The 72,089-nt window shown below is 48.2% G+C and overlaps 1 protein-coding gene across 1 annotated transcript; it reads left to right on the plus strand.

The window, feature by feature from the left end:
- Positions 1 to 29,203: 29,203 nt before the first annotated feature.
- On the plus strand, positions 29,204 to 43,418 carry LOC309556601 (uncharacterized protein; the record flags this gene model as incomplete). The annotated part of the gene is made up of 2 exons (XM_082259040.1): positions 29,204 to 29,337; positions 43,026 to 43,418. The coding sequence occupies exons 1-2, from the start codon at positions 29,278 to 29,280 to the stop codon at positions 43,416 to 43,418; spliced, it is 453 nt and encodes a 150-aa protein (XP_082115166.1). The 5' UTR covers positions 29,204 to 29,277.
- Positions 43,419 to 72,089: the final 28,671 nt, after the last annotated feature.

Genomic DNA, 72,089 nt, shown 5'->3' on the forward strand with positions numbered 1-72,089 from the left:
CACTTGAAACCCCGTGATTTGAGAGTGTTGGCGGATCGTCTCCACAAGTGGTTCGATAATGAGATTGAAGATAGTGGGTGAGAGCGGACACCCCTGTCTGGTGCCATTAGAAATCTGGAAGGGCTTGGAAAGGAGACATGACATGTACACCTGGGCAGAAGGGCAAGAATACAGGGCCATGATGGCCGACTTGATAGCCCCCTGAAAACCAAAACTGGTCAAAGCTTCTGACATGTAGCGCCAATCCACCCTATCGATGGACAACAGCAGAGAAGGCGTTCGGCTGACCCCAGTGTGGTGAATCAAGTTTAGAATCCGTCTTGTGGCATCGGAGGGCTGCCTTCCTCTAACAAAGCCCAATTGGTCGTGTTTTATTAGTGAGAGGATAATAGTAGCTAATCTAGTTGCAAAAGTTTGGCATATATCTTCACATCTGAATTAAGAAGGGAAATAGGCTGGATATTTGCTGGGGTTGTGGGATCCTTACCAGGTTTGGGGAGTGTGACCACGTAAGCTTGGAGCATTTCTCTGGGGAAAGTGGAGGAGGCAGCCGCCCGATTGTACACAAGGGGTAAATAAGGCAACAATGGCTTCAACATAGACTTAAAGTATTCTTTAGGAAGCCTGTCAGGGCCCGGGGATTTGCCGTTCAGAAGAGACGCTACAATTCTGTTCACTTCTTGTTCATTAATAGGGGCGTTAAGTGTAAGCAATTGATCTGCAGTGAGTTTTGGCAGGTTCAACCCATCCAGGAAGGCGTGAATCGCTTCCTCGGTAGGTTGAACGGTCTGAGGATCGTTTTTTAGCTTGTATAAATCACTGTAGTAACACGCAAATTGGTCAGCGATTGCTTGAGGGTTGAGGATTTTGTGAATCAAGTGTCCAATTTTTGTTTTAGTTCTGGCGGCTTTTAGCCTGCTGGCCAGACATTTCCCCGTTCTATTAGCATTGACATACATTTGGAGTTTTAGCCGTCTGAGGTGGAAGTGGTATTTCTGCAGTAACAGGAGGCGTAGTTCCTCCCTAAGTTTGTGCAGAGTATCCGACAGCACCGGGGATGGCGCCTTTTTAATTTGTTGCTCCAGGGAGAGTATTTCTCCAAGGATGGAGTCTAGGTGTGAATTGTAGCGTCTCTTCAGCCTGGACCCGTTGCAATAATATCCCCTGAATGAATGCCTTGTGGGCATTCCAGAGCAAAAATACATCCGGAGTAGAGGGGCCATTATGATCAAAGAATTCTGATAGTTTATCGGCTATCACTGTAGCACAGTCCGGATCCTGGAGAATTCTAGTATTACATCTCCAAACTGGGGTTTTGACATTTACTGCATCTTCCTCTATGGTTATCAGTATTGGAGCATGGTCTTACCATGTGATGTCAAGGATGTCCGAGCAGGATATCCATTGGAGAAGTCATTTATCGGACAGAAAGAAGTCTATGCGTGAGTAACACCGATGCTGTGGGGAAAAGAACATGTAGTTACCTTCATTAGAGTGCTGGCAATGCCATATGTCATAGAGGTCTTCCTTGTGGAGCAGGTTTTGCATACAGAGGCCACGTCTAGGCCCAGCCCTAGAAGAGTCCAAGACTGGGTCTAGTACTGCGTTGAAGTCCCCGCAGATAAGGACTTGGCCGTATTTAACCTGATTCATCTTCTTGAGGAGCATTGTCAGAAAATGGGACTGGTGAGAGTTGGGGGCATATAGAGACACAATAGTATAGGGTCAGGAGTACAGGTCACACTTCAGGATGATGTATCGGCCGTTACTATCCAGTATTGATTGTTTAAGCAAAAAGTGGATGGTGTCTCTTATGGCTATCAGCACTCCGCTTGTTTTTTTGTTTGCGCTGGATAAGAAAACATGAGGGAAGCTCGGGGTGAGCAACTGGGAGTCTTAGCGATATCAAAATGGGTCTCCTGCACACAAAGTATGTCCGCCTTGTGCTTGAGGGCTTCTCTCCACAATGAGCTTCTTTTGGCTGGGTGATTTATCCCTTTAGTGTTCAAAGATAGGCAGGTGATGGTCATGTTGTGAGCATGTATGAAGAGTATGCAGGGAAACGGTGGGACTTACTCAACCATGCATAGGGAACAGTCAGTAAACACCGTGTCTGATCAGTGGCAAGGCTGGAGCGATGATCGGCGATGCTTGTGCTTGATGCGTTTTTTGAGCCAGGGAACAAATGATGACGCTGTGGCGATACCTGTGGAAAAAGCAAAAACGAGGGGAAGGAAAAGAGGGGGATAAAAATAGGAACCGCAGGCGGTACCGGGAACATATCTAATGTCCTTATGAGCCTGGGGTGAAGTGGAATAACCACTAGAGACCGACCCGGACTAAGTTGGTGGTAGATGTGGGTCTGGAGCGATGGCCTTGTTCCGCTTTTTCTGCGAGGAGCGTTTGTGGGTCACAACCTGCCAGTCCTGATGAGTATTGACTCTGAGGGCCGCACGGGCGGGAGACGGATCTGAAGGTTGTTCGGGAATTATCCCCCATTGTCTGAGAAGGTGGATCCCTTCATCCAGCATGGAAATATTTGTTGTGGTGCCATTGTGGGTGATCGCCAGTGTAGCCGGGTACTTCCATTTATGCGGAATTTGGTGGTTGCGTAGGACCTTTGTTATAGTGGCTAGGTTTCTCCGGCGCTGCAGGGTATGGCGTGACAGATCGGGCAGGATTTGTATAAAGGCATAGGCTGGAGGGCATTGATCTTGTTTGCGGAATTGTTCCAGCAGTGCTTCTTTAGTCTTAAAGTAGTGGACTCTCAGTAAGACATCTCTGGGGATCTCATCTGCTATGAACGATGGGTTGGGGATCCTATGGATCCTGTCCACAGTGAGCTCCAGGTCGGTGGAGGTGGGCACTATGGCTAGGAACATATCTTTGGCGTACTGCGGAAGCTGCTGCGGTAGAATAGACTCAGGGATGCACCTCAATTTCAGATCGTTTCTATGCGAGCGGTCCTCCAGATCAGCCAATTTATCTTTTATCCACATTATGTCATCTCTGTGACCACTATGAGCATCAACTAGAGTGTTATATGAGCTGGAGTATTCAGTTAAAGCATGTTCCACCCGGTCAACTCTTGTCCCCAGTTCATGCACCTCAGAGGCCACTAGGTCTTGATGGAGGAAGTCCTTGAGGGAGAGGAGCATGTCCTTCAGGACAATGTACGAAATGGGTTGCCCAGTAGTGGGGAAGCCTACGATAGGGTCTGCCCTGGCTGCAGTAGAAGTGCCTGGTAACAAGGCCTCACTCACCTCCATGTCAGGAGACCCGGGATCCCCCTCGTGTGATCCTGTGCGCTGGCGGGACTTGGCGGGGCTTCTGGTGGAGGGGGTTGATGCCCCTGAAGATGATCCGCTCCTTGTGGGGTCCCTGGGGGGTGTAGAGGCAGAGGATGCGGGCCGGATTATGGTAGGCCGCGGCTGGACCCACTACTCGCAGGCCGCCGCCATCTTGGGATTGGCGCCGCGGGATAGAGGGGAAGAAGCTGGTCAGCTTGAAAAGCTGAACCGGTGGCTCCTGTTTGCGGCGCGGCATAGCGGGGTGAGCCCAGTGTTCAGGGGCTAAAGATGGTGCGGGATGGGTGGCCGTAGGTTCCGATGCGGGCTGATAGTCCAGGTGTTTTGGCGGAGCTCCTCTCCAACACGTCCATCTTGGAGCTCGGACCCTATGCCCCCCCCCCCCTAGTAAGAACTTTTGAAGGCATGGTTAAAATTGTACCATACCAAACTGCATGATACCTCAGTGTGCAGCTCCCATCTCAGCCCCCCCCCCCAATACTTACCTGAGCCCAATCTCAATCCAGCAATGTGCACGAGAGCAGCTGCTTTCCTGGCTCTCTGCCTCCTCATTGGCTCAGAGACAGCAGTGGGAGCCATTGGCAATCACAGCCCGTGAGAAGGGGGCGGGGGACACATAGAGCTGGGATCGGGACAAGCATGCACGGTTGCCCCCATAGCAAGCAGCTTGCGATTGGGGAACTCAGCAGGGGGGAGGAGCCAGGATTGCTGGCGGAGGACCCGAGAAGAAGAGGATTCGGGCAAAACGATTACACAGAGGAGGCAAGTATGACATGTTTATTATTGTTAAATAACAAAATTGTACCTTTAACCACCTAAGGACCGCGCCTATTTCTGACACTTGTTGTTTACAAGTTAAAATCAGTATTTTTTGCCAGAAATTTACTTAGAACCCCTAAACATTAAATATTTTTTGTTTAGCAGAGACCCTAGAGAATAAAATGGAGATTGTTGCAATACTTTATGTCACACCGTATTTGTGCAGCGGTCTTACAAACGCAATTTTTTGGGGGAAAAAATACACTTTTTTTTAAATTAATATAGCCCTCCTCCCAGGGGAGTGGCTTAATGCAAGCATATCCTCTTCACTTGGGTTGCCCTGAACCTGCTCCAACCCAACTGACACTATTAGTTCGGTCATTTTAAATGATCAAGACCACAAAAGATTGCAATAAAAGATCAAATTTACTGCTCTTGGTTTTTTAAGGTTAAAGAATATACAAACAGAACCAGTGATAATGTAAGAAGATTAATAGTAATGTAGATCCTGAGTCCCCAACCAATAGTTTGAGTAGGGTTCAGCACTCAGGATCTGGAATACAGGCCACACATATACAATGTATATACATACATATATATGCTAGAGGATTGTATTCTGTAATAATATAACACAATGAATTATTTTAGTAAATAGAGAGTGGCCACAAATTAAAGTTAATCAGGCTTAGAGAATAACTGTAGAATAAACAATGTTACAGTACTAACTAGATATCAGAGTGCACTCTGTGCATAGACCCCACAGGAGGGACATCGTCCGTGGCAACCATTCAGGCTTTAAGAATTTTTTTTTTACCACTTTCCGCCCGCCCTATAGGCAGTTGACGGCGGGAATGTGGTTGTATTATCCTGACCGGACGTCATATGACGGCGGCAGGATAATACAGCTCTGGGCGCCCCCCGGGGGCACGCAGAGCGGCGATTGGTGATGCGAGGTGTCAGCCTGACACACCGCATCTCCGATCTCGGTAAAGAGACTACTGACGTAGGCTCTTTACCATGTGATCAGCTGTGTCCAATCACGGCTGGTCACATAGTAAACAGGAACAGCCGTTGATCGGCTTTCCTTAGTTCGTGCCTGACAGGCACGAGTAAAGGAGCGCCGATCGGCGGCTCCCCTGACAGGGGGGGGGGGTCGGCACTGGTAATCAGATCATCGATTACCAGTGCAGACCCTCGGGGGGGGGGGATGCCACTAGAACCGCCAGGGATGCCCACTATGACCCCAGGGATGCCCACTATGACCCCAGGGATGCCCACTATGACCCCAGGGATGCCCACTACGGCCACCAGGGATGGCAATCAGGGCTCAGGGAGCCCCCCATTGCCCTCCCCATCAGTGCTGCCCGCCAGTGCCCCCCCATCAGTGCTGCCCACAAGTGCCCATCATTGCCATCTTTTAGTGTCGCCCACCAGTGCCCATTATTGCCCACCAGTGCCGCCTATCAGTGCCCATCAGTGCCGCCTGTCATTGCCGATCAGTGCCCACCAGTGCCGCCTATCAGTGCCCATTAGTGCCCGTCAGTGCCACCTATCAGTGCCCATCAATGCCACCTATCAGTGCCCAGCAGTGCTGCCTATCAGTGCCCACCAATGCTGCATATCTGTGCTACCTATCAGTGCCACATATCAGTGCCTATCAGTGCCGCATATCAGTGCCGCCTATCAGTGCCACCCCATCAGTGCGACCCCATCAGTGCCACTCCATCAGTACCTCCTCATCAGTGCCTGTCAGTGCAGTCTCATCAGTGTTCATCAGTGCAGGAAAAAACTTATTTATTTACAAAATTGTATAACATAAACAAAAAAACTTTTTTTTTTTTTTCAAACTTTTCGGTCTTTTTTTATTTGTTTAGCAAAAAGGAAAAAACCTGGCGGTGATCAAATACCACCAAAAGAAATCTCTATTTGTGGGGGGAAAAAATGACATAAATTTGGTGTAGGTACAGTGTTGCATGACCGCGCAATTGTCATTCAAAATGCAACAGCGCTAAAAGGGGAAAATTGGCCTGGGCAGGAAGGGAGGAAAGTGCCCGGTATTGAAGTGGTTAAAGAGCACACAGCAGATCCACCTTGGATGCAAAAAGAAGTGCAAGAGCAGCAGAAAACTGAGACCAGGGAAGAGGCTTCAGGAATACCCTAAGCCCCCACCAGGCCTGCAGGGGGAATTGTTGGTCTGGGAGTACAGAAAGCCAAGATAAAATAAATGGGACGCTGGCCCTTTAAATTTCCTGCGGAGCCTCACCGCCGCCTGCATTGTTTGAAAGAGTTCCTTCAGAAAAAACAAAATCCACAAAAAATAACAGTTTTGGCTGAAAAATGCCAAAATCCCCCCACAGTTTCATAAACTGTCACAGTCTGCTCTGAGGTAAAATGGAGGGAAAAGAGAGGAAGTGACCTCACGCCCTTCGAGGCCTAGCCCAGGAGCCACAATAAAATGGTGCCTAATTAAAATCTCTATGTAAAAAGGCACCAGCAAGATGGAAACTTGCCCTTACTACGCATGTGCCCTTACCTAAGATGGCGCCCGATTGGCAGCAAGGCAGTGTACATGACATGGCTGCTGCCCACACACAGAGCCCAGTGACCTGCCCTCACCTAAAATGGCGGCCGCGCTAAAACAGCGCCAACTAAGCGTACACACATGGTCTGGCCAGCACAGGGGACCCTAGGGAGACCCCACACCGCTATGGAGCCCCTAAAGTACCTCACACAGCGCCCTCAGCAGGGCCAGGGAGGGAGGGAGGTAAATAACACCAAGCCAGACGGGGGATCCCACAGAGACCACCAGCCCTGCCATCCCCTAAGAGTGGGCCCACAAACCTCCCCCCCCCCCAAAAGTCCTCAGGGACAAGGGGTATCAGTACTCAGCAGTCCAGGGAAGCGGGCACCTCTCTGATACGGGAGACCTTCCACCCTAAGTGGGATGCTGGCAACACGCGGGCCTTCCGGGTTGAGACACCCCCTAGCAAAGATGCAGCTCCGCAGGCTCGTCCCCATTCCGAGGGCCACTGTCGTTGCGAGGCCTGGGTGCACCAGTAACCTGCGACGTCCGTTGGCAGGCTGGGACTCCATAAGGATCTATATTATCCAGTGCGAGGCCCAGCTCTGCTGTCACTTGTAGTCCTCCAGGAAGAAGTCCCTGACTAACTAGTGATAGTGAGAGAAATACAAATCTATTGTCAGAAGAAAAATACATATTGTCAGAAAAAAATAGAAAGAAAAATAACCCCTCCCCCCCGGTATCCCCCCCATGGCGGCTCTCTGGGGTACACACACTATTGCTGACCCCATGAGCTCACATTCTATTACTATAGATGAGGAATTAGAATTAGAAGCTCAGCCTGGCACTGGCCAATAACAAAGATGGCGGCCGGATGAGAAACAGGGGGCGGAGACTTAATTTGCTGTCATGGAAACCAGAAAGTGGAATGACAACAACAGAGAGGGATCGGAGATCCCAATGAAAATAAAAATAAAATAAAAATAAACTTATTTTGTGAACTCAGTAGGATAGGAATTCATAATTAATATATATAAGCGTATTTTCTACACATATAGGTCAACATAATTATATAGCTTCAATCTATACTACCAAAATATATGGCAGTGTTTTTTATTCCCCCCTCCTCCTCCCCCTCCCCCTTCATGGTCATATAACAGTAGATTTACATCATAAAAATACATATATATATATATATTTTTTTTTTTTTTTTTAATTTTTCACTGTATACATATGTTCACAACATAAGTTTATTTTTATTTTATTTTTATTTTCATTTTAACATTGCAGTTATTTTGTTATTTATTAACCACTTTACCATCGGAGGATTTTGCTGTCTTACGTCCAGGCCACTTTTTGAGATTTGGCACTGTGCAACTTTAACTGACAATTGCGCGGTCGTGCGACGCCATACCCAAACCAAATTTACGTCCTTTTTTTCCCACAAACAGAGCTTTCTTTTGGTGGTATTTGATCACGATTTTTACTTTTTGCGCTATAAACAAAAAAAGAGCGTAAATTTTGAAAAATATAATACATTTTTGGCCAATTTGTTTTCTGCTACATATTTTTGGTAAAAAAAAATCGCAATAAGCGTATTTTGATTGGTTTGCGCAAAAGTTATTGTGTTTACTAACTAACGAGTAATGGCGGCGATCTGCGATTTTTTTGCGGGACTGCCATTTTTGACACTTTTGGGGGTACCAGTGACATTACTACAGTGATCAGTGCTATAAATATGCACTGTTACTGTAAAAATTACACCGGCAGGGAAGGGGTTAATTTTATTGGAGAGGGAGGGGTTAATGTATGCCTGGTGCTTACTGACATGTGTGGGGGGAGGGGACTGAGTGACACAGGGACAGATCACAGGTTCAGCTATGGTGAACCCTGCAATCTGACCCTGTCTGTCACTTAGGAGATCCGCCCGCTTTGTTTACACAAGCAGGCGGATCTCCACACTCGATTCCCCTCCTCCCCTGGCCCGACTCCTGCTGTGACTGAACACAGCGGGAGCGAGCCTCCGGCGGCGCGCGTGCGCCGCCCACAATGGGGAAGAGTCCAGCGACGTAGGTCTACGTCGCTGGACGATAACGCGCCACATTGCTGTGAGCAATGTGAGCGGACGGAAAGTGGTTAAAGTTTACTTGTAAAGATATGATATTGTACACTCAAAGTATGATGGATTGACACCATGGCATACCATCCGCAAACCCACGATCATTGCCAATATATCCTGTTTATCAGCTTATAACAATTAATAGAAATGAGGGGTGATTGGATAATGTTAGTTTTAAACTTTGGGCCAAAATATGTTATTAATTATGGCTTCGTATAAGTGGAGGATTGGCAATAAGCAATAACAAATATGTCCGCGTAACAACAAATATGGCCGCGATGCAAATGAGCAAAGGGGTTGCCTGGTTACCAACGGTATATATTGCGGAGGTGAGACGGAGTGACGTAGCTCCTGATGACGTCAATGCTGACGAAACGCGTTGGGATGGACCGTACGTCACTTCCGCTGAGTGTGGTTCCGTCTCGTGGAACGCACTGAAACCCGTACCTCCGGTCCGAGCGCTAACCTGCACGAGACTGCTGTACATACCGATCTTAACCACTTAAGCCCCGGAAGATTTTACCCCCTTCCTGACCAGGGCCTTTTTTGCGATTCGGCACTGCATGACTTTAACGGACAATTGCGCGGTCGTGCGACGCTGTACCTAAACTACTTTGACGTCCTTTTTTTCCCACAAACAGAGCTTTCTTTTGGTGTTATTTGATCACTTGTGTGATTTTTACTTTTTGCGCTATAAACAAAAAAAAAGCGACAATTTTGCAAAAAATAACAATATTTTTCACATTTTTTTTTATGAAATTCCCCCAAAAAAATGTAAAAATCAAAATGTTTTTTAACATTTTCGGCCAATTTGTTTTATGCTACATATGTTTGGTAAAAAAAAAATCACAAAAAGCGTATTTTGATTGGTTTGCGCAAAAGTTATTGCGTTTACTAACAAAGGGAAAGATTTTTATCATTTTTGGTGTTTTTTCTTTTTAACGAGTAATGGCGGCGATCTGCGATTTTTTTTTTTTTGTGGGACTGTGACATTGCGGCGGACAGATCGGACCCTTGACTGACATTTTTGACACTTTTGGGGTTACCAGTGACATTACTACACAATCAGTGCTATACATATGCACTGTTACTGTAAAAATGACACTGGCAGGGAAGGGGTTAACTGTATTGGAGAGGGAGGGGTTAAGTGTGTCCTAGGGGCGTGTTTCTAACTGTGATTGGACATGGCTACTAGTGTAAAAACAGAGATCAACGATCCTACATAGTAGAAACGTCTGATCTCCATTTTTACACAGGGAAGAATGACAGGCGGCTTGTTTACATTAGCCGCCTGCCTTTCTCCCTTCCCGGCGAACGATCGCGAGTGACCGGCGGACATCGGGTCCGCCGGTCACACGCACTGACTTGTTAGGGAACGAGCCGCGGCGGGTGCGTGCCTCAGCGGGCGCGCGCTCGCCCGCTATTGGCTCACAAGCCGGTGACAGGCTAGTGACGTACCGGTACGTCACTTTGCCTGGCCGAGGCTGACCGCCGCAGTATATGTACTTGCGGCGGTCGGCAAGTGGTTAAGGGGAAAGCATTGTGGAGAGTGCAATTCCTATAGGGGAACTGTATTACCGCACAGAGCACAGCACAGAGCACAGTAAGATATTAGGACAGCACCATCGTCTTACCCACGTTTCTTCTAGCTTTCTTCTTTTCCTTATCAGTTGGGGACAACACTAGCACTTTGGATTGACCACAAATTATTTATTTGGACTATACATCTTTTTTAATCGGTTTTGCACTAGCACTTTTTACTAATTTTTATACATTTTGGAATTGACTTAAAAAGAAATATTTATTTATTTATTTATTTATATAATCATCTTCACATATAGGATTTGGCACTATTTTTATAATCTGTATATTTATATTTGATCAACCATATATTTGCACTTATTATTTAATAGAATTCACTGCCTCACCAGTATTAATATAGCACCTTATCTTTCCATTTTTATATATCCACATTTATTATACTCCCACCTACATGGGAGATCACCATTAATTGTGGCACTGAGCATGTGAGCACTTTATTGAACCTGTGTATACTATAAGAGTATTTCTGTATATGTCATAGAGTGGTGATATATGCACACTATTCACATCCATTCTACAGAACATCATCACTTGATAGCGTCCACTACGCTAACATACTGGAAGTAGCGCCAATATCCTTTATATTTTATTATCCAATGGCAGTGCGTATCGGATCCGCTTTCTGATTGGCCAGGAGGAGGATCCGTGTGACAATAGCAAATTTTCATTCGCTATTGTCACACAATGGGTGGGCTCGGGGCGCACTGCTCTGCGCCCCGGGTCCACCCTTTCCTGAAGCCTATTAGAGCCACTGGCTCTAATCAGGTGATGCAAAAAAAAAAAAAGTCCATTGAACTCCATGCGTCCGGTGCCCCGCATGTAGATTAGGGGGCCGGACGCATGGATAGGGGGGGCCCCCAACACACCGGCCGCCACTGTTCCGAGTGGGTTGAGGAGGTGAAAAGAACACTACTTCGTGAATATCTCACATACAAACATAGAGGCAGGTCTATAAAATCTGATTGTGTTTGGGAACAATGGCTAGCTGTTCTGGGGTTGGCCCCGGCACAGCTGGCCGCCATTAGAATTTTTGGAGGCACACCTCCTTAAGTTTAGAAAACTGTTGACTTTCAGAGGCCCTAAAAGGTAGACCAATGTAATGTGTTTGGAGAAAACTATTTTGATCTCGAGTATATACCGATCTTGGCAGAGGTTTTTTTTAATTTTATTTGGGGGGGGGGGGGGGTTGTGTTAAGAATGTAGTTAGTTAGGATTTAAAATGGAAAAAACAGTTCTATACTAGAGTATGTGCATGTGACGAGATGAAGGTATTTTTGTACAGAGATAAATTATGATCACTTATATATGTATTGATGGATGTACATAGATCTGTTGTTATACTGGTATATACTGTGTATATATATATATATATATATATATATATATATATATGCGTTTGAGTTTTGACTATTGTACCTATCATGTTGTAGTGTCAATTTCTTCTTTAATAAAAATTATCTGATTGAAAAAAAAAAAAGCTGATGACAGTTCCACCTTAGACGGGACGTCAGACGGTGCTGAGACTTCCCTGTATTTTTTTTATTTGGAGGACAAGTAATTCAGTAAAATAAAGAATCCTCCATGTGTCACTGAGATCCCGAGTCTGGCATCCACACAGATTCCTCATCACCAAACACGTGTTACATAATAGTCGTAAAAAATCCACCTAATGCAACATTATCATAAACGCTGCTGCCTATCCCTGTTCCAGGAATCCATCGTGCTGTAAGTGATGAAGTGGACCTGTCATCTATCACACATTGCCTTTACCTTGTTTTGTATCCAGAAGGATGGCACCATCTTTTTCAGGCTGGACTGAGATTTCTCCCCCTCCACTTCTTTTTATTAGTGATCACATACCCTCTGTTCTCAGCTAGGGGAGCAGAAACTGCAGCACACTAATCTTCCCAGTGAATGGCTTTGGGGGGAGGTGTCAGCACAAGCCTGATTATTGGAGGAGAGCAGGCTGCATTACATTCACATGCTCAAGTTTTTTCCATTTAAAGTGATTGTAAACCTCAGACATGAAATATGAATAAAGCCTATCCCTCTATAGTGTGTACTTCTCTCAGTTAAAGGCATTGTAAAGGCAGAAGGTGCATTCTATGCATTAAGATAAAATGCCTTCTGTGTGCAGCAGCCTCCCTAGCAACCCCTAATACTTACTTGAGCCCCCTCTCTGTCCAGCGATGTCCACGAGTGCCTCGGCTGTCCTGGGACTCTTCCTCCTGATTGGCTGAGATACAGCCGCGGCACAATTGGCTCCCGCAGCTGTCAATCAAAGTCCGTGAGCCAATCAGGAGAGAGAGAGGGGGCGAGGCCGAACGGCGGCTCCGTGTCACAATGGACACACAGAGCTGCAGCTCGGCTCGGGTGCCCCCATAGCAAGCTGCTTGCTGTGGGGGCACTCGATAGGAGGGAGGGGCCAGGAGCAGCAACGAGGTACCTGAGAAGAGGAGGATCGGGGCTGCTCTGTGCAAAACCAACTGCACAGAGGAGGGAAGTGTAACAAGTTTGTTATTTAAAAAAAGCAAAAGAAAAACAAAACTTTACAATCTTAAGAGCACTAAGTGAAATTTCTGTCTGCTGCTTCGTTCCTCTACTATCTGCATGAGTCCCTTCTGACAAGGTTTCCTGACACCAAGAGAACAATGGTGACAGGGGAGGGACCTCCAGCAGATTGACAGCTTCAACTCTGTTCCTGTGTGCTGTGTGAAGGGGGTGTGTCTCTTCCCTTCTATCTGTGTGAAGGGGGGGGGGGTGTCTCTTCCCTCCTATCAGTTCTAAGAGATCTCCTGCACTAAGTCTAGTGCTTCTCCTCCTTTTATCTGAACTCTAAAACAAGTTTAAAATTCAGCATTTTGAATGGACATAGAGAAGAGAAGACTACAGATAAACCGGTACAACTTATATAGGAGGATTTGTTTAATCTCTGTGTATCACCTGAGGCCAGTCACTTCACTGGGATTATGAAATGGTTTACAAACACTGTTACTTTATTGCTATCACAAGCAGGCAAACAAGTCCTCTATTTGATAGCATTGGGAAGGTGACAGTTACTCTTTATGGAGACATCAGGGGTCTTATTAAACCCTAATATCCCAGGGCAGGGAATACATCAAGGGTCTTATTAAACCCCTAAAGTAACAGGGTAGGGGAGGCATCAGGGGTCTTATTAAACCCCTAATGTCTCAGGGTAGGAGATACAGGTCCATAAATATCAACACAATTCTAATCTTTTTGGCTCTATACACCACCACAATGGACTTGAATAGAAACAAACAAGATTTGCTTTAACTGCAGACTTTCAGCTTAAATTTGAGGGTATTTACATCCAAATCAGGTGAAAGGTGTAGGAATTACAACACTTTGTATATGTGCCTCTGTAACGCTTCTTTTGCGTTTCTTATATGGTGTGGATTTTCAGCTGCAGAAATAGTTCCACGTCAGTAGTCATGTAAGAGATATGCTGAGATACCATTCCCAACCTCAATGACTCATCATGTGTGGAAGGTCTTATTTCAGCCAGTAAATACACACAATTAGCAAGCTGGTTCCTAGAGTGACTTTATGTATGTGGTAACACAATGATGAAGGTTGAGGGATAGGTTGAGTGGAGGTGGTAGGTGATAGACACTTGAAGGTGAGACAGTAGCAGATGGATGCAGGAAGGTTTAGCAATGTTGTATGGTAGCAGATGACAGAATAGCAGGTGGACATACAAAAGAGATCAACCCAGTGCAGAAAAGTAGCAGTAGTCTCAAGAGCTAGCAATCTAGTTATGCAGATGTGATAAACAGTCTTTACTATGCAGAGCTAGATAGTGTAAGCTTAGTATAAGTTTATAGAGAATTCCCCTGCGGGGTACTTAGCACTATTAGCGATACAGCCGAAGGGTGGTTCAGGAGAGGCGGATGATCCAGTAGCGGGATACAGGGATCAGCGCGGCGAGGTTCCGTCAGCGAAGTAAGCTTGCAAGCATGGAAGCTTCAAGCAAGGTTAGCATCCAGGTAAGGGTGTTTGAACGAACACATGTGAGTGAGAACCGGCGCTTTAAATAGCCATCTAGTCCGGCGCTGGGTGATGACAGCTCCAGTCTTAAAGGTGTATGCGCACCTTTCCAAAAGTAAATGGTGGGGCGCATACACTTGTGGAAAGTGTAATTTAGGGTACCAAAGGTACCGGAACATTACAATACCCCCCCTTAAGGCCTGCTCCTGAAGGCCTCTGGAGCTGGTTTGTCTGGGTATCTCGCATGAAAATTGCGGATTAATCTAGGGGCATGTATGTCAGAGGTGTTTAGCCACGTGTCGTCTTGGGGCCCATAGTTCTTCCATCTAACCAAGTACTGAAGTCTTCTTCTGTAGATACGAGAATCCAGAATCTCTTTTATCTCGTATTCTTCTCCACCTTCAACTTGTACAGGAGGGGGAGGTGGAATATTAGGCCTTATTCCTTGGTCCGGAACATGGGGTTTTAGTAGCGACACATGGAAAATGGGATGGATTTTTAGGTCCATTGGCAATGTAAGCTGCACTGCAGCTTTTCCAATAAGTTTCTTGATTGGGAAAGGTCCCAAGAACAGAGGTCCAAGCTTTTTGCTAGGGATCTTCAGTCTCAAGTTTTTTGTTGAGAGCCAAACAAGGTCCCCGATAGTATACTGTGGAGAAGGTCTTCTACGAAGATCATAGTTCTTCTTTTGTTGACTGTGAGCATGTGCAATGGTAGTATTTAGTAAACCCAGAGAATCCTTTATTTGGGTAAGATAGTCTGAGGCTACTGGGTTATTTGAAGGAAGGATGCGTGGAGGGAGAATAGAGGGATGGAACCCATAGTTCAAGTAGAACGGACTCTGCTTGGTTGTACTGTGAGTTGCGTTGTTGTAGGCAAATTCTGCCAGGGGGAGAAGATCCAACCAATCATCCTGTTGGTAAGAAGTGTAACAACGTAAATACTGCTCGATGCATTGGTTGACTCTTTCAGTCTGTCCGTTGGTCTGCGGATGGTAAGGAGAAGTGAGCTTCCGCTCAATCCGTAGTATGTGACATAGTTCTTGCCAGAATTTAGAAATAAATTGGGATCCACGGTCAGACAGAAGAGTTTTTGGGATACCATGTAATCTGAAGACATGTTTCATCAGGAGTTCTGCCGTTTGTTTGGACGAAGGTAGTCTGCGAATAGCAATGAAATGTGCCATCTTTGTCAGATGGTCCACTGACACCAAGATGGTATTAAATCCTTTGGAAGGAGGCAATTCTACGATGAAGTCCAATGACAAAACCTCCCATGGAGTTTGGGGTATTGGTAGACTGCATAGTAGACCGGATGGTCTCGTAGTGTCAATTTTGGACCTGGCACAGACATTGCATGAAGAGACGAATTTTTGTATAGATGTTTTCATGTCAGGCCACCAGAATTGTCGAGAAATCAAATTGAAAGTCTTTGTCATACCCATATGTCCTGCCATAGGCACATCATGCGATAATTCCAAGATCTTGGTGCGTAGGGTAGGTGGTATGTAAAGTTTGTCGTTGTAGTAGAGGAAGCCTTCTGCATCAGTATTTAGTTGTGGTGGGGGTGAATCCAAACTTATACCATGCAGAACCTCTTCCTTGAAGGAACGGACAACTCCAATAATGCGTTTGTGAGGTATTATAGGAACGGAAGGGATTTCAAAGTAGTTTTCTTCAGTTAGTCGTGATAGTGCATCCGCCTTTTTGTTCTTATCTGCAGGTGTGTAGGTCACTAGGAAGTTAAACCTTAGAAAGAATAGTGACCATCGTACCTGTCGATGCGAGAGAGTTTTGCTAGTCTGAAGATATTGGAGGTTTTTATGGTCCGTGTATATAATTATTGGTAGTTGGGTGCCTTCGAGTAAATGTCGCCAATTCTCCAGAGCCAATTTTATAGCAAGCAGTTCCTTTTCACCCACGGGGTAATTTATCTCGGGACTGCTCAGGGATTTAGAAAAAAAAGCGACTGGATGAAGTGGTGAAGTGTGGGTTGGTCGTTGGGAGAGTATTGCTCCTACTGCCATGTTTGACGCATCTACCTCCAGAATGTATTGGAGGGATGGGTCTGGATGGCGTAATATGGGAGCGGAAGTAAACCTTGTCTTTAACAAGTGGAAAGCCTTATTTGCTTCTTCTGACCGTTTAAATTGTATTTTTATGCTAGTGAGCTGTGTGAGGGGTCTCACAATAGCAGAAAAGTTTTTTATGAACTTCCTGTAGAAATGTGAAAATCCCAGGAATCGCTGTAGCGCCTTGCGTGTAGTTGGTGTAGGCCAATCCTGAATGCAGGATATTTTACTCATGTCCATCTCGATTCCTGTTTTGGATATGATGTAGCCTAGAAAGAGTACCTCATCTTTATGGAACAAGCATTTCTTCAGTTTCACATAAAGGTTATGTGCAAGCAATCTCGATAATACAAGTCTTACATGTCTTATGTGTTCAGACAGGGATCGTGAATATATAAGTATATCGTCCAGATATACCACAACACAGACATCTAATAAGTCTTTAAAAATATCGTTTATAAATCGTTGGAAAACTGCAGGGGCATTGCATAGGCCGAATGGCATCACAAGATATTCGAACAATCCGTATCTAGTTCTGAATGCAGTCTTCCACTCGTGTCCATCACGGATTCGAATGAGATTGTATGCTCCTTTCAGGTCTAATTTTGAAAAATAGGTAGCTCCACGCACCTGCTCAATGAGCTCAGGGATAAGCGGTAGAGGATAGCGATCTTTTATTGTGATAGCATTCAATTTCCTGTAGTCGATGATAGGTTTGAGACTTGAATCTTTATTGCGAACAAAAAAGAGTCCTGCTGCTGTGGAAGAAGTGGAAGGTCTAATAAAACCTTTTTCCAAGTTCTCATCCAAATAGGTTTTGAGATGGGCAAGTTCATCCTGTGAAAGAGGATAAACATGACCGAACGGCAATTTGCTATTTGGGAGTAGATCAATGCTACAATCATAGTCTCGATGAGGAGGTAATGCTTGAGCATTTTTCTCAAGAAAAACCTCAGAAAGATCCTGATAACATAGTGGTGCAATCTCATCTGTCACCACAGACAGAATCTTCCCGGAAAACGGGAGGTTACACGTTTCCTCGCAATAACAAGAAGGGAAGGTCAAGGACCGTTTCTTCCAATCTATGGTTGGTTGGTGTGTGTGCAACCAGGGAAGTCCCAACACAATGGGAAAGTGGGGTGATGGTATTAAATCGAAGGTAGAAGTCTCCCTATGAGACTCGTTAATAGTGACTAGAAGTGCTTGTGTCTGATCGGTGATCGGACCAGAGGATAACGGAACACGGGTAATAAGACTTACTGAGACAGGTTTGAGTTTAGAAATAATAGGAATTTTATTTAAAGCAGCAAAACATATATCCATATAATTTCCACAAGATCCTGTGTCAATCATGGCCTTAGTAGTAATCCTGTTCTGGTCCCACTGTAATGTCAAAAAAACAGAAATGTAGGGGTTAGTGAATGAAGTTGTCAATCCTCCTAGGGAGACATGTGAACACTCACCCTTCTTTTTGTTGACTAGGGGACAGACGTTTATCTTGTGATCCGGGGATGCACAGTACAAGCAGAGATTTTCATTTCGTCTTTTGGCTTTTTCCATAGTTGATAGCGGTGGGCGTATGGTTCCTACCTCCATAGGAACGGCCAGACTCCGAGAGGAAACGGATAATGGCATTCCCATCTTTTCAGCCTTTCTTTCTCGTAGTCTTCTATCTATGGTAATACTGAGTTGTATTAATGCATCCAGGGTTTTTGGCAGATCCACTCAGGCGAGCTCGTCCTTAACGGCTTCTGATAGGCCAAGCCTAAATTGGGTTTTCAGAGATGCATCATTCCATTCTGAATCAAGGGTCCATCTCTTGAACTCTGCGACAAAGTCTTCTACACAGTGGCGTAGCGTGGGGGGTGCTGGGGGGGCCAGCCGCACCGGGCGCAAAATCTGGGGGGGCGCATCCCACGGTCGTGCCAGTGTCACTTAAACTTTAGTATAGTGCACTATCTTCTGGCGCTCTTCCCATGCTCCAGCTGCCATCTTCCAGGTCAGCGATGGCCGGCGGGCGCCCTGTGATTGGACAAACATGGCGGGGCTGGCCTGTGCCTGTCAGACTGTCCAGTGGCTTAGTGTGGGTGGCGCATGAGTAAACATGAGCCCCGCCTCCGCCTCGCGTCTTCTCCAACCTTAGCTCAGCACTTCCCTTCAGCCGCCCGGTTTTTATTGAATCGTTGTGGCAGGCAGCCAGCAGCGCGGCAGAGTGAAGACAGCACCGGTGAGAGTCGCTTTGCTGGCCCAGGGCCCAGGGAAGTGGACATGGTCGGGGGAGGTAGGTCAGTGTAGGGGGGGTCAGTGTAGGTGTCAGTGTAGGGGGAGTTAGTGTAGGGGGGTCAGTGTAGGTGTTAGTGTAGGTGTCAGTGTAGGTGTCAGTGTAGGGGTCAGTGTAGGGGTCAGTGCGGGGGGGGTCAGTGTAGGTGTCAGTGTGGGGGGGGTCAGTGTAGGTGTCAGTGTGGGGGGGTCAGTTTAGGTGTCAGTGTAGGGGGGTCAGTGTAGGTGTCAGTGTGGGGGGGTCAGTGTAGGTGTCAGTGTGGGGGGGTCAGTGTAGGTGTCAGTGTGAGGGGGTCAGTGTAGGTATCAGTGTAGGGGGGTCAGTGTAGGTGTCAGTGTGGGGGTCAGTGTAGGTGTCAGTGTAGGGGGGTCAGTGTAGGTGTCAGTGTAGGGGGGTCAGTATAGGTGTCAGTATGGGGGGGGGTCAGTGTAGGTGTCAGTGTAGGGGGGTCAGTGTAGGTGTCAGTGTAGGGGAGTCAGTGTAGGTGTCAGTGTGGGGGGGTCAGTGTAGGTGTCAGTGAGGGGGGGTCAGTGTAGGTGTCAGTGTGGGGGGGGGGTCAGTGTAGGTGTCAGTGTAGGGGGGTCAGTGTAGGGGGGTCAGTGTAGGTGTCAGTGTGTGGGGGTCAGTGTAGGTGTCAGTGTAGGGGGAGTTAGTGTGGGGGTCAGTGTAGGTGTCAGTGTAGGAGGTGTCAGTGTGGGGGGGTCAGTGTAGGTGTCAGTGAAGGGGTCAATGTAGATGTCAGTGAGCGGGGTCAGTGTAGGGGGGGTCAGTGTAGGGGGGTCAGTGTGGGGGGGTCAGTGTAGGTGTCAGCATAGGGGGGTCAGTGTAGGGGGGTCAGTGTAGGTGTCAGCATAGGGGGGTCAGTGTAGGGGGGTCAGTGTAGGGGGGGTCAATGTAGGGGGTCAGTGTAAGGGTTCAGTGAAGGGGGGTCAGTGTAGGTGTCAGTGTAGCGGGTCAGTGAAGGGGTCAGTGTAGGTGTCAATGTGGAGGGGGGGTCAGTGTAGGTGTCAGTGAAGGGGGGTCAATGTAGGGGGTCAGTGTAAGGGTTCAGTGTATGGGGGTGTCAGTGTAGAGGGGTCATTGTGGGTGTCAATGTGTGGGGGATCAGTGTAGGGGGATCAGTGTAGGTGTAAATGTGGGGGGTCAGTAAAGGGGTCAATGTAGGGGGCTCAGTGTAAGGGTTCAGTGTAGGGGGGTCAGTGTAGGTGTCAATGTGGGGGGGGGTCAGTGTAGGGGGGGTCAGTGAAGGGGTCAGTGTAGGGGGGTTAGTTTAGGTGTCAATGTAGGGGGGTCAGTGTAGGGGTCAGTGTAGAGGGGGTTAGTGTAGGGAAGGTCAGTGTAGGGGAGTCAGTGTAGGGGGGTCAGTGTAAAAGTCACTGTAGGTGGAGTCAGCGTAGGGGGCCATTCTAGGGGTCAGAGTAGAGGTCAGTGAAGGGGGGTCAGTGAAGGGGGGCCAGTGTATGTGTCACTGTAAGGGGGTCAGTGTAAGTGTCAGTGTAGGTGTCAGTGTAGGGGGTTCAGTGTAGGGGGTTCAGTGTAGGGGGTTCAGTGTAGGGGGGGTCAGTGAAGGTGTCAGGTAGGTCAGTGTAGGAATCAGGAATGTCAGTGTAGGGGTCAGTGTAGTAATAAAGTAGGTCAGTGTGGTGATCAGGTAGGTCAGTGTAAGTGTCAGTATAATAATAAGGTAGGTTAGTGTAGGAATCAGATAGGTCTCTGTAGTGGTAAGGTCTGTGTAGAGGTCAGGTAGGTCTGTGTAGAGGTCAGGTAGGTCTGTGTAGAGGTCAGGTAGGTCTGTGTAATTGTCAGTATAGTAATCAGGTAGGTCTGTGTAGTGGTCAGCTAGGTCAGTGTAGTGGTCTGTGCAGTGGTCTAGTAGATTTGTGTAGGGGGCGCAAATTACTTACCTTGCCCCGGGCGCTGACAACTCACGCTACGCCACAGCTTCTACAGGCCTCCTTCCTTGTTTCAAGGATCTTAACTGAAGATCAGCAGTACTCTGCCTATTGGGGTCATCATATAGGCTAGTGAGTTCTGCCAGGAACAAGGCATAGGAGTTGAGAAGCTGGTCGTTTTTCTCAAAAAGAGAATCTGCCCAGGCTCGAGGATCGCTTGATAGGTAAGAAATAATAGTACAAACCTTAATGTGATCAGTAAGGTAGGTACGAGGTTTTAGCAAAAAAAGTAACTCACATGCGTTTTTAAATTCGCGAAATTTTTTGCGATCGCCTGTAAATACCAAAGGGGGATTTATCTTGGGTTCAGGGGACTGAGCAGAGGTAAGTTGTGTCAGTCTAATTACCTGCTGCGACAGAGCCTGATTGTCTTCTTTTAATTCAGCTAGTGCGTGTATTAACGCAGATACTTGCTGTTTTAATTGTGTCACCTGAGTGGTTATTTCTGCTGAATCCATTTTTTGGGTCGTTCAATCTGTAACGCTTCTGCGTTTCTTATATGGTGTGGATTTTCAGCTGCAGAAATAGTTCCACGTCAGTAGTCATGTAAGAGATATGCTGAGATACCATTCCCAACCTCAATGACTCATCATGTGTGGAAGGTCTTATTTCAGCCAGTAAATACACACAATTAGCAAGCTGGTTCCTAGAATGACTTTATGTATGTGGTAACACAATGATGAAGGTTGAGGGATAGGTTGAGTGGAGGTGGTAGGTGATAGACACTTGAAGGTGAGACAGTAGCAGATGGATGCAGGAAGGTTTAGCAATGTTGTATGGTAGCAGATGACAGAATAGCAGGTGGACATACAAAAGAGATCAACCCAGTGCAAAAAAGTAGCAGTAGTCTCAAGAGCTAGCAATCTAGTTATGCAGATGTGATAAACAGTCTTTACTATGCAGAGCTAGATAGTGTAAGCTTAGTATAAGTTTATAGAGAATTCCCCTGCGGGGTACTTAGCACTATTAGCGATACAGCCGAAGGGTGGTTCAGGAGAGGCGGATGATCCAGTAGCGGGATACAGGGATCAGCGCGGCGAGGTTCCGTCAGCGAGGTAAGCTTGCAAGCATGGAAGCTTCAAGCAAGGTTAGCATCCAGGTAAGGGTGTTTGAACGAACACATGTGAGTGAGAACCGGCGCTTTAAATAGCCATCTAGTCCGGCGCTGGGTGATGACAGCTCCAGTCTTAAAGGTGTATGCGCACCTTTCCAAAAGTAAATGGTGGGGCGCATACACTTGTGGAAAGTGTAATTTAGGGTACCAAAGGTAACGGAACATTACAGCCTCCCACTTTTTAAGGGACCAAAGGTAATGGGACAATTGGCTGCTCAGCTGTTCCATGGCCAGGTGTGTGTTATTCCCTCATTATCCTATTTACAAGGAGCAGATAAAATGTCCAGAGTTGTAATGTTCTGGTACCTTTGGGTACCCTAATTACTCTTTCATAAGTGTATGTGCCCCACCATTCTCTTTTGGTAAGGTGCGCATACACCTTTAAGACTGATGCTGTCATCACTGAGCGCCGGACTGATGGCTATTTAGATCGCCGGCTCTCACTCACATGTGTTCGTTCAAACTGCTTTGTGCCTTGATGCTAACCTGTCTTGAAGCTCTCATGCTTGCAAGCTTACCTCGCTGTCGGAACCACGCTGCGCTGATGCCTGTATCCCGCTACCGGATCATCCGCTCTTGCCGAACCTCTCCTCTGCTACATTGCTATTAGTGATAAGTACCCCGCAGGGGAAACCTCTATAACTTTCATACTAAAGCTTACACTATCTAGCTCTGCATACTAAGGACTATTACTACATCTGCATTATCTAAGATTGCTAGCTCTTGAGACTACTACCACCTGTTCTTGCACTGGGTTGATCTCTCTTGTATGTCCACCTGCTACTCTGTCATCTGCTACCATACATGATTGCTAAACCTATCTGCATCTCATCTGCTACTATCTCACTTTCAAGAACATTTCCTTTCAAGTGTCTGTCATCTACCATCTCTACCCAACCTGTCTCTTCAGCCTATCATCACTGTGTTACTATATACATAAGTCACTCTAGGAATCATCTTATTGAGTGTGTGTATTTACTTGCTGAATTGAGATCCTCCACACATGATGAGTCATTGGGAGTTGGGAATGGTATCTCAGCGTTTCTCTACATGACTACTGAAGTGGAATATTTCTGCAGCTGAAAATCCACACCATACATAAAACGCAGGAGCGTTACAGATTGAACGAACCACAAATGGATTCAGCAGAAATAACCACTCAGATGACACAATTAAAACAGCAAATACCTGCGTTAATACACGCACTTGCTGAATTAAAAGAAGACAATCAGGCTCTGTCGCAGCAGGTAATTAGACTGACACAACTTACCACTGCTCAGTCCCCTGAACCCAAAATAAATCCTCCTTTGGTATTTACAGGCGATCGCAAAAAATTTTGCGAATTTAAAAACGCATGTGAGTTACTTTTCTTGCTAAAACCCCGTACCTACCTTACTGATCACATTAAGGTTTGTACTATTATTTCTTACCTAACAGGCGATCCTCGGGCCTGGGCAGACTCTCTTTTTGAGAAAAGCGACCAGCTTCTCAACTCCTATGCCTTGTTCCTAGCAGAACTCACTAGCCTATATGATGATCCCAATAGGCAGAGTACTGCCGATCTTCAATTAAGATCCTTGAAACAAGGTGGGAGACCTGTAGAAGACTTTGTCGCAGAATTCAAGAGATGGACCCTTGATTCAGAATGGAATGATGCATCTCTGAAATCCCAATTTAGGCTTGGCCTATCAGAGGCCGTTAAGGACGAGCTCGCCCGAACGGATCTGCCAAAAACCCTGGATGCATTGATACAACTCAGTATCACCATAGATAGAAGACTACGAGAAAGAAAGGCTGAGAAAATGGGAATGCCATTATCCAGTTCTTCTCGGATTTCGGCCATTGACCCCGTTCCTATGGAGATAGGAACCATACGCCCACCTCTATCAACTATGGAAAGAGCCAGAAGACGATCTGGTAATCTCTGCTTGTACTGTGCATCCCCGGATCACAAGATAAACGTCTGTCCCCTAGTCTACAAAAAGAAGGGTGAGTGTTCACATGTCCTCCTAGGGGGATTGACAACTTCAATCACTAACCCTTACCTTTCTGTTTGCTTGACATTACAGTGGGACCAGAACAGGATTACTACTAAGGCCATGATTGACACAGGATCTTGTGGAAATTATATTGACATACGTTTTGCTGCTTTAAATAAAATTCCTATTATTTCTAAACTCAAACCTGTCTCAGTAAGTCTTATTACCCGTGTTCCGTTATCCTCTGGTCCGATCACCGATCAGACACAAGCACTTCTAGTCACTATTAACGAGTCTCATATGGAGACCACTACCTTCGATCTAATATCTTCACCCCACTTTCCCATTGTTTTGGGACTTCCCTGGTTGCACACACATCAACCAACCATAGATTGGAAGGAACGGACCCTGACCTTCCTCTCTTGCTATTGCGAGGGTAAGTGTAACCTCCCGTCTTTCGGGAAGATCCTGTCTGTGGTGACAGATGAGATTGCACCACTATGTTATCAGGATCTCTCTGAGGTTTTTCTTGAGAAAAATGCTCAAGCACTACCTCCCCATCGAGACTATGATTGTAGCATTGATCTACTCCCAAATAGCAAATTGCCGTTCGGTCATGTTTATCCTCTTTCACAGAATGAACTTTCCCATCTCAAAGACTATTTGGATGAGAATTTGGAAAAAGGTTTTATTAGATCTTCCACTTCTTTCACAGCAGCTAAGAACAAAAAGGAGGATGCACTATCACGACTAACTGAAGAAAACTACTTCGAAATCCCTTCCGTTCCTATAATACCTCACAAACGCATTATTGGAGTTGTCCGTTCCTTGAAGGAAGAGGTTTTGCATGGTATAAGTTTGGATTCACCCCCACCACAACTAAATACTGATGCAGAAGGCTTCCTCTACTACAACGACAAACTTTACATACCACCTACCATACGCACCAAGGTCTTGGAATTATCGCATGATGTGCCAATGGCAGGACATATGGGTATGACAAAGACTATTAATCTGATTGCCAGGCAATTCTGGTGGCCTGACATGAAAACATCTATACAAAAATTCGTCTCTTCATGCAATGTCTGTGCCAGGTCCAAAATTGACACTACGAGACCATCCGGTCTACTATGCAGTCTACCAATACCCCAAACTCCATGGGAAGTTGTGTCCTTGGACTTTATAGTGGAATTGCCTCCTTCCAAAGGATTTAATACCATCTTAGTGTCAGTGGACCATCTGACAAAAATGGCACATTTCATTGCTATTCGCAGACTACCTTCGTCCAAACAAACGGCAGAACTCCTGATGAAACATGTCTTTAAGTTATATGGTATCCCAAAAACTCTTCTGTCTGACCGTGGATCACAATTTATTTCCAAGTTCTGGCAAGAACTATGTCACATACTACGGATCGAGCGGAAGCTCACTTCTCCTTACCATCCGCAGACCAACGGACAGACTGAAAGAGTCAACCAATGCATCGAGCAATATTTACGTTGTTACACTTCTTACCAACAGGATGATTGGGTGGATCTTCTCCCTCTGGCAGAATTTGCCTACAACAACGCAACCCACAGTACGACCAAGCAGAGTCCGTTCTACTTGAACTATGGGTTTCATCCCTCTATTCTTCCACCACGCATCCTTCCTTCAAATAACCCAGTAGCTTCAGACTATCTTACCCAAATAAAGGACTCTCTGGGTTTGCTTAATACTACCATTGCACACGCTCATAGTCAACAAAAGAAATACTATGATCTTCGCAGAAGACCTTCTCCTCAGTACGCTATCGGGGACCTCGTTTGGCTCTCAACAAAAAATTTAAGACTGAAAATCCCTAGCAAAAAGCTTGGACCTCTGTTCTTGGGACCTTTCCCAATCAAGAAACTTATTGGAAAAGCTGCAGTACAGCTTACATTGCCAATAGACCTCAAAATACATCCCATTTTCCATGTGTCGCTACTGAAGCCCCATGTTCCTGACCAAGGAATAAGGCCTACTATCCCACCTCCTCCTCCTGTACAAGTTGAAGGTGGAGAAGAATATGAGATAAAAGAGATTCTGGATTCTCGTATCCACAGAGGAAGACTTCAGTACTTGGTTCGATGGAAGAACTATGGGCCCCAAGACGACACCTGGCTAAACATCTCTGACATACATGCCTCTAGATTAATCCGCAATTTTCATGCGAAGTACCTAGACAAACCAGCTCCAGAGGCCTTCAGGAGCCGGCCTTAAAGGGGGGGTACTGTAATGTTCTGGTACCTTTGGGTACCCTTATTACTCTTTCATAAGTGTATGCGCCCCACCATTCTCTTTTGGTAAGGTGCGCATACACCTTTAAGACTGATGCTGTCATCACTGAGCGCCGGACTGATGGCTATTTAGATCGCCGGCTCTCACTCACATGTGTTCGTTCAAACTGCTTTGTGCCTTGATGCTAACCTGTCTTGAAGCTCTCATGCTTGCAAGCTTACCTCGCTGTCGGAACCACGCTGCGCTGATCCCTGTATCCCGCTACCGGATCATCCGCTCTTGCCGAACCTCTCCTCTGCTACATTGCTATTAGTGATAAGTACCCCGTAGGGGAAACCTCTATAACTTTCATACTAAAGTTTACACTATCTAGCTCTGCATACTAAGGACTATTACTACATCTGCATTATCTAAGATTGCTAGCTCTTGAGCCTACTACCACCTGTTCTTGCACTGGGTTGATCTCTCTTGTATGTCCACCTGCTACTCTGTCATCTGCTACCATACATGATTGCTAAACCTATCTGCATCTCATCTGCTACTATCTCACTTTCAAGAACATTTCCTTTCAAGTGTCTGTCATCTACCATCTCTACCCAACCTGTCTCTTCAGCCTATCATCACTGTGTTACTATATACATAAGTCACTCTAGGAAACATCTTATTGAGTGTGTGTATTTACTTGCTGAATTGAGATCCTCCACACATGATGAGTCATTGGGAGTTGGGAATGGTATCTCAGCGTTTCTCTACATGACTACTGAAGTGGAATATTTCTGAAGCTGAAAATCCACACCATACATAAAACGCAGGAGCGTTACAAGAGTTCATTTCAAGTGTGTTATTTGCAGTTGGAATCTGTTGCTGTCAACTTTCAATATGAGATCCAAAGATCTTTTACTATCAGTGAAGAAAGCCATCATTAGGCTGAAAAAACAAAACAAACCCATCAGAGGGATAGCAAAAACATTAGGTGTGGCCAAATCAACTGTTTGGAACATCCTTAAAAAGAAAGAATGCACCGGTGAGCTCAGCAACATCAAAAGACCCGGAAGACCACAGAAAACAACTGTGGTGGATGACAGAAGAATTCTTTCCCTGGTGAAGAAAACACCCTTCACAACAGTTGGCCAGATCAAGATCAGTCTCCAGGAGGTAAGTGTATGTGTGTCAGATCAAGATCACTCTCCAGGAGGTAGGTGTATGTGTGTCAAAGTCAACAATCAAAAGAAGACTTCACCAGAGTGAATACAGAGGGTTCACCACAAGATGTAAACCATTGGTGAGCCTCAAAAACAGGAAGGCCAGATTAGGGTTTGCCAAACAACATCTAAAAAAGCCTTCACAGTTCTGGAACAACATCCTATAGACAGAGGAGACCAAGATCAACTTGTACCAGAGTGACGGGAAGAGAAGAGTATGGAGAAGGAAAGGAACTGCTCATGATCCAAAGCATACCACCTCATCAGTGAAGCATGGTGGTGGTAGTGTCATGGCGTGGGCATGTATGGCTGCCAATGGAACTGGTCTCTCTTGTATTTATTGATGATGTGACTGCTGACAAAAGCAGCAGGATGAATTCTGAAGTGTTTCGGGGAATATTATCTGCTCATATTCAGCCAAATGCTTCAGAACTCATTGGACGGCGCTTCACAGTGCAGATGGACAATGACCCGAAGCATACTGCAAATGCAACCTAAGGGTTTTTTAAGGGAAAGAAGTGGAATGTTATGCAATGGCCAAGTCAATCACCTGACCTGAATCCGATTGAGCATGCATTTCACATGCTGAAGACAAAACTGAAGGGAAAATGCCCCAAGAACAAGCAGGAACTGAAGACAGTTGCAGTAGAGGCCTGGCAGAGCATCACCAGGGATGAAACCCAGCGTCTGGTGATGTCTATGCGTTCCAGACTTCAGGCTGTAATTGACTGCAAAGGATTTGCAACCAAGTATTAAAAAGTGAAAGTTTGATTTATGATTGTTAAACTGTCCCATTACTTTTGGTCCCTTAAAAAGTGGGAGGCACATATACAAACTGTTGTAATTTCTACACCTTTCACCTGATTTGAATGTAAATACCCTAAAATTAAAGCTGGAAGTCTGCAGTTAAAGCACATCTTGTTTGTTTCATTTCAAATCCATTGTGGTGGTGTTTAGAGCAAAACAGATTAGAATTGTGTCGATGTCCCAATACTTATGGACCTGACTGTACATCAAGGGTCCTATTAAACCAGGGTTGTCCAAACTATGACCCTCCAGCTTTTCAGGAACTACAATTCCCATGAGGCATTGTAAATCTCTGACATTCACAGACATAACTAGGCATGATGGGAATTGTAGTTCCTGAACAGCTGGAGGGCCATAGTTTGGACATAGCTGTATTAAACCCTAATATCCCAGGGCAGGGGAGACATCAAGGGTCTTATTAAACCCCTAATGTCACAGGGCAGGGAACACTTTAAGGGTCTTATTATACTCCTAATGTCACAGGGCAGGGGAGACATCAGGGGTATTAGTAAATCCCTAATGTCCCAGGGCAGGGAGCACACTAGGGGCCTTTTTAATCCCTAATGTCACAGGGCAGGGGAAACATCAAGGGTCTAATTAAACCCAAAATGCCACAGGGCAAGGGAGACATCAAGGGGTCTTTTTAAACCCCTAAATTCCCTGGGCAGGGAAGACATCAGGAGGTCTTATTAAACCCATAATTTCCCAGAGCAGGGGGAGACATCACCCAGCTTCCTGGCCAGGATTTTGACATCTCTGAACTGGAAATGCTCAGGGCTGTGTGGTTCTGGTTCACAGTACTTCAGAGGAGATGGGGGAACGTATGTTCCTCGGTCTCCTCCCACTTGCTATCCTGGCTGTAGATTTTGTGGTCTTAGGAGGAACGGGAGACCCGGGAAACCATCGGGAAGCACAGTGTGAGGAGCATCATGCATCAGTCAATAGTGATGGGGCGGCTCCAGAGCTGTGAACCTGGTTTTACCTGTTCACTCTCTAGGCGTATCATGCACATCCGAAGAGCTGAACTAGTTAAAGTATATCTAATCTCAAGAACAAATGTTGGGCAATAGTTGTTAGTTGGGTTATAGATGATCTACATTATAATCATAAAGCAATTATCCTGCTCAGTAAAGTTATGTTTAGGCAAATCAAGGAGGAGTGTAGATATTTCTAGGAATCTGTCACACCACTCGTCATCCCAAGGAGAAGGATATAAGGAGCCCAGTGCAAGAAGAGGAAGCAAATACTTTATACGGAGGACAATTCTTCTCTCTGTACAGAAGAAAGACAGTATGGAGAACTGGACACAGCAACGGGGGAACTACACAGAACCTGGTGCAAGAAGACCTCAGGTAGGTTCAGTTGCTGGAGAATGAATTCATCCCAGAGGGAGGACTGAAGGGGATAGTCCACATGTGAAGGTTCTCATTTATCCAGGTCATGGTACATCCAGAGGAGTTACTAGGGTTGGTGCCACTGCCCCTTTCCTTCCAATAATTTTTGTCATAGCAGGCTGGGATCCCATTTTTCAGCTGCTTCCCATTCCACCACACACAGCATGACTGAGCATGACTGCACTGCAGGAGAGGACACCCTCTCTCCCTGGCTGCTGCAGTGCGGCACACACACGCTGCCACTACCAGAGTCTGTGCCCCCTCTCTCTCTCTCTCATTACTAGACAGTCACACGTCCTCAGTCCCGGGTCCTGCTCACCTTAGTTGTTTCAGTTGTCTGCGGAAGCGGGAGACAGGGCACTCGATGACGGGGCAGGAATAAGGAAGTTACATCCTCCTCCTCTGTTGGGGCCTGCACTTGCACTTGATTGGTTTCTAGGATGCTAGGCGGTCCTAGCAACCAATCATTTTTACAACAGTGGACACTGGGCAGTGGTGGGTATCTGCAGCCAGTGGCGGTGCCAAGAGGATGTTTTTGGGTGGCTGGGCCTATATTAGTTAACGCCCTGGAGCTGCAGCTCCAATAGCCCCTATATTAATCTGGCCCTAAAGGGGACGACACCATCGCAGTCAGACATCACATCCTACTTGATAGTGTCACCCCTTTGGAGGGTCTCCCACCACCATAGCAACGCCACTGGGTATATCTAATAATAGACTTGTTCATTAATGTCGAAGACACTTCTTAGCTTCTCCAAGCCACTTCTTCATTTCTAATGAGTGTCAGGAAGATATCTGAGAAATTATATCCACACCTTAGGACAACTTAATCCAACCACCATGGAATGTGCAGACGAGTATTGATTGTCCAAGAGTAGGGTGGGAGATGTAAAAGTGGTGGTGCCATCAGGAAGCCTTCATAGGTGTTGATTCCTTGATTTACATGGCTAAAGGCATGAATTGTTTTCTAATCTCCATGGTAGAGATGTTAAAATACCAAAATATGTCTAAGAGAGATGGTGACGAGGGTTCCCATCCTGTCCAGGGATGTTGGTCCCAGTTTGACCTAGATAGCCTCTTTCATGCCTCTTGCGAGCCAATTGTAATTTTTGTCCTTCGCGACCATCTGTCTTCCACATATAATGCCGTTTTACCATCTCTATCCCTGCAATCTGATAGAAATTCACAACTTTGGCCATAAATTGAGGAACGAACACCTGTATATGGCTTCCTGACACCAACAATGGTGCAATGTAACTAGGACAGGGTGGCACCACCACTGTCACACCTCTTACCCTTCTCTTGGACAATCAATACCCATCTACACATCCCTGGGGCAGACTGACAAATCATGGGGTCCCCAGGCAATAGGAGATCATGTGGCCCCCCGTGTCCCTGCCCACACTCAATTTACACCCACAGAAAGCCCCACCTACATATTGCAGCTAAGCTGTAAAGAGGGGGCATTTAAATATCACCTGCAGCATAGCCTGCTGGAAGTTCCTGGCTTCTTTCTGTAGAAGCTGCTGCGCACTTCCAGGTTTAAAGATGTCCGCCACGCAGCAGACATCTTTATGATGCCTCCAGGGGGCATTTTATGAAAGCAGTGGCCCTGTGTGCAAGTTCATACGTTCAGGTCTAATGATAGAGAAAGAAGTGTGGCGAGCATAGCCTCATCGGTAATATCAGTGGAAGGAATATTGCCCCATCGGTAAAATCAGTGGGAGGAATAGTGCCCCATCGGTAATGTCAGTGGAAGGAATATTGCCCCATTGGTAATGTCAGTGGGAGGAATATTGCCCCATCGGTAATGTCAGTGGAAGGAATATTGCCCCATCGGTAATGTCAGTGGAAGGAATAGTGCCCCATCGGTAATGTCAGTGGAAGGAATATTGCCCCATCGATAATGTCAGTGGGGGGAATATTGCCCCATCGGTAATGTCAGTGGGAGGAATAGTGCCCCATCGGTAATGTCAGTGGGGGGAATATTGCCCCATCGGTAATGTCAGTGGGAGGAATAGTGCCCCATCGGTAATGTCAGTGGATGGAATATTGCCCCATCGGTAATGTCAGTGGAAGGAATAGTGGCTCATTGTTGATATCAATGGGAGAAAAATTGCCCATCAAGGGGGTCAGTTGGAGTAATAATGCTCCAAGGGCAAGATAATGGCAAGCAATGGGCCGCAGTTTGGAGACCTTTGATCTAGCAGAAGGTGAATGCCTTTATTTATTTAGAACGATCAACCATTATATTGTAAGCTCCATTAGCAGAGACCTCCTATTCCTTCTGTATTGAACTGTATTGTTGCTGCCCCCCCCCCCCCTTCATTTTGTAAAGCACTGTGCAAACTGTTGGTGCCATATAAATCCTGTATAATAATAATAACTTTATTACTGCTGACAGGTTAAGTGAATATCATTGATTACCCCCTGGGTGGGATATACAGTGGATATAAAAAGTCTACACACCCCTGGTTAAATGTCAAGTTTCTGTGATGTAAAAAAAGTTCTGTAAGTTAGGAGGTGTGGCCTCCATGGATCGGACTTGGTTTTCCAGTGCATCCCACAGATGCTCGATTGGATGGAGATCTGGAGAATTTGGAGGCCAAGTCAACACCTCAGACTTGTTGTTGTGTTCCTCAAACCATTCTTGAACCATTTTTGGAGGTTGGCAGGGAGCATTATCCGGCTGAAAGAGGCCACTGCCATCGGGGTTCCACAAAGGGGTGTACTTGGCCATCATCAATGTTTAGGTAGGAGGTACGTGTGAAGAAATATCCACATAAATGTCAGAAGCCAAGATTTCCCAGCAGAACATTGCCCAATGCATCCCACTGCCTCCACCCGCTTGTCTTCTTCCCGTACTGCATCCTGGTGCCACCTCTTTTCCTGGAAAGTGACGCACCCGGCCATCCACATGATGTAACAGAAAATGTGATTCATCAGACCAGGCCACCTTCTTCCATTGCTCCGTGCTCCACTTCTGATGCTCAGTGCCCATTGTAGGGACTTTTGGCTGTGGCCCCGGTCAGCATGGGCACCCGGACTGGTCTGCGGCTACACAGCCCCCATACACAACAAACTGTGAACCCCATATTTTCTGCTTTCCACACATCAACTTCAAGGTCAACATGTTCACTTGCTGCCTAATACAGTGCAAAGTCTACACACCCCTGGTAAAATGTCCGCTTTCTGTGATGTAAAAAAATGAGACAAAGATAAATCATTTCAGAACTTTTTCCCCCCTTTAATGTGACCTATAAACTCTACAACTCAACTGAAATCTTTTTTTTTTTTTTTAAACAATATTTTATTGAAACTTGTCAAACAGTACAACAATACAGTAGTGCAGTAGGAATCGTTAACTGAACAGAGAGCACAGAAGTAGGCTGAGCACTCATAGTCATAACTCTGCTGAGCAGCAAGTCTCAATCATATATATGTATACATTACAAACAGTACAAGAAACCCGTCCCCTCAGGGACCTGCAGTATTTCAAGTGAGTGAAAGTAGGGGGGGGGAGTAAGGGGAGAGAGAGGTGGGGGGCGAGGGGGGGGGGGAAGGGAGTAGGAATGTGAACGTTAACCTGAGTTATGTCAAAGAAGTATGATGGTGTATCGTATGGAGTCAAGAAAGGCCCGCAGCAAAAAAAATAAATAAATAAGGCCTCATGGAAGGGTTTAATGGGCTACGGTCAGTCAAGGGTTAAGGCAGTTGGTTCAAGTGGAGGTCAAGGTCAGGGATTGGTCAGTGTCAGGTAGGTGGGGTAGTTAGAGAGTGAAGTGGGGGGGGGTTTACTTACGGTTTCAGCACAATTCTTCGGGAGCCAAGGAGAAAGGATCCCCGCCCTCCTGCCCTGGATTGGTTACGTTCTCCGAAGATTGGTTTTGCTGGTTGGGTTTGTTTGTATATGGGGTTTTGGTTTAATGGGTTGGTTTGTTGTGCTGTTTGGTTGGTTTTGTGTTGGCGGTTGGGGGTCTTTGGAGGCGGTAAAATCTGTTGTTGGTAACAAAGTTCATAGGGTGACCCATCTAAGGTATGGAGCCCTCTAGTGTATCCCGGTTAATAGTGGATTAACGGGAAGTGGTAACAACGAGGTATCAGTGGTCAAGTGGGTTGTCCCCGAGCTGGTGTTGCGCGGCTGGGGACCGTTTAACGAGTTACGCTGATACATAGTCAATAGGAATTTGGTGCCTCCCAAGACCAACAACTCATTTCAGGGGATACTGGAGTATTTATGGTTATGTTAATAATTTATGTGTTTTGGTTAATTTTGTTAATAAATGGCCCACTGGGCCACTTTTCTCCAAAACTGGTGTCACTGGTGTTTTTATAGTTTAACATAGTGGTTAAGGGGTCATATGGGAGTAGCATCGGTAATACCCTATTCATGTAGCTGTGTAAAAAGAGACAATTATACATTCAAGAAATAACATTAGAGTAGTAACAAATTACCAGTCAGAAGTATCAACATGTCATACGGAATGCATATGGGCTAGATAGTGAGCAAGGTGGGGAGTAAATGTTCATTACAGATCCCCCGTGGCGGAGGGTGGTGGGGAGAGGCCGAAGTCTGACCGGAGGCCGTCCCACTTTTTCAGGGAATTGGAGGGGCTTCGATGAGTGCCCATAGTGGTGTCCATATGTTTGAATTTCCAGAGTGCAAGAAGGTCTGCTCTAAGTTCAGCGATAGTGGGAGGAGAGGTGTCAATCCAATGTTTGAGTATGGCCCTGCGAGCCACCATATAGCAAGTGGAGAGCCACGGTTTAAAGTGAAGCAGAGAAGATCTGTGTTGGGCGGGTACAGAAGCGAGTTGTGTGTCCGAACAGCTGAACAGCAATGCATAAACGTCTTTGGGAAGAACACAATTCACAAGGCGAGAGGCAAATAGAAGTAGTTTATCCCAAAAGATCGAGAAAGAGGGGCATTCCCAAAATTTGTGAAGTAAGGTGGGATGTAGAGAATTGCACAGCGTGCAGTAGTGGTGTCGTTGATCGGGTGAAGCGCGGAGATGAGGGAGATAGGCTCTGTGCAAGATCTTGAATTGTTGTTCTCTCCAGAATTCATTCTGTGTATGGCGGCACGTATATCGATAACCTTGCAAAGCATATTGTTGAGCATGAGGAGAGTCCATTACCTTATTCCAAGGTGAAGCGATTTGTGAAGCAACCATTTGGAGACTGTCCGCGTTGAGTGGATGGTACAGATGTGAGATTTTGTGCTTCCGTGACAAAATCCAGGTGTCCATTTGAGATGCTTTGAATCTGAATGATTTGGAGGAGCACAGAGAATTTGCAAAGCTGAGACATTGTTGAACAAACAAGTGTTGTTGGGGGAGAACGCCATAGAGACTGGAAAGTTCCGCAAGAGACAGGGGTGCTCCAGAGATGGGATCATATAATTGGGAGAGTTTGGTTAGGCCACGTGAGGACCAAGTACCAAGTAGAGCAGAAGCGTTGGTGATGAGCTTGGGGAAACAAGGGGTGTCCTTGGATGGGGAGGAACTGTGATACGTTCATGGGGACATGTAGCTGTTTACGAACTGCCCTCCATGTTGCAATAGTATCCCTGAGTAATATGTTGGTTTTAAGATGTGGGGGCAAGTACCTATGAGCACAATGCAACAGAGAAGTCAGGTCGCAAGGAGCCACCATATTTTGTTCCAACTCGTAGTTGGTATATTTAGACTCCTGTCGTATCCAGTCCAGGCAGACCCGCAACAGGCAAGCCAAGTTGTATAACCTAATATTTGGGAGCCCTATCCCTCCCTCCCATTTTGTAAGGAATAATTTGTTGAGTGCTATCCTAGGCCGGCATCCGTTCCACAGAAAGGAAGTAAGGGCCTTTTGGAGCCTTTGGATATCCTTGTGTTTCAAAAGGAGTGGGATGGTTTGCAACGGGTACAATAGTTTGGGGAAGCCTGACATTCGGAAGAGGTGACATCTTCCAAAGAAGGATATGGGTAGGGACTTCCAGTTTAGGAGATCAGCGACTAGTCTATCGATAACAGGGGAAAACTTGAGACGGTAAATGGATGAGGGGTGGGGACCTATTTTGATTCCCGAGATAGGTAATATGAGTTTTGGCCAATTTAAGCGGAGATGAGGAGGCCCACTGGGGGGCCCCGGTGGTATTGAGAGGTAATATTTCCCTCTTTGAAAAGTTTATGCACAGACCAGAGCACTGGCGAAAGGATTCAAACAGGGATTGAATGACAGGGAGGTCGTGGGGGGGATCCGAGGTGAAAACAAGGACATCATCTGCAAAAAGTGCGGAGCGGAGCTCCATGTCCCCCACTCGTATCCCCCGCAGCTGAGGGTGGAAGGTGAGAATCCTGGAGAGGGGTTCTACTGCCAAATTGAAGAGAAGAGGGGATAGAGGGCAGCCCTGCCTGGTACCTTTGAACAAACGAAAGGGCTGGGAGGAGAGTCCTGCCGCCATGATCTGGGCTGAAGGGGAGGCATACATGGCTTGGATCAGATGGAGAAATGGACCGGAAAAGTCGAATTTCCTCAGGACCAACTCCAGCCACCGGAAACTGACATTATCGAAGGCCTTTTCGGCATCTAGAGTGATAATAGCAAGAGTCCAAGTCGGGTTCGGCCCTTGCCGCCTCCAGAGCAACCAGGACCTTTTGAATATTCGAAGTGGCCGAATGTCCCTGTGTGAAGCCAGACTGGGCTGGGTGGATAATGGTGGGGAGGAAGGAGGCCAAACGGTTAGCTACCACTTTTGAGAGTAATTTGGAATCCATGTTGAGAAGGGAGATGGGACGGAATGAGCCGGGGTCCAAAGGGTCTTTCCCCTTTTTCGGAATTAGCTTAATGTGGGCCTGAAAGCCCGTGGGAAGATAAGGGTGTCCCTGCCATATATGGTTAAAGACGTCGCAAAGGGTGGGTGCTATTGTGGGGGCCATAATTTTATAAAAGTCGGAGGTGTAGCCATCCGGACAGGGGGATTTACCAGGGGAAAAAATTGTTAATGGAGGTCAGAATCTCCTCTACTATGATAGGAGCATTCAGAAGCTCTAGGTGTTCTTCTGAAACCTTGGGTAGTTGTGCATTGGTGAGAAATTCAGAGGCAGCTGCTTTGTCAATAGGATCTGGACTATATAATGTGCTGTAAAATTGCTCTAAGACCCTAACTATATCATTGGGTGAGTCTACCATAGAACCCTGGGTGTCTCTGAGAGCAGAAATGTGCGTCAGTGTGTAGGGGGGTTTGCAGAGGGAGGCCAGGAGCTTACCCGGCTTGTTCCCAAACCGGTGAAACTGCCAGTTGCGGAATGAGGAATGGAGGCTCTCCTGCACCTCGGCCCACTGTTCAAATCGCAATTTAGCCATTTTCCAATTTTCCCTGTTGAGGGGAGTGTTTGAGCGGTTAAGTTCAGTCTGCGCCTGTCGCAGACTCAAACTGGCTGTATGATAGGCAGCGTTGATCCTTTTTTTGTAGGCTGAGGCATAGGAGAGGACACGACCCCTCAAGACAGCCTTACCTGTCTCCCGTAGGAGGGTCGGGGAACAATCCGGGGTTGAGTTGTGAGTCAGGAAGTCCTGCCATGTGTCGTGTAAAATGGTACGAATGTCCTTATCTTTGGCAAGATAAGATGGGAACCGCCATGTTTTCTTCCCGGGAGCGGAAGGAGTGAAGGAAACCGTGACGGAAACTGGGGCGTGGTCCGATATCACAATGTCATGAATATGGGAATAGGAGGTAAAGGATAGCATAGGGTCATTTGAGAATATGTAGTCTATACGTGTCAAGGTGTTGTGGGGGTGCGAGAAAAATGTGAATTCCCTGTCAATCGGGTGGGACAGTCTCCAGGTATCAGTGAGGGAAAGACTAGTGGCAAAAGAAGACAGAGGGGTAGGAGAGGGGGCTGCAGGGGAACGGGAAGGAACGGAGGTTCCCGCCCTATCCTCCAGGGGATCCATACATTGATTAAAATCCCCCACCATCAACAGCAGGAGGGGAGGTAGGGAGCAAGAAGCGGTGTGAGGGATTGAAAAAAGGATTTAGGGGGGGAGTTGGGCGCATAAATACCCAGCAGTGTCCATGTCTGTTGCAGTGTTTGTAGGTGAAGAATAGCAACACGGCCGTGTTCATCAAAGTGGGAGGAAATAAGGACACTGGGGTGGCGTTTGTGAATGAGTATAACAACTCCGCCCTTACCTTTGACCGCTGGGGATCCATAGACTTGACCCACCCATAGTTTTTCCATGCGATGAAGATCTTCTTCACGCAAGTGCGATTCTTGTAGGACCGCCACGTCCGCCTTCAGGCGTCTGAGATGCCGGAGAACGGCCATGCGTTTGTGAGGGGATCTGAAGCCCTTAACATTCCAAGTTACCACTGTCATATAAGGAACCGGGACTGGATATGACTAGACAGCCGAACAAAAAACCTAGAAGTAAACATGGTTACAACAACATGACTCCATACATCATAGCTCATGTAGCAAGAGAAACCAGGAGAGGAGAAGAGAAAGAAGGGTTGGCTAGGGAAGAGGGTCAGGGAGGCCTTATTAGGGCCCAAAGATAGCTGTCCCGAAGGACGCAAGACAGGAAGCCCGTGCTTCGCTTTTTTCCACATGTAACAGAAATCATCGTGAGGAACAGTGTTACCGGATTCTTTGCTTGGTGCCCTGGAAGGGGTTGGTCTGTGACCCTTGACCCTCGGGAGAGCAATGGAGTAGAAGTAGCGAGTCTAAAACACCCAAGAAGCAGATTCCGGTGAGACTGTGCCCTAATACAAAGAGGGGTTATTCTCAGACGTCACTCCGAGAGAGCACCTGAGAATAGCTTAGCCCCAACAACCTGAAAATACTGTTTACAACATAGGTATGTAAGAAACATTCGCCAACATGGGTATTGATCCTAGAATAAAAGTGAAGGACAACTTCTGCGAGAGGAGAAAGCAGCTAATTTGACACTCTGGCAGGCTTTGCCAAAAGAGGAGAAAGATGTTACCAAACATGAAATCCGTCAGCGGGTGCGAGATCTGGACCTATGTCTTGAGAGCCGTTGCTTCTTGGCTGATCTCCTCCGTGGACTCCTTTGTTCCCGGGTGCCTGGGGAACGTTGTGGGGGATGGCCAGGGGAGGAATCCAGGGTGATATGAAAAGCAGATTGAACGTATTGGGTGGCTTTCTCCGGGTGAGTGAAAGATTTAATTTCCCCAGTGGCATCCGTTATACGGAGCGTGGCAGGATAGGTCAAAGCGAATTTTATAGACTTGGCATACAGTGATTGGCAAATCGGCTGAAACGCTTTCCTGCGTTTAGAGACTTCCTGAGAATAGTCAGCAAAGATGAGAAGCTTGTGACCATCCATCTGTAGGCCCTTGGAATTGCGGAATGATTTGAGAATATGCTGCCTGTCAGCATCATTTAGGTACCTGACTATGATGGGACGTGGAGATCTCCTTTCATTAGAGGGGGGGTCAATCCTGTGTGCCCTTTCCACTGAGCAAGGAGAAATGATCCCCAGGGCTGCAGGGATACGAGACATGCATAAGTCCGTGAGGGAGTCCATTTGATAGGTTTCAGGCAATCCGATCACTCTCAGATTATTTCGCCTTGAGCGATTTTCTAAATCGTCCAGCTTCTCTAGAATATATCGCTGGGTCTGTCTAGCCTGCTGGTCAAGAGAAAAAGACCCTTGGACTTCTTCCTCTATGTCCGACAGCCTGTGCTCCAGCTCTGTCAGTCTATGGGAGTGTTCCCCTAACTCCTGCCGGAGCTGAGCCATCTCCGTGGAAATAGCTTTGTCCACAGCCGCTGTGATGGTCGGGGACAGCAGCGCCGCAACTGCCATGCGACCTGGGCCTCCGGGATAGGAGATGTGGCAGTCTGGTGCAGGGAAGAAGGAGCAGGTTGGGCCGCGTCCGCCATGTCTATGGCGCCTGAGGCCTGGTCCAAAGCGGGAGACCTGTTCGGCGGGGCGGCCGAGGGGGGGCCGTGTAAGACAAACTTGTCCATGCCTACCGGGTCCGCAAGGATGTGGGATGCTGTCCCGAGGGTCGGATGGCTCAGATGGGCGATGGATGCAGGCAAACGAGCTGGTAAGACCGGAGCCGCTGTTCCGCGCTGCCTGTTACATGGGCGCCGGAACCGGAAGTACTGAAATCTTTTAAGGGGGGGTTAAAAATAAAAATAACAAAAATAATGTGGTTGCATAAGTGTGCACACCCTCTTAAAACTGGGGATGTAGCTGTGTTCAGAATTAGGCAATCGCATTCAAACTCATGTTAAGGCCCCTTTCACACTTGTATGACTCCAAAGTTGCGCCGACTTTGGAATGCAACTTTGATGCAACTTTGGATAAGTGCAATTTGGATATGACTTTGGCTTTGACCAGTTTGACCAGTACCTGTCCCTGTCCCTGTCCCTGCCCCTGTACCTATCCCTGTACCTGCCCCTGTACCTGTCCCTGTACCTGTCCCTGTACCTGTCCCTGTCCCTGTCCCTGTACCTGTCCCTGCCCCTGTACCTATCCCTGTCCCTGTACCGGCCCCTGTCCCTGTACCTATCCCTGTACCTGTCCCTGTACCTGTCCCTGTCCCTGTACCTGTCCCTGCCCCTGTACCTATCCCTGTCCCTGTACCGGCCCCTGTCCCTGTACCTATCCCTGTACCTGTACCTGTCCCTGTACTTGTCCCTGCCCCTGTCCCTGTACCTGTCCCCGCCCCTGTACCTGTCCCCGCCCCTGTACCTGTCTCTGTACCTGTCCCTGTACCTGTCCCTGTACCTATCCCTGTCCTTGTACCTGTCCCTGTACCAGCCCCTGTACCTTTTCGGGCGAGCTCACGGGGATGGGGGCGCTTTAAAAAAAAAATGTTCCTATTTTTTTTATTTCATTTTTTATTTTTAGCACTGTTTTTAAAAAAAATCTGATCACTTTTATTGCTGTGAGAAGGAATGTAAACATCCCTTGTGACAGTAATAGGCAGTGACAGGTACTCTTTATGGAGGGGGAGGGGATGTGACAGTAATAGGCAGTGACAGGTCCTCTTTATGGAGGGATTGGAGAGGAATGTGACAGTAATAGCAGTGACAGGTACTCTTTATGGAGGGATCGAGGGTCTAAAAGACCCCAAACCCCTCCACTACACTTCAATTAATTCAAAATGCAAGCGGGTGGAGGCAGTGGGATGCATTGGGCAATGTTCTGCTGGGAAATCTTGGCTTCTGCCATTTATGTGGATATTTCTTCACACGTTCCACCTACCTAAACATTGATGATGGCCAAGTACACCCATTTGTGGAACCCCGATGGCAGTGGCCTCTTTCAGCCGGATAATGCAACCTGCCAACCTCCAAAAATGGTTCAAGAATGGTTTGAGGAACACAACAAGTCTGAGGTGTTGACTTGGCCTCCAAATTCTCCAGATCTCCATCCAATCAGGCATCTGTGGGATGCACTGGAAAAACCAAGTCCGATCCATGGAAGCCCCACCTCCTAACTTACAGAACTTGGGATTGATGCAGTTTTTTTTTTCTCTCTCCATAAAAAACTGAATGGCTGCGGTTATTGACCACTTGCTGCCCGCCCACCGCAGATATACTGTGGCAGGCTGGCTAGGCTGCGCCAACCGACATATAGGCACGTTGGTTCACAGGAGCGCTCCTGGGGGCCCCCATTAGGCAGCGGGGAAGCCGATCCACGATTGCCGCCGGGCATCCGCGATCGCTCCCCGGGGAGAGAGAACGGCGGTCTACTGTTGTAAACACAGCTGACCGTTCTTCTCTCTGGAATCAATACAGAGCGCCTCCTCCTTCATAAGATCACAGGTCTCTGTGTTGATTTCACAAGTCCCTCCCCCATACAGTTAGAAAATACTCCTCTAGGTTCACACTTAACCCTTTGATCGCCCCTGGGTTAACCCCTTCCCTGCCAGTGTCATTAGTACAGTGACAGTGCATATATTTTTAGCACTGATTACTGTAGTAATGTCACTGGTCCCCCCAAAAGTGTCAAAAATGTCAGTTAGGGGTCCGATCTGTCCGCTGAAATGTTGCAGTCCCGCTAAAAATTGCAGATCGCCGCCATTACTAGTAAAAAAAAAGTGACATAAATCTTTGCCCTAGTTTGTAGACGCGATAACTTTTGTGCAAACCAATCAATATACACTTATTGGGATTTTTTTTTACCAAACATATGTAGCAGAATAGAAATTGGCCTAAAATGATGAAAATATTTTTATTTTTTTTTTTATTTTGAATGTTATATAGAAAGTGAAAAATATATATATTTCAGAATTGTTGCTCTTTTTTTGTTTATAGTACAAAAAATAAAAATTGCAGAGGTGATCAAATACCACCAAAAGAAAACTCTGTTTGTGGGGGAAAAAAGGACATCAATTTTACAGAGTCGCACGACCGCGCAATTGTCAGTTAAAGTAACAGAGTGCCGAACCACAAAAAATTGCCTGGTCATTAAGGGGGATAATCCTTCCGGTCCAGAAGTGGTTAAGGAGCAGGCGGCTGCCGCATCCATTTTTGTTAATTTCTTTTGACAATTTTGTCATTAAAAAAAGCCAAAAACAATGCCCCCCCCCCCCCCGAGGTAAATCTATCGTCAATAATGCTGCCCGCCATCACCGCTGACCCAAAAAAAAGAAAAAAAAAAAAGGTACACTCTTGCCAAAGTCTCCCGCCGTCTGGGTCGATGATGTCACAATGAGGCCCCTCCCCCTTAGTTATTTAAGAACTGTGAAATAGCGGAGCTGTCAGATGGAGGGAGCGGACCTTTTTTTTTTTCCTTTTTTCGGGTTGGCGGTGGCGGTGGGCTGCGTGATTGACGATGGATTTATCTCGGGGGACATTGTTTTGTTTTTTTTTGTTTTTTATAAAAGATTTGTAAAAATTTCCTACTTTCATTTTTTTACACTACACCCTTTTTTTGGTAAGAGTACGTGTACTTTGTACCCCTACTCATTTACATGGGGGGGGATCTGGGGGCACCCTTGTTTAAAGGGGATTCCAGATTCCGATAAGCCCCACGCCTGCAGACCCTCCCAACCACCGGCGAGGGTTGTGGGGAAGAGGCCCTTGTCCCCATCAACATGGGGACAAGATGCCTTGGGGGAGGGGCATAGACAACACACGGACTCCTTCTGATTGACTGCTCCCATTGAAGTTGCAGTGTAACACCCTTCCAGACTACCAAATTTTCCCATCGAGATGGAGGAATTCGCCAGAATCCTCTCTCTGTCCTGATTGCAACACATTGTGCTTCCACTGGTAATGTTATTGGGGTCTATTTATAAAAAATTGCATAGCCACTCATTCAATGAATCTTCATTGTAAATTTGTTTTGGGCCGTTGGTTACATTTATTTGCTAATTCCCTCTAGTGTTCTCTAAGTTTGTTGCATTGTATCTCTAGCTACAATAACCTATGCTTTTCCTATGCTCCTCAGCTCCATCTAGTGGCCATAATGTGGTATTTTACTACCACAAATAATAAAAAAAAAAAACTCTTGTTCAGAAGAAAAAAATAGCCTCAAGAATGTTTGTTTTTGCCCAATTACCTCCGAACGAATGTACATGCAGAGTCACTGGACGAATAGCTATGCAATTTCTTTTTTTTTTATATAACTATATTCAGCATTGTCTCTTTATCAGCCATTTTTTATTTCTCCAGAATTCAAAGCCAGTTCAGGTTGGGATTATGAAAAATGACGAAGAAGATCGTGAAAAGACACCGGGACAAGATGGGGGATGGGCACCCGACCAGAATGTGGTGTTAGAAGGCGATAAAGAATATGTGAAGGCATTGGTGTTTACACCCTTCTACTGTTACAGCAAAGCAGGCCAGTCTGCCAACAACGGAGTCGCAAGGGGAGAGAATCAATCTGTGGATGAAACGATAGCGGAGCCAGGAGGTGGCAAGATGGCGGACGAAGCATCAAGAAGACCCATCAATGGAAGCAAAAAGCCACTTTGTCCATATTATGGATTAACAAGAGGGATGTTTATATTAATAGATGGAAAATTACCTCATCTTCGTCCTCGTTCTCCTTATTGGCCCTATTAGATCTTTATTGAAGATACAAAGGGCAATAGAAGTACAATTATTGGATGGAATCTAAACTCCCATTCTTGCTTGAAACCCCCAACCAGCAAAATGTTAAAATTTCCCCTTTAAGCTGATTGGAGTGTGATCACATGATCAGAAACTTTGCCACCCGGTGGGGTAAAACCCTCTCCAGCGGGAGGTGGTGGCAAAGGGTTAAACTGTGATTATCTTCTGTTTGGTGTAATTATTTTGTCATTCGCTGATTCGCTAATATCCCAAAATTCTAAACTGGCAGATCTGATGCTATTTAACCCCTTCAATACCGGTCACTTTCACCCCCCTTCCTGCCCAGGTCGATTTTCAGCTTTCAGCACTGTCACAGTTTGAATGACAATTACACAGTCATGAAACGCTGTACCCAAGCGTCTTTTTTTTTTTTTTTTTTTTTTACACAAATAGAGCTTTCTTTTGGTGATATTTAATCACCGCTGGGTGTTTTAATTTGTTTAGCAAAAAATAAAAAAATAAAGACCAAAATGAAAGATCAAAAAAAAAAAAAAAAAAAAAATCATAGTTAGTTATAAAATGATTAAACAAACAGGTCATTTTTGTCCTTTGCTGATGTGGCGGCACTGGTGGGAACTGATGAGGCTGCACTGATGAGGCGGTACTGATCGGCACTGATAGGCGGCACTGATGAGCACTGATTGGCAGCACTGATGGGTACGCATTAGAAGCACTGGTGGGCACAGATTGGCAGCACTTATATGCACTGATTGGCAGCACTGGTGGACACTGATTGACAGCACTGATTGGCAGCACAGGTGGGCACAGATTGGAATAACTTATGGGCACTGATTGGCAGCACCGGTGGGCACAGTGCCTATAAGTTCTGTAATTGGCATTACTGGTGGGCACAGATTAACAGCACTAGTGGGCACTAATTGGCAGCACTGATGGGCACAGATTGGCAGCACTGATGGGCAGTGATTGGCAGCACTGGTAGGCACTGATTGGCAGCACTGGTAGGCACTGATTGGCAGCACTGTTGGGCACACATTGACAGCACTTTTAGACACTGATTGGCAGCAGTGGTGAGCACTGATTGGCAGCACTGGTAGGCACTGATTGGCAGCACTGATGAGTACAGATGGGCAGCACTGGTGGGCACAGATTGACAGCACTGGTGGGCACTGATTGGCAGCACTGGTGGGCACAGTGCCCCCCCCCCCCTTTCCCTGTGCTGACCCCCTCCCGCAGCGCTGCAGGCTTCACTGTCCTGTAAAAAAAATAACAAATTTAAAAAAATAAATAAACATTAAAAAATAATTTCAAAAACTTGTAAAATAAAAGAATTGTTAAATTTTTTTACATTTAAAAAAAAAAAAAAGTTATACATTAAAAAAAAAAAAGTTATATATTAAAAAAATAAATAAAAATGTAAAAAACAAAGGGCTAATTCACACGGGTTCTCTGTTATTTTTGTGTCCGCTAATAATGATTTTCGTGTGTATTTAGTGAAAATATTGTCTTGATATAATCGGGTGGGGGGGAGGGGCCTGTCAGGTAGGCTGTACGGGGCCCTTTGATTTCTAACAGCAGCTGTGAAGGCGGGGGGGGGGGGAGGGGTAAACCTTTTGGGGCGGAAGTGGTCAATCCTTGCTCATGATCAGAGCTATGAGCAAGGCTTTTGCCGAAACGCGTTAGCCCTTTCAATGTCACTACCATGTATCCAATAAAGATTTAAACAACGAGTTTTTCCCGGCTCTCCTCCTTGTTTTATTTTGCTTATAGGTGTGTGGAGGACACTTAGAGTCAGAGCATCGGCTCTTCTCATAGTTTTTTAATGTTTTATAACAAAAATTTGAAAATATCGGGGAGGGGGGGGGGGGGGGGTGTTCACATTTTTTTTGTCTTTTTTTGATAAAATAAAAAATGTAAAACGCAATGGTGATTAAATACCAAAATAAAGCTCTATTTGTGTGAAAAAATATGAAAAATTGGATTTGGGTACAGTGTTGCATGGCCGCGCTATTAGCAGTTAAAGTAGTGCAGTGCTGAATAGCAAAAAATGGCCTGGTCATGAAGGGGGTAAAACTTTCCGGAGATCAGTGGGTTAATGGTGGGGATACACCAAATATTTATTTGATTTGTTTTTTCTGTGTACGCATTCTGCAGGTTGTTAAATGACAAATAAAAACTTTATTGCTTTATTATTCAAATCTTCCTCACTTTGCAGCATTTTTTTATCAGGTGCCTAAAACCTTTTCTCTGTTTTACAAAGAAGACATTAAAGACATGACCCAGGATCGGCAGCACTACGGGTTACAGGCCCGGACTGGCCATAGGGCGCACAGGGCATTTGCCCGGTGGGCGGAGGCTGCATGCCATAAGAAGAGTGACCTGTTGATGACCAGGCCGCACAGCGGGAGGTAAGTGCTGACAGGGCTAACACAGACCATGGTCGCTGCTCACCTCCTGCTATGCAGCCATGCCTGTGTCTCCTCTCCCGGCTCTCCCGTCCCGCCAACATTGTCATCCTATCAGGGCAGCCATCAGAAATTTTGGGGCCCCTTACACAGCTTTAGGCCTGGGCCCCCCCCCCCCTGGACCTGACTATACACATTCCCCAGGGCCCCCCCACTGTAAGGTGACCAGATTTTTAAAATTAAATCCGGGAACATATATATATATATATATATATATATATTTTTTTTTTGTGGCAAATGGCACAGGACTACATAATACACAGAGCACTGGGCACAGGACTGCATAATACACAGAGCACCGGGCACAGGACTGCATAATACACAGAGCACTGGGCACAGGACTGCATAATACACAGAGCGCTGGGCACAGGACTGCATAATACACAGAGCACTGGGCACAGGACTGCATAATACACAGAGCGCTGGGCACAGGACTGCATAATACACAGAGCTCTGGGCACAGGACTGCATAATACACAGAGCACTGGGCACAGGACTGCATAATACACAGAGCGCTGGGCACAGGACTGCATAATACACAGAGCTCTGGGCACAGGACTGCATAATACACAGAGCGCTGGGCACAGGACTGCATAATACATGGAGCGCCAGGCACAGGATTTTCCAGAACCTTTGCCAGGATTTTCATATCAGTCTGGAGTAAAGAAATAGGCCTATAGGAGCCAGGGTCCGATGCGGGTTTACCTGGCTTAAGCAGCAAGACAATACTGGCCCTAGTCATGGAATCTGGCAGAGTACCCCTTTCTCTAGCAGCATTGATTACCTCTAGCAAAAAAAAATCGCAAATCGCCGCCATTACGCATTAAAAAAAAAATCAATAAAAATGACATAAATCTTTCCCGTAGTTAGTAAACGCGATAACCTTTGTGCAAACCAATCAAAATAAGCTTATTGCGATTTATTTTACCAAACATATGTAGCAGAAAACAAATTGGCCTAAAATGTTAAAAAATTTTGATTTTTACATTTTTTTTGGGGGGGGGGAATTTCAAATAAAAAAATGTGAAAAATATTGTTATTTTTTCAAAATTGACGCTCTTTTTTTGTTTATAGCGCAAATAATAAAAATTGCACAGGTGATCAAATACCACCAAAAGAAAGCTCTGGTTGTGGGGAAAAAAGGACGTCAATTTTGTTTGGGTACAGCGTCGCACGACCGCGCAATTGTCCGTTAAAGTCACGCAGTGCTGAATCGCAAAATAGGGCCTGGTCATTGAGCAGCCAAATCTTCCAGAGCTTAAGTGGTTAATGTGGGACACCCCGAAGGGTAGCCACCTACTAGCCTGGTCCAGCTTGCCCAGCTCACCTACGTACGGTTATGCCAGATGGGGCTATAGGAAGTGTAACCGGAGGCCTGCTGCAACTGCTTGGCCTTATACCAGACTTTTTGAGTTGTGCCTCTAGCCCCTCGGGTATTCCGTTCCCGCCAGTGAAATGCCCCATAAGTGTCAGGGCAGGACCATCCCCTGTCCGGCCATAGCACCAGCCAAGTGCTGCAGCTGGGAGGCTAAGTAATAGATCCATGGGTTGGGGAGAGAGAGTCCCCCCCCCAAGTCTCTGGACTTCTGTAATTGCTCAATCCTGATCCGGGCCGCCCGCCCTCGCCATATTGGGTATTGACCACCCAAAATATTTTCAGCTTAATTACTACGGGGGAATTGTGCAAGAAATACAGGAGCTGCGGCATCAGAACCATCTTAATGAGGTTCACCCTGCCGCGACCGATAGCCACAGCTTGTTTCAAACCTTAATCGTGTCTCGGAAGCTGGCCAGGAGTGGGTGTATATTTAGGTGACAATATTGGAGCGGATCCGCGGAAACCACTATCCCCAGGTATTTCAACGTGGACACCATGGGAACTGGACAAAATGTTCCCAAGGAAGGATCCACTGCTTTATCCAGCGGCAACAGAGCCGACTTGGACCAATTTAGGGTGAGGCCAGATGTAACGGAACAGGGCACCCCATGACCGGGTACCTCTGTTGACAGATGCTCCTAGTGCTTTCCGAGGCGCTCCAAGCACTCCACCAGACACCGTAACCACTTCCGACTCCACGAACCGCCGCAGCTTGGTTAGGGTCTCCTGTGGGTGAACCTCTCTTTCCCCAGAGAGTGCAGTAGAACAAGCTCTTACAAGAGCTTAGTGATTATCCAAGGGAGTATGGAAGACCATAGCAATCCCTTGCAGCAGATTCCCCCAATAAGAGACAGAACTCTAGATTGAGGGTGAAGGAACTCTAGAACAACTTTATTGAACAAGACTTAAATACAGAATTTGGAACATCCCGCCCCTAACAACCGCTTTCCTATTGGTCAATTGTAAAGTACCTGTAGTCCTCCTTCAGGTCCTCCTTAGCCATGCAAATGAGGACTTGAAAATGAGTCAGCAGGGATTGGTCCGATAGCTTGACCAGAAGGACTGCCATGTGCAATGAGACAGAAGCCCCCAGGGGGCAATCAATGTACACAATAGCCAGACACAGAACAATGGGAGGTCACTTAACAATGAGACAGGGCAATCCACATTCCCTCCCAATACACAAACAAAAGGAAAACCTTGCTGACATTGAAAGATATGTAATATACACAGCATTTAGGAATTACAGATTTCATGTCAAATGGGAATAAATCTTAATATTTCTATATGGAGATATTGCTGGCAAATATGAAGCAATCCAAACCATTACTTATCTGTCTTTAAATTGCAGTGACGGTGAATACTGTCACACCAGAGTAGCGGTCAAAGTCCGCTATGGTGACCATGATATCGCGCAGGGAAGCACCCGTGTCCCCAAGCATCAGGAGCATATCATCCGCATAGAGCAGAATCTTCTCCTGGAGGGGACCATAATGAAATCCAACTATGGAAGCCTGAGTTCTAATGGTAGCCGCGAGCGGCTCAATAGCCAGTGCAAATAGGAGCAGGGACAATGGGAACCCCTGCCTAGTACCTCTCCCCAAATAGAAATTCTCAGAGATCCTGCCACCCTCCCTAATGGAAGTCTGTGGGTCCATGCTGTCGAACGCTTTATTAGTGTCCAGCGATAACAACGCTCTATCACCCATATTATCAGCCAGAGTCTGCATGGCCACAAACAAGCGACGGAGGTTGACCGCCGTGGATCTATTAGGCATAAAGCCTGCTTGGTCCTCATGGACAATATGTGCAATGATGGTATTAACCCCCCTCGCGAGAACCTTTGCCAGGATTTTCACATCAGTCTGGAGTAAAGAAATAGGCCTATAGGAGCCAGGGTCCGATGCGGGTTTACCTGGCTTAAGCAGCAAGACAATACTGGCCCTAGTCATGGAATCTGGCAGAGTACCCCTTTCTCTAGCAGCATTGAATACCTCTAGCAACTTAGGGAGAAGTACCTGTATTGTTAGTATATTTCTATAGGGAGGCCGTCATCACCAGGGGCCTTGGAGCCAGGGAACAGAGCCACTGCTTCCCGCAGCTCATCCTCAGTGATGTGGGCCTCCAGACTGGAGCACTGATGCTCCGTCAACCTTGGAAGAGAGATCGCGGCCAAATATTGCCGTAGGTCCTCCGGAGCATAAGATACCCTAAAGGAGTACAGGTCAGAATAAAAGCGCACCAGTTCAGACATAATTCCCTCAGGTGTATTAGCCAGCCGACCATTTAAAAGCTTAAGGGCACCAATGGGGGGGCCGAAGGGCGCACCCCCACAATGCGTGACAGCTACCCCTGTTCATAGAATGTGGTTTTAGCAAAAAAGCGCTTCTTATCGGCCTTAGACTGCAATTACTCCACCCACACCCTCTGGGCAGACAACCAAGCATCCCTAGTCTCATCCGAAGGATTGGTAATATACTCCTCCTCCAAGTCATGGGTCCGTTGAGCCAATTGCTCCTCAAAATATTTGGAAGTATTTTGCACTCGTTTAATGTTAGCGATCAAAATGCCCCTGAGGAAACATTTAAATGCATCCCACCGCATAAGGAAATTGTGAGAATGGTCATTATCCACAAAATAAGAGGTAATAGCGGTTTGAATGTTAACATCCGGTGGGAAAAGCTTTAGCCAAAAAGCATTGAGGCGCCAGGGGGCCCTGCGCAATCCGGTCTGAGGCCGCGCAGTGATCCAGACCACCAACGGAGAGTGGTCCGATATCCCCCTCAAAGCATACTCCACCCGGTCCACCAGCGCGAGGGCAGCTCTAGTGCCCACACACAGGTCGGTACGGGATAAAGAGAGATGGGTCTTAGAAAAACAGGAGAACTGGACCACGTCAGGATGCCGTGAACGCCAGACATCCAGCCAGCCCAACTCCCCCAAAAAGCGTGAGAGAGCAGTGTCCCTGGCGGAAGCCGCAGGAGGGGCAGGTGGATGCTTATCTCTGACAGGGTCCAAGATCCCATTAAAATCACCAACCACAAAGAGGGGTATATCCGGCTTGTCTACTGTAAACACTAGAAGTTCACGGAGCACCATGGAGGAGAATGGAGGAGGAATATACACCACCGCCAAAAGACAGGTAACTTGAAATATTCTACAGTACAGGAAAACAAATCGACTGTCCGATTTCACCGTCACCCCCAACTCCTGGAAGGCAAGGGCCTTATGCACCAGAACACTCACCCCCCTAGAATAAGAAGAGTGAGTGGAATGGTAACCCCGGCCCACCCAGGAGTACCGTAAACATCCCACAGAGTCATCCATAAGGTGAGTCTCCTGCAAGCCTATGATCGCTGGATGATACTTGCGCAGTTGTGCAGCCATCATGGCCCTCTTCTGTGGGCAGCCGAGTCCCCGCGCATTCCATGATACTATAGGGAGTCCAGCCATGCGGGTAAAAACTGAAGGTAGAGGGCACCTCCCAGAGGAGCAGAGGCCCAGAGGAGGGGTCCGGAAGGTAACGAGACTGAAGTGAGCACAGTCAGCCGGGAAGTCTGTGGCCAAGGAAATGTCAAAGCCAGGGATGTGTGCGATTCCTCAAAAACAAAGGCAAAGAAAAAAAGAACATGTCCCATGGGTACAAGGCACAACGGTGCCTCAACAAAACACAGGTGGTGGGCAGTAGAACCAGTCTGCCAGCCGGGGATGGCGGCCCCAAAAACCAGTGGTGGCCCTCTATCCCGTTGTGCGCAACCGCGCATTCTGCGATTTGTAATCCAAGTAGGGTGTAAAAGGCAGATCACAGGAACCAAAAGAAATACTCGATGGTTGGAGCACATCTGTTCCATCACAAAAATGGTAGTGACCCCGGCCGGGGTAAACATCCAGAGGATCCAAGCCTGTAGAGATGCTCAGTCCACAGCGCAGTGCCCCTCACTCACCATCCTCTCGTTGGCATTGGCGGAGGGAGGGTACATGGACGTCGAGCCAGCTCGCAGCGTCCGCGGCAGTATCAAAAAAGTGCGCCCTACCCTCTGCAGTGACTCGCAGACGGGCTGGGTACAGCATAGCGTAAATCAATCCGAGACGTTGGAGCCGTTGTTTAAGATCGGTGAACTTGGCACGTTGTATTTGGACTTCCGCGGAGAAGTCCGGGTAAAAGGATACCCTAGCACCATTAAACTTGACCTCCACCTTTTCCCTGGCCAAACGCAACACCTTCTTCCTGTCCCTGTAATGCAGAAGCTTGGCCAGCATGGGCCTGGGAGCGTTGCCTGGGACCCGGTGAGCCCTCTCCACTGCAAACAAAGGGGATAAAGACTCTCTGCCAAACATGTCGCACAGCCATGATTCAATAAACTCAGTGGGGTCTCTACCCTCCACTTTCTCAGGGAGCCCCACAATGCGCACATTGTTGCGCCACAGACGATTTTCAATATCATCAGTTTTGTCTTTATTAACCGCTTGCCGACCGCCGCACAACTATTTACTGCGGCAGTCAGCCCCCTACAGGCAAAACGACGTAGGGCTACATCGCTCGCCCACGAGCCTCTATTGGGCGCGCGCCGCCGGAGGCGCGCTCCCGCCCCCGCTCGTTCCCGCGCGAGTGACCGGTGGCTCTGATGTCCTCTGGTCACTCGCGATCTCCCGCTGGAGAGGGAGAAAGGCAGACGGCTGATGTAAACAATGGGCAGGAAGTTGAGTGAGGGGCAAGATGGCCCCCACTCCACTCTATGCCCTTGGAGGACTGGAGCGACGTCATACGTCACTTCTGCCCAACTGCCTTAAAGGGCCAAATTTCTTTTTTTTTTTGTGTAGATGTGAGATGTGAGGTCTTTTTGACCCCGGATCTCACATTAAAGAGGACCTGTCCTGCTTATTTCTATTACAAGGGATGTTTATATTCTTTATAATAGGGATTAAAAGGGATCAAAACATTTTTTTTTTTTAAAGGGACAGTGTAAAAATAAAAAGTGAAATACATAAGAAAAAAAAAAGAAAAAAAAAAGCGTCCCGTCCCTCGCGCGCAGAAGCAAACGCATATGTAAACGGTGTTCAAACCACACATGTGAGGTATCGCCGCGATCGTTAGAGTGAGAGAAATAATTCTAACCCTAGATCTCCTCTGTAGCTCTAAACTGGTAACTTGTAGAAATGTTTAAAGCGTCGCCTATGGAGACTTTTAAGTATCAAACTTTGTCACCATTCCGCAAGTGTGCGCAGTTTTAAAGCTTGACATGTTGGGTATCTATTTACTCGGCGTAACATTATCTTTCACATTATAGAAAAAAATTGGGCTAACTTTAATGTTTTCTTATTTTTTTAATGTAGCCTGGTCACACGGCTAGTATTGTTCAAATTGATGTTTGTTGTTAAAGTTCTGCAAAGACAGTGACTTTGGAATTATGGGAGATGTAGTTCCGGGAGGAGCCAGGACCATAGACTGCTATGTAAAAGGACTCTTCTCCCAGGGAGCAATGTGACTCGCGGAGCCTGCTGGGAGTGTCTTTATAAAGGGGGGCGGGATCCATTTTCGCGCTCTTGCATCGAAGCGTGCTGTGAAGAAGGGGAAGAGCTGCTGCGGACCGCAGAGGAGAAGGCCGGAGGCCTAGAAGTGGACACCGGAGCTGAGACGAGCGGTGTGAACGGAAGGATCTCGGTAGTGTGACCGAGTGTAAGGACGCCTAACAGGACGGGAGAGATTCGCTGAGCAGAGCGGGGCCTGGTTGCAGCGCGGAGCGGAGCTCCCGGTATTGGGTGAGAGACATCGAGCATCTACATCTGTATTTATCACACACACTTAGACTGACCCTGGGCAGAACTGCTGGACCGTTGAGTAGAAGGCCACACTGAGTCCTCAAGCCTCCATTGGACACTGTAGTTACACATAGTGCGTGGTGGGTGAACAAGGCCTTAAGTCCTTCTGCAGTACTAAGTGTTTGCCTGTTGGAGAGCATCAAGATCTGTGCTCTCATTCATCTTTGTGGAATACAATTATTCGCTACATTGGGGATTATAGTCATCAATCACCTTTACTTGGATTACAATTACTTTTCTGGATTGACTGAGGATTCCTTGCCGGTGAAGACTAGTGAGGCCTCACTCTCCAGGAGACTCTTGCAATCTAGTGTAAAGGGGGCCCCCGTTAGTACACAGAGTGCACTCTGATATCTAGTTAGTACTGTTACAATGTTTATTCTACAGTTATTCTCTAAGCCTGATTAACTTTAATTTGTGGCCACTCTCTATTTACTAAAATAATTCATTGTGTTATATTATTACAGAATACAATCCTCTAGCATATATATGCAGGGCTTTTTTTCTCAGAGAATAGGTGCAGGAACTCCCCCCTTCTGAGCCCCCCAAGTCTCCACCCCCTACCCTCTTTTGAGCACCGTCTCTTGGTTCCACCCCCCTACCCACCTCCCAGTACTGTCCCTTTCAGGGAAAACAGAACCAAGTATCAATTTGTGGTGATAAATAGTTTGCATGGAATTTGTTAATGAGAACACGAAAAGGAGTAAAGTAGATCAACCTGCAGCCAGCAACAATAGACCCAACCCCATCAACAATAGATCCCCACACAACAATAGACCCCGCCCCAGCAACAAAAGGTCCCACACGGAAACAATAAACCTCACCCCAGCAACAATAGTACCCCCACAGCAACAATAGTTCCCCTACACAACAATAGACACCCCCACACACACATACACATCAACAATAGACCACCCACAACAAAATACCACCTCAGCAACAGTAGACCCCCAGCAGCAACAACAAATCTCCCAGCAGCCTGCATCAATAGACCCTCCCTCAATCTCTACCAGCAACATATGACCCCCCCAGCAACAATAGATTCCTCACCAGCAACAACAGACCCTCACACAAAAAACGATCTCCACCAATGACAATAGATCCCCCAGCAGCCAGCAAAAATAGACCCTCCAGCACACCCCTTGTCATTACATAAATTCAGTGCTGGAGGTGCCGGAACTGCGTTCCCCCGCCTTCCTGCTGAAAAAAAGCCCTGTATATATGTATGTATATACATTATATATGTGTGGCCTGTATTCCAGATCCTGAGTGCTGGACCCTACTCAAGTTATTGGTTGGGGACTCAGGATCTACATGACTGTGGTATTGCCGACGCTGCGGCTGCTCCTTGCCCCATACAACCCAAACTTACCAACAGACCCCCCCTTTACTTGTCTAAAGAAAAAGGACACTACAGTCATTTTTTGGGTTTAAAAGGCCATAGCAGCCAACTTTATTAGAACTAACTAGTAAAACACTAGCTAGCAAAGAATTACCATTATTCAACAAAAACAATCCAATACCAAAATTTTAAAGCGAATGACCATTTAGGATCTTGGAAGGCAACTTGACTTCCCCCCTGGCTGTATCCCTGACCCCAATAGACCTCCAGGCCCTCAGCCGCCACTGCACCAGCTCAAGGACTATGAACCATTGGGATCCCTTGATACCGCCTACTGACGTTGCCAGGGGTAGGTCCACCCATACCTAAGATGGGCCCTACCCCTCCATATTCCCTTTCCAAGTAGTCACAGCCCTCCAAGACCCTAAAACCCCAGCCACAGCACACGGGCATGACCCCTTATGGCCGTGTAGCCCTCCAAACCCACAGCGCCCTCTGGATACCTTCCTGCAGACCTAAAGTCCGCAGGTCGATACCCACCGCGTTCAAATGAACCCCGTCACCTCTAAGATAAAGGGCCGGGTCCTGCTCCAGCTCAAGATGCCGGATCGCTAGTCCCCCGTTACGCACAACAAACTTGGCCACCGCCTTATTCACCTTAATCCTGGCTTTGTTCAGGCTAGTCACCGAACGAGCCAGGCGCCAAGAAGTGCGGGCGACAATGTCCGACCACACCACCACAGTCTGCGGAAAAAGCGTCCGCAGCCTCAGGAAGTCCAGCTTGACATCCCTAATCAGCTCCCTGGAGGAACGGAGGCCCAGATCATTGCCGCCCGCATGCAACAAAAGTATGTCGGGCGGCCGCTCAAGACGGGCGCAACGATGGACTTCAGGGAGGACACGGGACCACAGCATGCTTGAGACCCCAATCCATCTAACCTTTACCTCCTCCCTGCTCAAACCCAATTGGCGCCCCTCTGGCCTAACAGCTGCCCTCCGAGCACCCCAGACCACATAAGAATGTCCTAAAATCCAGGCCAAGACTTCCGTGGCTCCTGTAAAACATAAGGAGGGGTACATACCAACAAACATCCTGAGTACATACACAAAAACCCACAGAGAAAAACAAAGAAAAAACACCAGCATACACGTAACGAACATTCACTAAATGACCTCCCCTGGGCCCCGACCAGAACAGAACAGATCCCATCTGCCGCATCACAACAGATGCGGACGGACATACGAGCGAAATCGCCTGCACTCCCAACGCCCAATTTTTCGAAGGGCCTGATCCCCAAGGCCCCACCGAGCCGCTTCCGTGGCGGCTCCGATGCGGAAAGAGTGAGAGGAGAAATCCGTCCCCTGAAAACCGGCTGCCCCCAAGCACTTCCGGAAGACAGCCGTAAATTGAAAACGTGAGAGGGCCGTGCCATCAGCCCGTAAAAACAGAGGACCCTGTTGAGCGGAGCGCACCTGCAACCAATGCCTCACCGCAGCTACGGGGCAAAGCGAGGACCCCGGAACCACCCCTAGCTCAACACAAGCCCCTCGGCCCAGCTGGTCCGTTTTTGACCTGCGTATCCGGATTAGAAGCTTGTCCGGATGCAAACAAACATCCCCCAACTGCAATCCCCCATTCCCCCGTCTGGAAATACTCACCAATTCGCTAATCCGAAAAGCTCCAAAGAACGCCAAAATAAACGCCGTCCTGAAGAGTTCCACCTCCTGGTCCGCAGAACACACACCCGGCAAGCATTCCACCAACCGGGACAACACATCAAAGGAAACCGGGCGCCTGGAATCAATCGAACGAGTACCCCTCGCATAACCCTTCAAGGCCTTTTGAACAAGGAAATGTTTGGTTACATCGGCAACCCCCCACAACTGAAAGTAGAAGGCCAAGGCCGCCATTTTGCGGCGTAACGTAGAAATAGACACACGCTGTTCAAAATTCAGGCTCACAAAATATAGGAGCAGGAACAACCGATCCCGATCACCAGAAAGACCCCCCACCTCACTCACCATCTGATGCCATGTCGCCCAGACCCTCTCGTAGGCCATCCAAGTGGAAGGACAAACTGACGCTCGAACCAAATCCATTACTGCGGCGAGACGATGTTCCACAGCTCCCCGGGACACAGCAGGCCTTGCTGCTCCGCATCTGGTGCCAACCTCCGAAACCTGTCCCACTGGAAGCAAGAAAGAGCATCAGCCACCGAATTGTCAACACCCGGAACATGCACAGCATAGAAAAAAGAATTCAGAAGCAAACATTTGAGCACCAGGTGGCGAAGCAACCTAATAACCGGTGGTGAAGAAGCAGTAATGCTGTTAATCGACTGAACTACACCCAGGTTATCACAATGAAAACGGACCCTCTTATTTTTGAAATCCTGACCCCATAACTCCACGGCCAACACAATGGGAAATAATTCCAACAGAACCAAGTTCCGAATGAAGTCAGAATCTCGCCAGGAGGCCGGCCACTCCCCCGCACACCATTGCCCCTGGAAATAGGCCGCAAAACCCCCCGAGCCTGCCGCGTCAGTAAACAGCTCCAGGTCAAAGTTCGACACCGGAGCTTCCAACCAAACCGAACGGCCGTTAAAGGAGCTCAAGAACAAATCCCAAACCCGCAAGTCATCACGATGCTCTTTGGATAGGCGAATGTAATGATGCGGCGCCCTGACACCCGCCGTGGCAGCCGCCAACCTCCGGCAAAACACCCGCCCCATGGGCATGATGCGGCAGGCAAAATTCAATTTTCCCAGCAGAGACTGCAGGGCACGCAGCTGAATTTTTCGTGTGTCCAAGGTCCCTGCAATAACTCCGCGTAGGTCCAATAGCTTGTCAACCGGAAGCCTGCATTCCCTTGCCATCGTATCAATGACAATACCCAGAAATCGCAGTTCCGTGCACGGCCCCTCAATCTTGTCAGGGGCTAATGGGACTCCAAAATAATCAAACAGCTGTTGGACCGTAGCCAAAAGCGTTGCACACATCACCTCCCCCGGAGGACCTATCACCAGAAAATCGTCTAAATAATGAATTATGGAAGACAACCCAGAAACATCCCTAACAACCCATTCCAAAAAGGAACTGAATGTTTCAAACAGCGAACAAGAAATGGCGCAGCCCATAGGCAAACATTGGTCAACGAAAATTCCACCCTGCCATTCACAACCCAAAAGATGCAGGCTGTCCGCGTGCACCGGTAACAACCTAAACGCAGCCTCAACGTCAGTTTTCGCCATAAGGGCCCCCCGCCCAAAACGACGCACCCAGGCCACCGCTTTATCGAACGAAACGTATGAAACCGAGCATAAGTCTTCCGCTATAGCGTCATTCACCGAACCCCCAGGGGGATAAGACAGGTGGTGAATGAGTCGAATCTTATTAGGTTCCTTTTTTGGAACCACACCCAGAGGGGAAAGCACCAGATTCGGCAAAGGCGGAGACGAGAAAGGGCCCGCCATCCTGCCCAACCTAACTTCCTTCATAAGCTTCGCCGAGACCACCGACGAATGCGCCCTAGCGGAACTTAAATTGCCCCCGGGAGGAGGAACCACCGACAAAGAACAAGGAATGCGAAAGCCTTGCGAAAACCCCCCAGCAAAAGAGCAGCTGCTTCCCGATCAGGGTACCTACTTAGGAACCTGGCCAACCTTTCCACTTTCACCGGCGTCCGCCCTCTTACCAGCGTCGACATGTTTTGCACCCCCATGCTTAAAGCATCGTGCCGATGGGTGATTTCCGCCGCAGTTGGAACACTCATGCTTGAAGCGACAGGAGGTTCCAAACTTGCAAGTGGCCTCGTTAAACTGCCAACATAAGCCTTTACGTTTTGCGGCCGGAGAAGGCGAGGAAGCCGCCCCCCCGACCCCGCCCTGAAAGGGGTGACCAGTAGATCTAGCCTGGGTCATGAGGCGCATCCAAAGACTGATGTCCTTATGATCCCAGCGCAAAGATGGCCTGACGGCCTTGCGTTGACGAAAATGTTCGTCGTATCGTAACCAGGCCGTACCTCCGTAGACCCGATAAGCTTCCCCAATGGAATCCAAATAACAAAATAGGGGGGAACACTGATCGGAATGCTTTTCCCCAATTACACTGGCCAGAATTGTGAACGCCTGCAACCAGTTTGTAAACGACCGCGGAATCAAACGATACCGGCGCTTTTCTTCCTCCTCTTTTTTTGATTCATCAGGCTTGACCCTGTCCAAGTTGAATTTTTCTAAAGGTAGTAGTGAAAAAATCTCAACATACTCACCACGCCAAATTTTTTCCCTCACTTCCGTTTTCAAATGAGCACCCAGAGGTCCCTCGAAGCAGACATAAACTTTGCACTTCGCAGAGTCCGCCATGCGCACAAGCTCCTTGTCCCCATCTGCTGATCCCGACCCTTTTGTCACCGGCGTCACCTCAGGAGAAGACGACGGCACCACAGAACTTACCTCCACTGCACCAGCCGACCCACCTGCGGCCGGGACCGAAGGAGCTGGTACCGGCGTCACTGAACTCACCTCTTTTGATCCAGTTGATTCCGCCAGCGGCCGTGAAACAGAAGAACATCCCCCTGCCGACCCCACTGATGCTGTAACCCCCCCTGTTGCAGCAGCCCACGCATGTATCGGCGCCCCCGCGGGTGCAGCCGCTAAAGCCGGCTCGCACCTGGACAACAAATCCTTAAACCCGGACAAAAGAGTATGCAGCAAAGACACTCCCCCTATGCCGTCCGGGACTGCCTGTGCACCCAGACCCCCTGAAACATGCGTCCCTCCACCGTTACCTAGGACCCCCGCGCCAATAACAGGCGAAGAGGGCCCCCTTGCTGGAAGAGAAGACGAACTAAGCAGTGCAGACAGCGTAGATGGAGCCTGGACAGCAGGCAGAGCAGACACACCAGATGAATACACCACAGAACACCCAACAGGAGGAGAGGCAGACACAGAAGAAGAAGTAAACAGAAGGGAAGGAGAGGCAAAGGACACTGACTTACCTGGCTGACCCGGTGAAAGCCTCCGCTCAGCCGTTCGTCCGTGTCCCGAATGAGGAGCCGCCCCGACGTCCAGAGTATCCTCTTCATCCGATGCCGACAGTTCCCCTTCAGAGCGCTCTTCCACCTCCGCCGAGTGGGACACCTGGCCAGTCCCTGAAGAGCCACCGCTGCAGCCGGACAGGCTGAAGACATCTGCGCTGGGAGCTGCCACTCTGCAGGGAACAGAGCGGCCTCCGTAGTTCTGGCGCTGGGCGGTGACGTCACTGCCCTGCGACGCTGTAGCACTTGTCCTCAGCAGGCTTCCATCCGAAGGTCGCATGCCCGTGACATCATAGACGGGCGCCTCCGACAGAGCACCGCCACTCATTCCCGCCTCCTCTTCTTCCTGCCGAACGCCCCGCCGCAATGGGACAGCGGCGGGCGCCGAGATCCGGTCCGGAACCACCGATGGGACGCAGGGGACCCTCCTGGAGCCTCGGCTTCGTCCACGAGAGGCCACGGCCGTACCCGGAAGAAGGCCCACACCCGGACCCCGCACTTCACTCCCACGCCGGACCGCGCTACCACCGGAGGGACCCGGGGAGCCAGTCGGATGGTCCAGAGCTGCAGGTGAGGGGGCAACGGAGCTGGAGGGGGCTGCGCTCACTTTGCCAGGGCCCAGTCTTTGTCGAGGATTCCTCCCGACCCCCGTTGTACCTGTAGGAGGCTTCCCACTGACAGCCGAGGTCGAAGGGTCCCTAGGGGGGGCTCCCTAAGCGACGGCGGACCCTAGGGGTCGTTTCTGGGCTGAGGCGCTCAGGAGGCCTTGACCTCCTCGGCCGTGATAAAGTTGGGGCAGGCGAAGCTGGTACCTGCCCCGACCCCTGTAGTAATCCATCCATATTGGCTTGAAGCCATTGCGGACCATTCGCCAAGGCCGCGCTGCGTAACTGGGCCAGCATAGAGTCCAAATCCGCCATACCGATAGACAAGTGAGAGAAGTTCTCCTATTGCTGTCTGGTCTCCAACTGGCCGGACCCCTGGTCCCACCCTAAACTAGCCCCTGCTAACCCCACCTTGCCCCACCCTGCCCCACCTTCCCAAAAACCAATCACCTGCTTTAATTTTTCCTTAAAAAGTTAACCCCCACTGGGTAGCAACCTTCCCTGCAAACCCCAGTCATGTCCAGCCTTCCGCTTACTGCTGTGCATCCATCTACAGGCTTCCCCCCTTTACTATTAATCTTCTTACATTATCACTGGTTCTGTTTGTATATTCTTTAACCTTAAAAAACGAAGAGCAGTAAAACTGATCTTTTATTATTGCAATCTTTTAAAATGACCGAACTAATAGTGTCAGTTGGGTTGGAGCAGGTTCAGGGCAACCAAAGTGAAGAGGATTTGCTTGCATTAAGCCACTCCCCTGGGAGGAGGGCTACATTCATTTGAAAAAAGTGTATTCTCCCCCCCCCCCCCAAAAAAAAATTGCGTTTGTAAGACCGCTGCACAAATACGATGTGACATAGTATTGCAACGATCTCCATTTTATTCTCTAGGGTCTCTGCTAAACAAAAAATATTTAATGTTTGGGGGTTCTAAGTAAATTTCTGGCAAAAAATACTGATTTTAACTTGTAAACAACAAGTGTCAGAAATAGGCGCGGTCCTTAGGTGGATAAAGGTACAATGTTGTTATTTAACAATAAGAAACATGTCATACTTGCCTTCTCTGTGTAATGGTTTTGCCTGGATCCTCTTCTTCTCGGGTCCTCCGCCGGCAATCCTGGCTCCTCCCCCCTGCTGAGTTCCCCAATCGCAAGCTGCTTGCTATGGGGGCAACCGTGCATGCTTGTTCCCGATCCCCGCTCTGTGTGTCCCCCGCCCCCTTCTCACGGGCTGTGATTGCCAATGGATCCCACTGCTGTCTGTGAGCCAATGAGGAGGCAGAGAGCCAGGAAAGCAGCTGCTCTCGTGCACATTGCTGGATTGAGATTGGGCTCAGGTAAGTATTGGGGGGGGGGGGGCTGCACACTGAGGTATCATGCAGTTTGGTGTGGCACAATTTTAACCATGCCTTCAAAAGTACTTACTGGGGGGGCGTGTCGTCCGACCTCCTAGATGGACGTGTAGGAGAGGAGCTTCGCCAGACCGCTCCGGACTATCAGCCCGCATCGGAACCTACGGCCACCCATCCCGCACCATCTTTAGCCCCTGAACGCTGGGCTCACCCTGCCATGCTGCGCCACAAACAGGAGCCGCCAGTTCAGCCTCGCAAGCTGACCGGCTTCTTCCCCTCTATCCCGCGGCGCCAATCCCAAGATGGCGGCGGCCCACGAGTAGTTGGTCCGGCCGCGGCCTACCATAATCCGGCCGCATCCTCTGCCTCTACACCCCCCAGGGACCCCAAAAGGAGCGGATCATCTTCAGGGGCATCAACCCCCTCCACCAGAAGCCCTGCCAAGTCCCGCCAGCGCACAGGATCACACGAGGGGGATCCCTGGTCTCCTGACATGGAGGTGAGTGAGGCCTTGTTACCAGGCACTTCTACTGCAGCCAGGGCAGACCCTATCGCAGGCTTCCCCACTACTGGGCAACCCATTTCGGACATTGTCCTGAAGGACATGCTCCTCTCCCTCAGGGACTTCCTCCATCAAGACCTAGTGGCCTCTGAGGTGCATGAACTGGGGACAAGAGTTGACCGGGTGGAACATGCTTTAACTGAATACTCCAGCTCATATAACACTCTAGCTGATGCTCATATGGGTCACAGAGATGACATAATGTGGATAAAAGATAAATTGGCTGATCTGGAGGACCGCTCGCATAGAAACGATCTGAAATTGAGGTGCATCCCTGAGTCTATTCTACCGCAGCAGCTTCCGCAGTACGCCAAAGATATGTTCCTAGCCATAGTGCCCACCTCCACCGACCTGGAGCTCACTGTGGACAGGATCCATAGGATCCCCAAGCCATTGTTCATAGCAGATGAGGTCTACAGAGATGTCTTACTGAGAGTCCACTACTTTAAGACTAAAGAAGCACTGCTGGAACAATTCCGCAAACAAGATCAATGCCCTCCAGCCTATGCCTTTATACAAATCCTGCCCGATCTGTCACACCATACCCTGCAGCGCCAGAGAAACCTAGCCACTATAACAAAGGCCCTACGCAACCACCAAATTCCGCATAAATGGAAGTACCCAGCTACACTGGCGATCACCCACAATGGCACCACAACAAATATTTCTGTGCTGGATGAAGGGATCCACCTTCTCAGACAATGGGGGATAATTCCCCAACAACCTTCAGATCCATCTCCCACCCATGCGGCAATCAGAGTCAATACTCATCAGGACTGGCAGGTTGTGACCCACAAACGCTCCTCGCAGAAAAAGCGGAACAAGGCCATCGCTCCAGACCCACATCTACCACCAACTTAGTCCGGGTCGGTCTCTAGTGGTTAGTCCACTTCACCCCAGGCTCATATGGACATTAGATATGTTCCCGGTACCGCCTGCGGTTCCTATTTTTATCCCCCTCTTTTCCTTCCCCTCATTTTTGCTTTTTCCACAGGTATCGCCACAGCGCCATCATTTGTTCCCTGGCTCAAGAAACGCATCAAGCACAAGCATTGCCGATCATCGCTCCAACCTTGCCACTGATCAGACACGGTGTCTACTGACTGTTCCCTATGCATGGTTGAGTAAGTCCCACCGTTTCCCTGCATACTCTTCATACATGCTCACAACATGACCATCACCTGCCTATCTTTGAACACTAAAGGGTTAAATCACCCAGCCAAAAGACGCTCATTGTGGAGAGAAGCCCTCAAGCACAAGGCGGACATACTTTGTGTGCAGGAGACCCATTTTGATATCGCTAAGACTCCCAGTTGCTCACCCCGAGCTTCCCTCATGTTTTCTTATCCAGCGCAAACAAAAAAAGGAGCGGAGTCCTCCTAGCCATAAGAGACACCATCCACTTTTTGCTTAAACAATCAATACTGGATAGTAACGGCCGATACATCATCCTGAAGAATGACCTGAACTCCCGACCCTATACTATTGTGTCACTATATGCCCCCAACTCTCACCAGTCCCGTTTTCTGACAATGCTCCTCAAGAAGGTGAATCAGGTTAAATACGGCCAAGTCCTTATCTGCGGGGACTTCAACGCAGTACTAGACCCAGTCTTGGACTCTTCTAGGGCTGGGCCTAGACGTGGCCTCCGTATGCAAAACCTGCTCCACAAGGAAGACCTCTATGACATATGGCGTTGCCAGCACTCTAATGAAGGTAACTACACGTTCTTTTCCCCACAGCATCGGTGTTACTCACGCATAGACTTCTTTCTGTCCAATAAATGGCTTCTCCAATGGATATCCTGCTCGGACATCCTTGACATCACATGGTCAGACCATGCTCCAATACTGATAACCATAGAGGAAGATGCAGTAAATGTCAAAACCCCAGTTTGGAGATGTAATACTAGAATTCTCCAGGATCCGGACTGTGCTACAGTGATAGCCGATAAACTATCAGAATTCTTTGATCATAATGGCCCCTCTACTCCGGATGTATTTTTGCTCTGGAATGCCCACAAGGCATTCATTCAGGGGATATTATTGCAACGGGGCCAGGCTGAAGAGACGCTACAATTCACACCTAGACTCCATCCTTGGAGAAATACACTCCCTGGAGCAACAAATTAAAAAGGCGCCATCCCCGGTGCTGTTGGATACTCTGCACAAACTTAGGGAGGAACTACGCCTCCTGTTACTGCAGAAATACCACTTCCACTTCAGACGGCTAAAACTCCAAACGTATGCCAATGCTAATAGAACGGGCAAATGTCTGGCCAGCAGGCTAAAAGCCGCCAGAACTAAAACAAAAATTGGACACTTGATTCATCCCATATCAAAAGACAAAATCCTCAACCCTCAAGCAATCGCTGACCAATTTGCGGGTTACTACAGTGATTTATACAAGCTAAAAAACGATCCTCAGACCGTTCAACCTACCGAGGAAGCGATTCACGCCTTTCTGGATGGGTTGAACCTGCCAAAACTCACTGCAGATCAATTGCTTACACTTAACGCCCCTATTAATGAACAAGTATTGAGCAGAATTGTAGCGTCTCTTCTGAACGGCAAATCCCCGGGCCCTGACAGGCTTCCTAAAGAATACTTTAAGTCTATGTTGAAGCCATTGTTGCCTTATTTACCCCTTGTGTACAATCGGGTGGCTGCCTCCTCCACTTTCCCCAGAGAAATGCTCCAAGCTTACGTGGTCACACTCCCCAAACCTGGTAAGGATCCCACAACCCCAGCAAATATCCGGCCTATTTCCCTTCTTAATTCAGATGTGAAGATATATGCCAAACTCTTGGCGACTAGATTAGCTACTATTATCCCCTCACTAATAAAACACCTGGGGGCAGCCGAACACCTTCTCTGCTGTTGTCCATCGACGCAGAGAAGGCGTTCGATAGGGTGGATTGGCGCTACATGTCAGAAGCTTTGACCAGTTTTGGTTTTCAGGGGGCTATCAAGTCGGCCATCATGGCCCTGTATTCTTGCCCTTCTGCCTAGGTGTACACGTCAGGTCTCCTTTCCAAGCCCTTCCAGATTTCTAATGGCACCAGACAGGGGTGTCCGCTCTCACCCACTATCTTCAATCTCATGATCGAACCACTTGTGGAGACAATCCGCCAACACTCTCAAATCACGGGGTTTCAAGTGGGAGCCGAGAACCAAGTGGTCAACCTTTTTGCTGACAGTGTGATTCTCTTCCTGAATGAACCGAAAAAATCACTTCCCCAAGTTCTGCAAACGCTGCAACTCTTTGGTTCCATCTCCTTTTACAAAGTAAACGTCTCCAAATCCCTCATATTGAACCTAGGGGTAGACCCCTCCACTGTAACTCTCCTCCAACGCACCTTACCTTTTACCTGGGCGAAAGATAGTATCCCCTACTTAGGTATTTGTCACGGAACCATGAACCAGACGTACAACAACAGATAAGTGAAAATAAGAAGGCTTTATTGAAAATCAAGCTGTAAAGCAAAAGTCCAAACGGAAGGCGAAACCGAGGCAGAGTCCTTGCGAAGCCAGAGGTCAGGAACCAGGAGGGTAGTCAGACGAAGCCGGGATCAGGAACCAGCAGGGTAGTCAGACGAAGCCAGGATCAGGAACCAGCAGGGTAGTCAGACGAAGCCAGGATCAGGAACCAGCAGGGTAGTCAGACGAGGCCAGGATCAGGAACCAGCAGGGTAGTCAGACGAAGCCAGGATCAGGGACCAGAAGCAGCAGCAGTCTTAGAAGCATGTGAACACAGGAGGATCAAGCAAGGAACTGAAGCCACAGACCTCCTATATATATGAGCTAGGCATTTAGCTCCTCCCAGTGGGAAGGAGGAGCCGCAGGGTGGAAGGCTACAAGAAACCCAGAAACCAAGATGGCCGCCAGCACATGTCAAACGAAGGAGAACAGCAAGAAGGTAAGACCATGACAGTACCTCCCCCTCAAGGGCCCCTCCTCCGCGGAGTAAAGAACGGTTTCTGAGGGAAGCGTGCGTGGAAGGCTCGGAGCAAGGCAGGAGCATGGACATCTGCGGAGGGAACCCAGGAACGCTCCTCTGGACCATAACCACGCCAATGAACCAAAAACTGCACCCGACCGCGGACCAGGCATGAGTCCAGGATATTGCTCACCTCATACTCCTCACGATTGCCCACTTGGACCGGACAGGGCCGAGGAACCGAGGAAGTTAAACGATTACACACCAGTGGCTTCAACAGGGAGACATGAAACACGTTGGAGATCCGCATGCCAGGAGGAAGCGCAAGGGCATAGGCTACCGGGTTTACCCTGCGAAGCACTCGGAAGGGACCAACAAAGCGAGGCGCCAGCTTGGGAGTGGGCACTCGAAGGTTGAGGTTGCGGGTGGACAACCATACACGGTCTCCGGCCTGGTAGGAAGGAGCAGGCGCTCGTCTGCGATCAGCCTGGAGTCTCTGGCGCTGCGCAGAAACCTCAAGGGACTTCTGGACCTGTACCCAAGAAGCACGTAGGACGGAAAGGTGATCCTCCACAGCCGGAATATCCTGGGGAGAGAATACCTCCGGTAACACGGCAGGTTGGAACCCATAATTGGCCATGAAGGGAGACGTCCCAGAGGAAGAGTTCACCACCGTGTTCGGAAGAGTTCACCGCCGTGTTCCTGGCAAACTCAGCCCAAGGCAGGAGGTCAACCCAATTGTCTTGGTGATCGGAGACATAGCAACGAAGGAATTGTTCCAAGGCCTGATTGGATCGTTCTGCGGCCCCATTGGACTGAGGGTGGTAGGCCGAGGAGAAGGAGAGATGAATCCCCAACTGGGAGCAAAAGGCGCGCCAGAACCTGGACACAAACTGACTCCCCCGATCCGACACAATCTCCTTGGGCAAACCGTGCAACCGGAAGACCTCCCTGGCAAAAATCGTGGCCAACTCCTGTGCAGAGGGTAACTTCTTGAGAGGAACACAGTGGCACATTTTGGAAAATCGATCCACAATCATGAGAATGACCGTATGGCCTCGGGATGCAGGAAGGTCCACAATGAAATCCATCCCCAGGTGTGACCATGGGCGCTCCCCGGTGGCTATGGGTTGCAGAAGGCCCAACGGAAGGTGCCGAGGGGACTTACTCTGGGCACAAACGGAGCATGCCGCTACATATGCGGCGATGTCGGAACGTAGGGAAGGCCACCAGAACAGACGTGAAACAGCCCAGAGCCCAGGACAGCTGATTCTTTCCAGGATGCCCCGCGGTCTTGGAGTTATGGTAGGTTCGCAACAACCGAGTGCGCAACTCCTCAGGCACAAAACATCTGCCGTTGGGTCTCTCAGAGGGAGCACCAGATTGAGCCGCCAAAATCTGCTCACCCAGGGGAGAGGTCAGGCTGGTGCGAATGGCGGCCAGGATCTGATTCGGAGGTATGACCGAAGTCGGAATCGACTCCTCCCTGGACAGGTCGGAGTACTGCCGTGATAAGGCATCCGCCCTGATGTTCTTGGAACCGGGTAGGTAGGAGACCACGTAATTAAAACGTGACAAGAACAGAGCCCATCTGGCCTGACGTGGTGTCAATCTCTTGGCCTCAGAAAGGTAGGTCAGATTCTTGTGGTCCGTCAGGATGAGGACCGGAACCACCGAACCCTCGAGCAAGTGCCTCCATTCTTTAAGGGCCTGTACGATGGCCAATAACTCCCTGTCACCAATCTGATAGTTGCACTCCGCGGAAGACAGTTTCCGGGAGTAAAACCCACAAGGAAGCAGAGGACCCTCTGGTGTTCTACGCTGAGACAGAAGGACGCCTACTCCCGTCTCAGACGCGTCCACCTCGAGGACAAAGGGCAACCCAGGGTTGGGATGCGACAGAATCGGAGCCGACACAAAGGCGGACTTTAGAGCCTCAAAAGCTCGGATGGCCTCGAGCGGCCAGACCTGGGAATTACTGCCCTTCCTGGTCAGATCCGTGAGAGGCTTGGCTAGCATGGAAAAGTCCCTGATGAACTTCCGATAATAATTGGCGAAGCCCAAAAAGCGCTGCAGGGAGCGAAGACCACTGGGCTGGGGCCACTGTAAGACAGCCTTCTCAGGATCCATGGAGAACCCCTCAGCGGAAATGATGTAACCTAAGAAGGTTACCTGGGATCGGTGAAATTCGCATTTCTCAAGCTTACCGAACAGCTTGTTCTCTCGTAACCGTTGCAACACTCGTCTGACATCCAGAATGTGGGTCTCCATGGATTCAGAATATACCAAGATGTCATCCAAATAGACCACCACACACTGCTGCAACAGGTCACGGAAAACATCGTTAATGAATTCCTGAAAGACTGCGGGCGCATTGCACAACCCAAAGGGCATAACCAAGGATTCATAATGACCGGTCCTGGTGTTAAACGCGGTCTTCCACTCATCGCCCGCCTTGATCCTTACGAGGTTATATGCCGCCCTCAGGTCGAGTTTGGTAAAGACCGTGGCCCCTTTAAGGCGATCGAACAGCTCGGAAATCAAGGGTATCGGGTAAGCGTTCTTGATCGTGATGCGATTGAGACCCCTGTAATCGATGCAAGGCCTCAACTCACCGCCCTTCTTTTTCACAAAGAAAAATCCAGCCCCTGCCGGGGACGAGGATTTGCGAATGTGTCCGCGTGAAAGCGCCTCCTTCACGTACTCCTCCATGGCCTCATTCTCCGCTACCGACAGTGGATAGACCTTGCCACGAGGAGGAACGGCACCAGGTTGTAACTCGATGGCACAATCGTATGGGCGGTGCGGAGGTAGGGCAACCGCGCGCACCTTATCGAATACATCCCGGTACTCCTCGTATTCAGGAGGCAACAGAGAGTCCGAGGAAGTACACAGCAACTTGACAGGCCCATGGATGCAACTAGCCCCACACTGCGATGACCACGAGAGGATCTCGGCCGATCTCCAATCGAAAGTCGGATTATGCTTCTGGAGACAGGGGTACCCCAAGACCACCGAGTAGTGTGGAGACGAAATAACCTGGAAGCAGACCGACTCTCTGTGAACGGCACCAATGGCTATCCCCACTGGAAGGGTCTCATGAGTCACGTGTGGCGGCAGAAGGGGTCTGCCGTCTATCGCCTCAAGAGCCAGTGGAGAACCTCGGGCCTGCAGAGGAATGGAATTGGCGGCAGCGAACACACTATCAATGAACAAACCACCAGCACCAGAGTCCACCAACGCCTGGGTCGTCACTGAGCCCCCGACCCAGGAGAGGACAACAGTGATCAGTGGTTTGTCAACACGGGAAACCGGGGACGAGGAGACTCCACCCAAGATCTGCCCCCGACAGGATCTCAGGTGCGAGCATTTCCCGGACCGTTCGGACATGCCAACCGAAAATGCCCACCGAGACCACAGTACATACATCGACCCTCGCGTCTTCGGAGTACCCTCTCCCCCTCGGACAGGCGAGCAAAGCCCAGCTGCATGGGTTCACCCCCAGCCAAGTCATCCCCAGGAGGCGTGGGAGGAGAGGGAGGCACGGGTGGGACAGCAAAGGTAGGCGCCAATCTGTTAGGAGGTCTCCGCAAACTCTCCTTAAAGGAAGGTCTCTCCCTGAGTCTGGTGTCAATCAAAATCAAGAAAGAAATAAGAGACTCGAGCTCCACTGGTAGGTCCTTAGCTGCAACCTCATCCTTCAAGGCATCCGAGAGACCATGAGAGAAAGCAGCGACCAGAGCCTCATTATTCCAGCCCACCTCTGCTGCCAGGGTACGAAACTCAATGGCGTATTCAGCTACGGATCGTGAACCCTGTCTGATGGACATAAGGAGCTTCGCAGCAGAGGCAGCATGAGCCGGCACATCGAATACCCTCCGAAGAGAAGCAACAAAACCGGAAAACTCGGCAACCACTGGATTGTTGTTCTCCCATAAAGGGCTGGCCCAGGCCAAGGCCTTGTCCGAGAGCAGCGAAATTAAGAAGCCCACCTTTGATCTCTCAGTAGGAAAGGCATGTGGCAGCAACTCAAAATAAATGCCCACCTGGTTAAGGAAACCTCGGCACTGAGTTGGCTCTCCCCCAAAGCGCTGTGGAAGGGGGGCAGAACCGATCATACCCCGAAACACCGCAGGCGCAACAACAGGTGTCGGGGTAGACTCTGGCGCAACAACTGGAGCGGCAGTAGGAGCGGGCCCAGGAGCGACAACCGACCCATCGGCAACGGGAGCGAAATGAGCCGTGCGTTCAAGCAGGGTTTGCAACGCCACGGCGAACCGACCCAACAGGTGATCCTGCTGATCAAGTCTGGCAACCAGCGTGGGTAGCAAAGATGGCCCTGTACCGTCAGAATTCATGGCTTGGTCCTAATGTCACGGAACCATGAACCAGACGTACAACAACAGATAAGTGAAAATAAGAAGGCTTTATTGAAAATCAAGCTGTAAAGCAAAAGTCCAAACGGAAGGCGAAACCGAGGCAGAGTCCTTGCGAAGCCAGAGGTCAGGAACCAGGAGGGTAGTCAGACGAAGCCGGGATCAGGAACCAGCAGGGTAGTCAGACGAAGCCAGGATCAGGAACCAGCAGGGTAGTCAGACGAAGCCAGGATCAGGAACCAGCAGGGTAGTCAGACGAGGCCAGGATCAGGAACCAGCAGGGTAGTCAGACGAAGCCAGGATCAGGGACCAGAAGCAGCAGCAGTCTTAGAAGCATGTGAACACAGGAGGACCAAGCAAGGAACTGAAGCCACAGACCTCCTATATATATGAGCTAGGCATCCAGCTCCTCCCAGTGGAAAGGAGGAGCTGCAGGGTGGAAGGCTACAAGAAACCCAGAAACCAAGATGGCCGCCAGCACATGTTAAATGAAGGAGAACAGCAAGAAGGTAAGACCATGACAGTATTACCCTCACCTCTAGCCTCGGGACCCTCACTCGAGCTAACTATGAACCCTTAATACGTGACATACATACCCAATTGACGTCCTGGTCCACGAAACACCTATCATGGACTGGTAGACTAGCGGCATACAAAATGTCCATCCTCCCACAAATCTTATACCATTTTAGAGTGCTCCCTGTACCACTACCATAAAAATATGTTAACCTGCTCACAAGTTCATTGTCCAAATTCTTGTGGACACACAAAAAACCAAGATGTAAATTCCTCATAGCCCATAAATCAGTGGGAGGGATGGGTCTCCCTGACCTCAACGACTATAGATGGGCAACGATCTTAGATCAACTGCAACATTGGTTCCACACGCAGGATAGACCGCGCTGGGCTTCTCTGGAAGGGGTACTGACAGAGACCCCAGACCTGACATCTCTCCTGTATATGGACTCGTTGAGGCCAAGGGACATCCTATCCTTCCCCCCAACTGTACGAGCATCCATACTAGCATGGCGACACCTTCGCCATAACTCAATTAATGAACCCCCCTTTGACATCCCGCCAATCCCAGTTCATGCTCTTTCCTCCAGGATACCCTTCTTATACACTAAACCCCTTGTAAAACATGGAATTGTCCATGTACAAGACTTTTTAGATAAAAATAAACCTCGCCCCTGGACTGACATGAGAACGAAATTCTGCATGCCGCCATCCCTATTTGTTCCATTGTACTGAATTTTGCATTTCCTCTCCTCGAACCCTATTCACCCCTTACACATACCTTCAGCAGTATGGACATTCTTCACTAAAGGAACTCAGACTAAAGGGGGCATCTCCCTCTTTTACAACATACTGCAGTACAAATCTAAGCCTCTTAAGTCTGTACCGATACACAAATGGGAAGTAGACCTCGGCACCACTTACACCTGGGCAGAATGGCAAGTGGCAATCCGGTCTCACTACAGCTTTTCCAAGTGCCAGGGTCAGGGTCACTGGGAAATGATGCTTAAACTTCTACATAGATGGCACTACACACCATATAAACTGTCTAAATTCTCACCTCAAAACTCTGCGCTGTGTTGGTGTCAATGCGGACAGGTTGGTACTCTCCCACACATTGTGTGGGGGTGCCCCAATTTGTCTAGCTACTGGAACAAGATTTTCCAAATGATATCTTCCCTCACGGGAATAATCAAGCCGCCCGATATGGGCCTAGCGATACTCAGTCTGGGATTAAACCAATTTCCACAGCAGGCGAGACAGGTAGTATGCCA

Source organism: Pelophylax lessonae, assembly GCF_965119305.1.
Source record: "Pelophylax lessonae genome assembly, chromosome: 5".
Classification (NCBI taxonomy): domain Eukaryota; kingdom Metazoa; phylum Chordata; class Amphibia; order Anura; family Ranidae; genus Pelophylax; species Pelophylax lessonae.